General features: G+C 37.4%; 2 protein-coding genes across 2 annotated transcripts in view; both read right to left on the bottom strand.

Annotated features, from left to right (window-relative positions):
* LOC149829682 (actin-interacting protein 1-2-like) overlaps positions 1-17,516 on the bottom strand; it is a 23,139-nt gene extending 5,623 nt beyond the window's left edge. Inside the window, exons 1-5 of the mRNA XM_090015246.1 lie at positions 17,338-17,516; positions 14,323-14,466; positions 9,434-9,595; positions 5,182-5,335; positions 4,794-4,871 (exon numbers count right to left, since the gene is read on the bottom strand). Coding sequence (XP_089871372.1) covers positions 4,794-4,871; positions 5,182-5,335; positions 9,434-9,595; positions 14,323-14,466; positions 17,338-17,516 — 717 coding nt within the window. The remainder of the gene's footprint in view (positions 1-4,793; positions 4,872-5,181; positions 5,336-9,433; positions 9,596-14,322; positions 14,467-17,337) is intronic.
* A 21,839-nt stretch (positions 17,517-39,355) lies between these two features.
* On the bottom strand, positions 39,356-61,627 carry LOC149829681 (actin-interacting protein 1-2-like). The gene is made up of 5 exons (XM_090015245.1): positions 61,584-61,627; positions 49,176-49,337; positions 44,917-45,100; positions 42,841-43,224; positions 39,356-39,613 (listed from the first exon to the last, which is right to left on the bottom strand). Exons 1-5 carry the CDS (start codon positions 61,625-61,627, stop codon positions 39,356-39,358), a joined length of 1,032 nt encoding a protein of 343 aa, XP_089871371.1.
* Between the last annotated feature and the right edge of the window lie 10,462 nt (positions 61,628-72,089).

Raw genomic sequence — 72,089 nt, 5'->3', positions numbered from 1 at the left:
CCTGTTGAACCTTTTCTTTGTTAAGAATTACGCAACCCACCATGGCTAGTTGATATGTAATACTCTTGATTTTGTTCATGTATTATGTCACTGATAAACTCTATTTCTTCAAAAGCTGAAATTCTCTCTTTAAATGCAAAATCCTAGCTTATGAAATCTGTGAATAAGTCTGCGCCAATATTTGCCACAACTCTCTGGCTGAACATTCATCTAGGATGGCCACTAATATCTCATGGGAAAGCATAGAGGTAATGTAAGCCACAACTGCCTGATCTTTTCTTCTTCATGTTACAAATTTTGAATTATGAATCAATTTGTTGGAAACCTCCCCTTTATCATCTCGCTCTTCTTGCAGGACGAATTCTAGTGGTGCATGGATCGTTCCATCAAGATATCCAGAGAGATCCAGACTCTTAATAAAAGGAAAACTTTGTCGCTTCCAGGTCAAGTAGTTATATGAGTTGTCCAAGGAAACTGGAAGGGAGAATCCATGTGAAAGGACAACAAAAGAACACTCTGACCAGCAGTTTGATTTACCAGCAATGTAAATCTGTTTTTTTTTTCTTTTTGCTACGAAAATAATATTGCAGGGAAACAAATAATCAGTAGAACACGACAAATTAATGATCTGAATTTTTTTTTTGTATGGACCGAAACTTTGATTTGGTTTTGGAGAATAAGATTTGACTTGAAAGACAAAAGAGAGATCTAAGTTTAAATGGAAACACAAATCTGATCTGATACGATCAGATTTGATTTAACGCTGCTGAAGGGAAGAATCAATATGCCATGGCCAGATCTAATTTAGTCTGGCTTGGAACGAAAACACTAGATCTGGAACGATCCGATCCAGCATCAAAGAGGAAAAAAAATAATCAAGATTTAAGAAAACAGATCTGGTTTGACGTGACCAGACTGTTTGACGTAAACAGATTCAGTTTTAAGAGATCGAAAACTTAGAGAGGAAGAAAGATGTTTAAAAATTTTAAGAAAGAGATTTTTAACCCAATATGATAAGATCAATTTTCAGGACAGAAGGAGAATAGAATCTGATCTGATAAGATCAGATCTTGGATCAAAGAAAGGAAGAAGAGAACTCGACCTAGTATTTACTTCTCAGCCTGCTCTGATACCATGTTAGAAGTCACGCACCTTCGACCAGATCTTCATCCACAGCAGAAGAGAAAGGGATTTGCAAGAAGGAGAGGCAGCAATGACTGGCACGATTCTCAATGAGAGGTTGTGCCCTATATTCAATGTAATATATATAATACAAGTTGGATCGGGTCTGTCAACCCAGACCCGATAACACCAACCATGTAAATACAATACAAAAGAATCATTTTGGGTTTAGAACCAGACCCGTACCCTACATTCTCAATAGAAATTATTGTCTTTTAATATATTTTTTAGATTATGGATATGTATATTGAAAAAATTATATTTTGCAAAAATATGTGGTTTCTTAAAATCTTATGTGTTTCATGTTTTGCAAAATATTAATTTTTTACATTTTTTTTTTGTGTCTCTTAATGTATGTATTTACATAGATTATCTTTGGGATTTTTAATATATAGTGATGTTTCTTTGGTGATTCTAACTATGTGACCATGCATGATTTTAATTATGTAGCCTTTGTGATTATTATTGGATGGCATAAGCATGATTTGTCATCATGAACTCGAATGCATATTTTAATTTCTCTATTATGCATTATATTTTTTAGTGGGTTCTTGTGTATGCTTCTTGAGCATTTTATGAATAAAACTTATATTTTTTAAAAGACTCTTGTATGATTGTTGCTTAGCCCATAGTAGTTTTATGTGCTTTTTGGTAGCTTAATGACTTGAGTGTTTGTGCACTTTTGTAACCCTTAGTGGTTTCTTTCTTGTGCATTGATACTTCATTTCATGTTTCTTAAAGATTTTATATTTGTTACATTGTGATAAAATTCTTTGTATGATATATATGAGTTCATGGTTGTTGATAGTTATATAGCTCTTTGTGAATCTCTATATGTTTGTCATCAATTGTCTAATAGTAGACTAATGATTTAGATCTAGCTTCTTAGAAGCTTTTCTTTAATAAAATCATATACTTTTGTCTTTTTATTGAGATTTATTGGATCTTTTGTATATGATGTGCCTTAGTGCACTTGTTTCTTGATTGGTGGATTCATGATTCCATTATCTTTTGAAAGATACTCTAACATCATAATTTCATCACATCTATGTAGATTATTTATATTGGGCATGATTCTTGTCCATTATTTGCTTGTCAAAGTTTGTAAAATTTGTCATGAGACATCTTGTGTTGGAAGTGATTGCATCAATTGACATATTGTTGTGCATATGATTGAACTATATTCATTCTAAGTCTTCATCTACCTTTATTGGATTTGATTTAAAACTTTGTTTTTTCAAATCGGTACTTTTATATATGAACTCACTTATTTGAAAATCAATTTCCGTGAGTATTTTTTGCCTTCTTTTGGCATTGTTTTTTGTCCATCATAGATTTTTCTAGGATGCGCCATTTATTTTTGGCCTTGTTGTTGGGTCAGAGTTAGCCTTTGAGGTGAGTTATGTGTGCACCTCATGTCATCTTACTAGTCTAGATTCCCAAAGGTTATGAGTGATGTGTTGTCACTTGTCTTGGGTTTGATTGGTATCTACATCCATGTTGCTTTTGTTGAACAAGAGATGCTTGTTGGGGTGAGTTGTGTGCACCTTGGTTTTCTTATCAGTATAGATTGTCGCCTTATAGTTTGGCTCTAATTGACGGTTGTTTGATCTCTAGTTCTATGAGTGTGTTATATCACTCATTTGTTTATTTGGACAATGTTATTATGAATACTTATAATTATGTTTATCTGTGATGGTTATCTATTTTGAAAATATGGTGTTTGAAAGATTGTTAAAATTGATACATTTATCCTTCTTGATGACATTAGTTTGTTTTTATTACAAGCTCTCTTACTTCGTGTCTTCTCCTATTATGTCTCTTATTTAAAAGATATTTTTGTGGTGAGTTATATGCACCCATTGGTTATTCACATTTTGTGTGTTTGTATTATACTCTTATTCTAGTAGCTGATGCACTTGAATATTGTGGTTTGTCTCTTATTTAAGTGTCATTTTACGTAGACAAGAAAGATTTGTTTGCAATGAGTTAGGTGCACCCATTGGTTATTCATACTTTTTGTGTGTTTGTATTATGCTCTTTTTCTAGTAGCTGAAACATTGAGGTTTGTCTCTTATTTAAGTGTTATTTTATATAGATGAGATGTTCACACTTTTTGTGTGTTTGTTAAGCTCATAAGTGGCATTGTCATTGATCTCTTGTTCTAGCAGCTATTACACTTGAATTTTGAGGTTTGAAGGTCAAGCGAGGTAAATTGCTTATGGTGGTCGAACTATTGTGAAGGTTTGCAAAATATCATTTCTTGATATTTGTGGGATTTTCAAATCTCTCCACAAAATTTCTAAAAAAAAATCACTCATTTACCCTTGTCTGGGAAATGGTTATTGAAAATTCTTCATGCATTTTGCATTGAATATGTTTTAATTGCATGCTTAAAGATATTTTAAATGTGTTCCATGATTAGTTATCTTGGGTGATTTACAACATGATATGCCTTGGTTGCATAGGATGCAATATTTTGAGTGTATTTATAGATATTGTTTCTATTGTTGAGATTTAAATTGTTATTAATATTTGTCATTATTACAAAATATCTCTTGTTATGATTTGTACGTGGGATTTTGAACTTCCCCATTATTTCTGTTGTACATTTAATATGGCTACTTGTTTTGAAAAACCCTGCTTTATGAATATTTTTTGTGTGGGTTAAACTCTTTTGTGAGTTATTTATTCATGGTATTGATGTTGTTTGAAAATTCATATTTCATGCATTAATGTGCTTTTCGAGATAGATGTGTGTATTGACTTTCAATAATGCATGTTTTCATGAATGTTTAAAGTGATGAATGATTTATACGTTTATCTTTGAGATATTTTATGCATGCATCTCTTCTTTTGATAATATGCAGTTGTGTTCTCTTATAAATCAAGAACTATGATTTCGTAAAATTATCTATTGAGGAGCGCCAATTTTTTTGAAAAGCGCATTTCCCATTTATGGGAAGCGCGTTTCTCTTTTATGGGAAACACACTTCCCATTTATGGGAAGCGCGTTTCTCTTTTATGGGAAACATGCTTCCCATTTATAGGAAACACACTTCCCATTTATGGGAAGCACGCTTCTCCTTCGCTTTCCCTGCATTTCCTCCCTTTTTTGTATTTTTATTTTTATTTTATTTTTTGCTTCCCCCTCGCTTCCTAGGTCGCTTCCAGATTTGCTTCTGGTTCGCTTTCGAGACGATTCTTGATTCGCTTTTAAGTCGTCCCATGCTTCCCGCTTCCTAAAATTTTGAAAGTGCCACGCTTCCCGCTTCCACTTCACATATCGCTTCCCGCTTCCTCGACTAGCAACCATGGTTTTAGGCTTCTTGTGTGTTTTTTAGTGTATTGTAATGAGGATTAAAATGTATTTTTTTTGTATTTTTACTGTTCTTTATTAATGAAGTTATTTACTCACATTCTATTGTGTTTCATTTTAGTTCTTATGTTTTTGTTCAAATGCATTATGTTTTGACCCTCGGAGTCCATTATGGAGGGTATTGGGATCCATGCCATTTTGTGACAAATATAACCTCAACCAGGTTTATCCAACTGCACAGAAAATCTGAAAGAATTTTCTATCAATACCAAAGAAAAGCAGACTAAAGCACACAATGAAACTTTGGATTAACACTTCCACTCACACCTGCAATACAGACAAGTACAGCCCCATCAGAACCAGTATGGTGCTGGAGACCATTAGAATATAGGTAAACCAGATTGTATAAAACTTTCATTCAACAGATAAATGAATGTGCTTGTTCGATCAACCAAAAAACAAAAAAGTAGAAGAAAAACTCTCCATTAGTCAGGCATTTGATTATATAAGTAACATTTAAATTTAATTGTGTTCCAATTAAAATGTTCATATTATCAATCTAAGAATCTGAAAAAGGAAAAAGTAGATATCATTCAATGTAGATATTTGCATCCTAAGTCCACCACTGGAAGTATAATTATTAATCAATAATGAAAATAGCATAGGAATATCATAAATACCGCTTTACTGTCAGGACTCCAACTAACAGCATAGATGATACCATTGTGACCTTCAGCAGATAGCTCCCCAATCTTTTCTCCTGTCCTCCCATCATATAGTATACCTTTCTTATCTGAACTTACACTAATAAACTTGCTTCCATCAGGAGAAAACCTTATGCAATTGACAAAGTTGGAATGTTCACTGCACTTCAAACAATAATTTTTCCTTTAGATACTACCTCTGTTCAGTAAGACACAATCAAGAACATCTTCCTCAGCACATTATATTTTATTATGGCCACAAGCCTACATTGCTACAATGCCATGAATGAGTTTTTTATCATTGACATAAAATTAAAATAATGACTACATTTCTCCTACAAGAAATTTTGAAAAAAAAAAAGAAAAAATACCAAGCACTCGATGTTAATTAATATGAACCCTAGAACATTTTTCCAGAAGTTTTGCATTGGACTCTGCAAATCAAGGAAACGACTGTTGCTCCAAAATAAAGAGTATGCTTCAACAATTAATGGGGAAAGGCATCTTGTAAACAATGTAGCCAAATCACACCAATGCACAATATTTGATGGGCCAAACAAGCAATGCAAGGAAACTTGAATAAATGTTATGTTTCTGCGTTCTATCTTGAACCAAGAGGCTACCATGAATTAAAATCTTAGAAGGATGAAGACATCTAACACTCAATCCAATTGCATCGATCAGAAGATGGCAGGTTTAGTGGATACTTAAGGGAAGTTTTCCACTTTTTCACTTTTTCTGTTTTGGTTAGCTTAACTGGAGTGCAGACCAGTGAATTAATGAGGTAACAAAAATAAAGGGTTCATATACATCATGATGACCAGTTTAGAGGTTTATCCCAGGGTTACCGGAAGTACCATAGGACATGGGGAAGCATGCTTCTCCGAAGCGTATTTCGGAGGCGCGAAACGTGGCGCTTCCAAAATGTATCTTTTTTTCCTTTTTTTGTTTTTTCCTTTTTTTGTTTTTTCCTTTTTTCGCTTCCCCCTCACTTCCGCTACTCGAATCGCTTCCCCAACTGGCAACTCTGGTTTATCCTTTGAAGTACAATATGTTATAAGGAAGCATTACATGAGAGTCAAAATTGATTGGCTAGTGAAGTCCTTTTTTGTATTCAAGACCCAATAGGTCAAAAGATATAGTTATGAAGGGCATTTTTGTAAACTGACTTAAATTACCTTTATAAGGGTCAATATGAGAGGGATAGGGCACGATTCCAGCCCCTATTCTCTTTCTCCCTTGTCTTTTCTCACTTCCTCTCTTTTCCTATATCTTCTTCTTCCTCCTCACTCACTCATTTCTCTCACCTTGTTTCACAGTTCGCACACACCACATATTCTTTCACACATCAAAGGAACATAATCATGTTACCATCAATCTGAAGATGGTATCAGACCAGATGAAGATATGAAGGGAAATTTTGAAGCATACATCAACCACAAAATGACAAGGGGATTCATGACCTGCCACATGGGAGCTCCAATCAGTTTTGGTTGCATTCATGCAGATAATATTTCAGAAGATTTTGGTTAGGGAGCTCCAAAATCCAAAATTCAGTTTTTAAACATTATAACAAAAAGTATTCTTAGGTATTTCCAAAAAATCTATGTAGTATAAACCTCCTTCTTTACAGCCTTCTCCAATCAGCTTCCCTGAGAGACGATCCCGCACTCATAAACCAATAGAAGAGAAAGAAACATTATACCAAAGGTCACATAATTAAGAGACAAATAAAAGATTTAGGCTTAACTTGGGAATATATCTAATTTTTTGAATAAAAAATCTCTTTAAAATATTTTCAAAATTTCTTATTCCCTTTATCTCAAGAGATATTCTATCAACAATAAAAAACATTTGACTCGCTTGAGTTATGACATCCAGATAAAATATCACAATTTAGTGTCATATGAAATGAGGCACATGAGCCAAGAAGCCAAAGAGACTTACTGGGATCAAAGATGCCAACAGAAGAGACCGTAGCTTCGGTTGGTGAAGCTCCTTTGAATAGAGGTTGAAGAGCTTCTACAATTTGAGTCAAGGACATGCTCTCAATAGTTGATTCTTGTGTAGCTTTGAATTCACTTGACTCTTGAGCAACGGAGGCTACCTTCTTTTCATAGGGTATCTTTAGTTTAGGACAATATATCTTGACATACCCCGGTTCACGACAATAATAGCAAATAATTTATTTTTTTTTCAAACTCATTGTCATGCTTTCCATAGCTATCATTGTTTGGTCTCTTATAATGTGATAGTTATAATGTAGTAGTTGGTAAGCATGGACATGGTTTCTCAGCCTAGACACGGCTATGACCGAATTATCATCATCTTTAAATGTCTTTTTTTTAGTCTATTTTCTTTCATACTTAGCTCTTCAATAGAGAGAACTTCTCCTTTATGAAGAAAAGCCGATTTAGTAGACTCAAACTCCGGTCTTAGACCATTGATGAATTGATAGAAATGTTTCACATCAATTTGTCTTTGACGGAGTTCTATGTCTTTGGGATAATGTCATTGTGACTCAAGAAGAGCAAACTCATTCCAAAGGTCGAACAACTTACTAAAATATTCTCTAATACATTTTTCTCCTTGAATCATAGTGTGTACCTTGTCTTACAAGTTGCAAATGTGGGTAATATCTTTAAGACTATGTCACAGGGACTCTTCAACTAGGTGCCGCACTCACATCGCACCCGCACCCGATGCGATCAACCTGACCCTGGGTGCAGTCAATGCACCCAGGGTCATTTATGTCCAACTTTTTGCCGCATCCCCGCACCCAAGTTTTTTTAAAGTGTCGCACCCCTGCCCCTGCACCTGCACCCATGTGACATAGATTTAAGAGAATACATTTTCTTAAGATAGTCTCATGCAAATATTTATTTGCATGTTCAAATTTAGCTAGACTCAAGCACTTCTTGATATCAAGACTACTAATGACCCAAGACATAATCTTGGCATGCCCCATTCTCCATTCTTTCCATTTTTTCTCATATGTGGCCATAGCCATAAAGATTCAAATAGAGATACATGTTTAAATTACTTTGAATAGAAAGCTAATCTAGTTTGATCTAATTTCAAATCTAACAAATATGTTAATCAAATCCTCAAACTGTATGAATCCATATGTATATATGAAACTTAAACCTTTATGAATGTGCAATTAGATTTTCTAGAGAAGCGTCATTTGTTAGTAGCCTTTTCCCTTATCGGTTAACTTACTCTTTTATCATTTATATATCCATAACCTATGTTAACTGTTAAGAAAAAGAAAGTTTGCCAAGCCCCTCATGTTCTTGTCATATTTTCTGCTTTTTGCCATTTTTATAACCTTCCAGCCTTAAACACAGAGGGAGAGAGACCTAAATTAGTAAGTGTTCCTGATGTGCTCAGACTAGATTCATAACTATATCGCTCTCATGAAGGGGGCTTGGCAGTTATAATGTATTTTGAAGCAATATTATCGAGATATGAACTGTGATCTGGAAACCAGCAGGGCCCATCCTCTAGGACAGAAAAGCTCTCTAGTTATGGCTTGAAAAATCTGTTTAGATTTTTGGTAGAAAAAGTGGTAGTCCTGTCCCTACAAGAACAAAGATCAATTATATTAAAACATTTACCTAGACGGTGCAGTTAATTTAAACCTGTGTTGGCCATTTTAGGAATAATAGTTTAAATGTTATCTTCAATACCCTGATATATTCCCCTTGGATGTTATTAGTTAATTCTCTTACTAGTTTTAAACAGACTACACATCAGATAAAGGGCAGGTATACATCTCCCTCACTAGAGCACATAATTCCTTACAATTTGGAGAAAATATTATTTACATCATGTGCATTGCTTTTGGAAAATGTCATTCAAGCATGAAGATACTAGGAACACTTATTTATACCATGATTTTATATTCCATTGCAAGTTAAACGTTATAGTAATGTTTCAAGCCAGAGTGCACTCCTAAAGTTTGAGAATGGTCATTATTTACTTAAAAGCTAACACATCATATACTGAATAGCTATTAGAATTTCATTTGCTTCGACAGGCTAACATGTCACGCTTCAGTTCCTGCATTGGATCCTCATACCTTTACCAAAAAAGAAAGACAATGTACCAAAGGATTCTTCATACAAAACAATTATGTTAAAACAGCTGAACCTTTAGCAAATTTGCACTATCCTTGACCTAATATAGTATAAATCAATCTCTTAAAACCATAAACAAGACTAACCTTTGTGACAGTTTGAACCTAAATGGTGGTCCCTCATAGAAATTCACCAAGTAATCTTCTCCACATGTAACAATACGAAAAGGTCTTGTAGGCTTGAATGCACAACTTAAGACACGTCTTGAATGACCGTCAAACTCACCAACAGTTGATCCTGAATCCCACCTACAAACAAAAACAAAAAATACAACAAAGAGAAGGAGATCACCATGACAAAGATGGATTAAACTATAAATTGTGCAAAGCACAAAATACAACCGAAACAAATTTAAATGTAAAATATCAAGGCAATCTCAATCAAACTTCACATATGGTAAATAATGCTAGAAAAAAAAAGATATTATCTCTATCATAAACAGAATGTCAATGATAGAAAGACAAAAAAATCACCCTTTCCTTACTCTTTGAGGTATCAAAAGAAAATGGAATTAGCAACATTATGCATGCTTGCTTTGTCATTTTTTAATTGTGTGCAAATGATTCAATTATAAATAATAAAAAAACTACATGTGACGTGCACTAAATGGAATTAGCAACATTAAACTGTTTAAGAGAAAAAAGTTTGTTCGGTTCTGAGTGCCAAACGTGTAAGCCTGTTAGGTTATTAGCGGACAGGGTCACACGCATTTACTTTTTTTTTCCCTTTTTTTCAACAGTACCATTGGGATTCGAACTTACAACCAACACAAGTGATGTGCACTAACTGCTCTTGCCAGATAAGCGGATCTCCCGTTGGTATCTATTTTTTTTCTATTATATTTTTTTATAATCCAAAGAAGAATAAAAAATCATCACCGACGGCAGATTGTCGGTCCCTCATATTTTGCTTGCACTCTGAGACTAGGCCATGGGTTAGATTTAGATGGTGCATTCATTTATGTGAATCCATTGGCATTCATAAACGATAGGACGAACTCGGTCTGGATTCAAGTGGGTCCGGCGTCCTACTCTGTCCTTGAGGGACCTTTTACCAGACTGGCTTTTGAGAAAGCTACGATTCCGAGTCGACCAGACGTTTGCTGCATGGATTGTCAAAGTTGGGCCGCATTTAAAAAATGTGACGCCTCTTTTTCTAGTCTTTTGGCTACGATGAAACAAACATTTAACGGCGTTTTCTTGTCAAGGAATAGGGTTCTGCGGCACTTCTTTAGTGGATTCCTCTGCGGCGGAAACTAAATGGGACCCACATGAGAACAGTTTTTCGAGAAAAATGAGAGTTAAGTGTGTAAAATGACACACCCGTCGAGGCATTTTTCCATACGCCATGTTTGTTTTGGCATTGTAAGTTCTGCAGAAACGCACGCCCATCGATGCATTTTTTGCGAAAAAACTTGAATTTTCCATGACACACAAACACCCCCTTAAACATCACAGTTAAAATTGTCATGTTGGCATCGGTGAGTCTCAGTTTTTTTTTTGTTACCTTTTCTTTCTTATTTTTAATAAGCAAGATGGGGTTAGGCCGACTCCACCCGTTACACTACATACCATTGGGTTTTGAACTTGCAACGTTCCATCACATGGTGACTTGCACTAACAGCTCCTACCAAACAAGCAGAGCCCCCGTTGGTTACCTTTTATTAATCCTTTCATACTTCTCTCAATTAAATTGAACTGGCAAGAGCTTTTAAAAATCGATGCCTATTTTTGTATGATAGATCATTCCCATCCATGAAAATGGAACAAACAGGTCTTTGAAATATAAAAAACATTATTTTTTGACAAAATATTATTATGTAATATATACAAATTGGGGTCTCAGGTTCATGGCGTTATCCCTCAACTTGCTCATCAAACAGCAAAAAAAAATAAAAAGAAAAAGACAATTCTCCCTCAATCAACACAGCTTATTTGTCTCTTCTGGTTCATTTTTTATGTTTGTAAATGTAGCTATGAGAAACTCAAAGTTAACCAAGCAATGGGTCAAGTCAAGCTAGATGATGGGTTCAGGGCTAGTCAAACTCTTCCTATTTATTTCTTGTCCTAAGTAAGATTATGTTAAGACGTTGCCAAAATACATATTTGCTCCTAATTAAGTGAGTCATTAGTAGCCAAAGCTGTGTTGTTGGTAGGAGCTGTCAGTGCATGTCTCCTTGTAGTGGGAAGTTGCAGGTTCAAAACCCAATGGTAGGTTGAATAACTGATGGGGTCTGCCAAACCCCACCTTGCCTTTCAAAAAAAAGAAGTGAGAGCCATTAGTCTCTTAGCCTAGTTGATCATGTCTCATTAATTTATAACCTTAGGGAGACTGGTCATGCCCTTCAACGGACAAGATGGCGTGGATGCCAATTCCTTGGGTGGTAAGTCATGGATACAAATATAGTAAGTAGCAAGTCATGGAGACGTGGATTGGTAGCCCCAAAGGGTTTTGTGTAATGGAAGGGCCCTTGGCTGCTAGGCGGGTGGTTAGAGTTTCTCACAAATGTCAGCCCCTTGCATTATGAAGGGTAAGGGTATCATGCCTTTAGCTCGTGCCGAAGCAAGACGACTCCCTAAAGACAAGGTGTGTCTCAGGGGGTTTACACCGTGGTATCAACGGCTGAATGTGCGATATGCATAGCCAGCGCAGGGTCTGATTTCGCAGGTGGTTTCAACATTCCTCATAAAAAAAAGACTTCTTGATGTTTAATAGAGTCTTCCTTTTATATATATATAGTTAGTTAGTTAGTTAGTTAGTTAGTGGAGATGTGCATACAATATATACATAGTTAGTTAGTGGGGATGTGCATACAATATTAATGAGTTGAAATGAGCAATATCTCATAGCTCGTGTTATTTTATGTGAATCTTTATAGATATGATCTACATGGTCTATTTGGTTGGGATCAAATTTTTTGTTTCATGGGAATCCAGTTTATGCAAGTGTTTTTTTTTGGTGATTCAAAAATCAATGGTCACAAATGCTCAATTTTTTCATAGCTTAAAAAAAGTTTCTTTTGTTGAAAAAATGTGATCGATATAAAACTCGGTTGTTAGAAAAAGAACACCGTGGATTATCATGGGTTGTAGATTTTGGACCTTCTTTTAGTTGAACGGTCCCTCTTCCTATATATAGAGCACCTACTCCCATCTAGTAAAAGGTTTGGGTTTTCCAAATCTTGTAGTTTTTTTTTTTGTTGATAAGACCTTATAAATGTGATCTATATGCATTTTTAAACAGAAAACAAGTTTTAGATCATGCGATTGTAATCATTGTATAGGTTTTTTAAGACCTTAAAAAAATCAACGGCCTAAAATGTAGCAAAGTTTCATGATTTAAAAAATCTTATTTTATGTCCAAAAACATGATCCGGACATGATTCTTATCAAATAACTATGTTGAACACGGAGTCCGATTGAGAAGATACTACATCTATGATTTTACTATGTGTGTAGGTAATCCCGAAGCAGCTTAGCATTACTTTATATATATATATATATATATATAGGAAGATGGGTCCGTGCTAAACCCATTTGGTGCTAAACCGCATGCTAAATGGGTTTTTGGGCTTCTTCGGTGCTTTTTATGCAGTTTTAGCTCTATAAATGTGTTGGGCATGGTGGATTTACTAAGGATCCACACCTGGCTCTTGTGTTTTCAATAATGTTTGGAGCCTAAAAATTTTACAAAGATTTTGGACCGTTGTTTTTTTGAACCTTATAAAAACCCACCCATATATTGGAATCAAATGCTTCAAGAGCTGATCCCTATAAATCAAGTACATAGATCACATTACGGTCAGAATTTAAAAGTAAAATGAGTAAGGCCCTGTTTGGAAGCTGTCAGTATGTGGCAGGAATGGAAATTTTTGTGTGTATATTGTTGGGGTTAAAACGGATGTACTGGGTCTCCCCACGAGTGTGAATTGATGGAAACAATACGACGATGACACTGGTAGAAAAATAAACCAAAAAAAACCAGTAGCGAAAATAAAAACAGCACACAACGATTTACGTGGTTCTCTCTCAACTGAGGTACGTCCACAGCGACCAATAGGTCAACAACTTTTACTATCTTCAAACAAAGATTACAGAGTGGCCAAAAGGCATAAGCCTTACAAATACACAAGGTGTAACGAAATGAACAAGAGGATATACCTCACTGAGGAACAAAGAACGAATGATCTGAAGAATCAGCTTGACAAAGTTGTCCTGAAAGAAGTATCGTATCACTTCTTGCTTTTTGTTCCCTCCGCACCTTTTCGGTGCCCTAAAAGTGTTTCTCACACTCTCTCCCTAATGTTCTGCCTTTTTTGCTCTCTTCCGCTGCTTTTGTTCTCTCATCCATCCCCTAAATAGAGGACGAGACTCGCATTAAATGTGGAAGACTAAACGTCCTGCATAACTTACGATGTGCCTGAAGCGCCTTATCACAAATCGCTATCCAGTGATAACCACAATTCGTCATCCAGCTGAAGCACATAACATTAACCACAAATCGCTATGCAGCTGAAGGCACTCACCACAAATTGCCATCGACAACTCGCTGAACCTCAAACTCTGAACAACTAAAGCATCATTCAGCTGAGAGGACTTCTACAAATCACTATCCAATGAATACTCCAAATCGTCCTCGAAAAGATCAAGCATCGTGCTTAGAATTCTGCAGCGATACTGAATGTGCATCGAACCAATGGATCCCACAAAGGAGGAAACCCCAACAATTCTCCCCCTTCCCGACTTATGTGGAAGCTTCTTCCATTCCTGCTAGGAATCGACACTTCTCATGCTTGTCCTTGGTCAGCATATCTGATGTATTGTCATCAGTATGCACTTTCTCTAGTTGCAGCAATTTTTTATTCAAGACATATCGAATCCAGTGGTATCAAACATTAATATGTTTCGATCTTGAATGAAACGAGAAATTCTTACTCAAATGAATAGCACTTTGACTATCACAATGAAGAACATACTCTTCTTGCTTCAAGCCCAACTCTTGCAAGAATTTCTTCACCCACAACAATTCTTTACTGGCTTCTATAATGGCAATGAACTCAACTTCTATAGTGGAGAGAGCTAGACATTTCTGTAATTTCGACTGCCATACAACTGCTCCCCTGCAAAAGTAATCAAATACCCAGAAGTAGACTTTCTACTATCTACATCACCAGCCATATCAGAATTTATGAATCTATCAAGAATGGGTTCACCCTTTCCAAAACACAGACTCATCTTTAATGTGCCCTGAAGATACCTTAGAATCCATTTCACTGCTGCCCAATGTTCTTTCCCTGAATTTGACAGAAATCGACTAACAACTCCAACAGCATGAGCTATGTCTGGTCGAGTACAGACCATAGCATACATCAACGAACCTACTGCCGAAGCATAGGGAATTTTCTGCATCTTTGTTCCTTCTTCATCATTTGTAGGACATTGTCTTGAGCTAAGTTTGAAATGGCCTGCAAGTGGACAATTAACAGGCTTTGCTTTGTCCATGTTGAACCTCTCAAGAACCTTTCTGATATACTTTTCTTAAGATAACCATATCATCTCATGTGATCTGTCATGAACGATTCTCATCCCAAGAATCTGCTTTGCTGGACCTAAATCCTTCATGGCAAATGTCTCACTTAGCTCCAACTTTAACTTGCTAATCTTGCTGATGTCTTGGCTCACAATCAGTATATCATCCATATAAAGCAAGAGAATGATAAAATTACCATCTGGAAATTTCTTCACAAACACACAATGGTCTGTGGAGGTTCTTGAGTATCCATGCTCATTCATAAAGAAATCAAATTTCTTATACCACTGCCTTGGTCTTGCTTCAATCCATACAAGCTCTTCTTCAACTTGCAAACTAGGTGCTTTTTACCCTTGTCAATGAAACTCTCAGGTTGCTCCATATAAATTTCTTCTTCCAAGTCACCATATAGAAATGCAGTCTTCACATCAAGCTGCTCAACTTCCAAATTCATGCTTGCAGCTATATCGAGCACAGTTCAGATGGAGGGCATCTTCACAAGTGGTGAGAAGATCTCATCAAAGTCAACTCTTTTCTTCTGAGCAAAACCTTTCACAACAAGACGTGCCTTGTATCTAGGTTGAGAGTTGTTTTCATCAGTCTTCTACTTGAAGACCCATTTGTTCTTTAACACCTTCTTCCCTTTAGTTGTCTTTACCAGATCAAAGGTGTGATTCGCATGCAATGAATCCATTTCTTCCTTCATTGCCTTAAACCACTCAGACTTGTTTTCATCCTCCAAAACTTCTTCAAAAGTTTCTGGCTCACCTTGATCTGTAATCATCACATACTCATTTGATGAGTATTTTCCGGATGACTGTTTTTCTCTAGTGGATCTCCTTATCGGAGTCTGAGGAAGTGACTCTTGGGGTGTTGGCTCCCCCTCAATTTCTGACTCAACACTTCCTTCCTTTGCATCATTGCGAGGAGGTGGAATCTCCTCCACGAAATCATGAACAGTCGGCGCATCTAGGGGATCTAAATCAATAAGATCACCTGTACTGGACTCTGATGGCTCAGACTCACCAATGTCTTCAATGGTCTAATCTTCCAAAAAGACAACATCTTGACTTCTGACCACCTTTTTATCAACAGGGTCATACAGTCTGTAGCCAAATTCTTCATGTCCATAGCCAATGAATATGCATTGCTTGACTTTTGGATCAAGCTTGGACCTCTCTTCCTTCGGAATGTGAATAAATGTTCTACAGCCGAACACTCTTAAGTGTCCATAGAAAGGTTCTTTTCCTATCCAAACTTTCTCTGGAACATCTCCCTTCAAGGGAATAAAAGGAGACAAGTTGATAAGATCAATTGTTGTCCTCATTGTCTCACCCCAGAAAGATCTTGGCAATTTAGAGTGTGACAGCAAACATCTGACTCTCTTAAGAATGATGTGCTTCATCCTCTCAGCAACCCCATTCTGTTGAGGTGTCATCCTTATAGTTCTTTCATGCTTGATGCCATGATTGGTGCAATACTGATTAAATGGCCCAATGTATTTGCCACCATTATCCGAGCGAACACACTTCAACTGCCTGCCAGTTTCTTATTTAGCCATGGCCTGAAAGTGCTTGAATACATCTAGAACTTGGTCTTTAGTCCTCAGTGTATAAGCCCAGACTTTCCTAGAATGATCATCAATGAAAGTCATAAAGTACAATGCACCACCAAGTGTCTTGACCTTTAAAGGTCCACACACATCAGAATGTACAAGATTTAGAACATGAGATTTTCTAGATGCAATGCATCTATGGAAAGAAACTCTATTTTGTTTACCATGGAAGCAATGAACACAAGGTTCCAAAGATGTACCTACTGCACCTGTCAGGAACTCTTTCTTAACTACGACTTGCAGCCCCTTCTTGCTCATATGCCCAAGCCTTCTATGCCATAATTTTGTGGACGAGCCAGTCTCCACAACATTCACAACACTCTTCCAGATCTTCGCTTACAAAGTGTAAAGGGAACGAGCCTTTGTTCCTCTGGCTATCACCAATGAGCCTTTGGTTAGCTTCCACCTTCCATCACTTAGGTGTTGTTATAGCCCTCATCATCTAACTTTCCAGCAGAGATCAGATTCAGTCGGATGTCTGGTACATGCCTCACATTTTTCAGCAACAACTTACAGCCAACACTTGTTTCCAAGCAAATGTCGTCCATGCCAACAATCTTTGACACATCTTCATTTCCCATTCAGACATTACCGAAATCACCTTGCGAGTAGGAAGTGAAGAAATCAACCCGTGAGGTAACATGAAATGAAGCTCCAGAGTCAATCACCCAATCGGTCTCCTGATCGATCAAATTTATGCTAGTGCCATCACAGACAACCATGAGCTCTCCATCTGTGACTGTGGCACCTTATTTTTCTTCTGAGCTCTTCTCTCTGTTCTACTCCTTAAGCTTGAGCTTCCTGCACTGTCGCTTCATATGCCCCTTCTTGTGGCAATAATAATACTCGACATCTTTCTTTGAGCTCGAGTGTGAGTGGCCTCTAGATTTGCCATGGTAGTGCAAAGCCCTGCTCTTACTTCTGCTTCTCCCCCTGTTTTCAATCACAAGCGCCTTTGAGGTAGAAGGACCTAATGACTTTCTCCTGGACTCTTCATTCAACAGACTGCTGGTAACTTGGCTCATCGTTACCATTCCATCAGGTGCAGAGTTACTGACTGTGACCACCAAGGTTTCCCAACTCTCAGGAAGGGAAATAAGAGCAACAAAGTTTGTAACTCATCATCAAAAGTGATTTTCATTGTGGCCAACTGATTTACAATGCTTTTGATCTCATTCAAATGCTCTGCAATAGAGCCGCCCTCTTTATACTTGAGGTTCACAAGCTTTCGAAATAGAAAGGCCTTATTCATTGCTGCCTTTCTATCATAAAGGCTCTCTAGTTTGGTTCAAAGACCATGCATCAAAGTTTCTATGAATACATGATGAAAGACACTATCATCTATCCATTGTCGAATGAAACTGATCGCCTTTCGGTCTAGTTTTTTTTATTCGACATCTTTCATCTCTTCTTGTTTGCCTCTCACACCGTCTATGGGTCCATCCAAATCTTTATAACCCAAGAGGTCTTCTATTTTAGTTTTCTATGCCATCCAGTTTGTGCCATTCAAACTGATCATACGCCCAATGTTATTCTCCATGACTTCACACACAAATATACTAACCAAATCTCTGATACCATATGTTGGGGTTAAAATGGACGTACCGGGTCTCCCCACAAGTGTGAATTGATGAAAACAATACGATGATGATAGTGGTAGAAAAATAAACCAAAACAAACTAGCTGCGAAAATAAAAATAGCACACAATGATTTACGTGGTTCCCTCTCAACTGAGGTATGTCCACGACGACCAATAGGTCAACAACTTCCACTATCTTCAAACAAAGATTACAAAGTGGCCAAAAGGCATAAGCCTTACAAACACACAAGGTGTAACGAAATGAACAAGAGGATATGCCTCACTGAGGAACAAAGAACGAATGATTTGAAGAACTAGCTTGACGAAGCTGTCTTGAAAGAAGTGTCGCAACACTTCTTGTTTTTTTTTTCCTCCGCACCCTTTCGGTGCCCTAAAAGTGTTTCTCACACTCTCTCCCTAATATTCTGCCTTTTTTGCTCTCTCCCATTGCTTTTGCTCTCTCATCCATCCCTTAAATAGAAGACAAGACTCACATTAAATGCGGAAGACTAAATATCTTGCATAACTTACGATGCACCTTATCACAAATCGCTATCCAGCGATACCACAAATCGCTATCCAACGATAACCACAAATCGTCATCCGACTGAAACACATAACGCTAACCATAAATCGCTATGCAACTGAAGGCACTCACCACAAATCGTCATCGACAACTCGCTGAACCTCAAACTCTGAACAGTTGAATAGTCATTTAGCTGAGAGGACTTCTACAAATCGCTATCCAGCAAATACTCCAAATCATCTTCGAAAAGATCAAGCATCGTGCTTGAAATTCTGCAGTGATACTGAATGTGCATTGAACCAATGGATCCCACAAAGGAGGGAAACCCAACATATATCTCATCAAAGGGTGTTATTCTATAATATCTGCCCAACAGGTCTCCCGCTAACTCGAGTGAGCATTCAAATATTTGTCCCACATTCGTTCGTGAAGGTACTCTTAATGGATTGAATGCCATATCAACTGGTGTCCCATTTTGCAAATAAGACATATCCGGTCTAGGCAATTTTTTTGAAATGAAACCTTTTTTCCTATGACTTCCGACTACTTTATCGCCCACTTTGATTTTATGGGAGATTTTCCACTTCCACATGTGCATCTGTTTGGAATGCAACTAAAAAGTTGGAAATAATACTGAAAGAACGTTAGGAAGGTTGTTGAAGCAGTCACCTGTGTGAGATCTGGTGTAGTATTTGGTAACTACCACCTCATGTAAGTGGGATGTAAAATGTGGAATTGGACGTGTCAAATACCATCTCACTTGCATCATTTCTTACAACTCCATCCATCACCAACAATTCTGGTGTTGGTATTCCCACTTTGGCTACTTCTGACAACTAGTTTCCAAACATCGCCTAAATCTATGAAACCCATCCATTTGGATGGGCAAAATTTCATGTTTATGCATCCGCACAAATATACGTGTGGTGTTGTAGTTTCAGTTTGGGTTACAAACTCTGTAGTGCATGTACAAGAGAGAGAGAGAGAGAGAGAACATTCACCATTCAACATTACCAAAATACATCCAACAGAATATTGGATGGGAGAGACAAAAGAGAAACATAACAGCAAAACAGCCACAATCTAGATGGCGATTGTACATAGTTCAGAGTACAAGCCGATCAGCCCCTCCCCCCTACTATGTAATTTAAGAGCCAGATACACATCAGACATGACCCATTGTCGAAGCCTTCCGAAATCGAATTTGATGCCCCTGAAGAAGATGTCGTTTCTTTCAGTCCATATGACCCACCATGCTGAAAGCAACCAAACCCGCCACAATAATCTCCATTTTTTTTGTGTCGTACAATCCTGGGACCAAGCAAGAGGTCCCGAATAATGGAGCACGAACGAGTTTGAACAAGTGGCGCACCCCAAGTTTGAAAAAATAAGTCTAGAATGACCGGGCAGAGCCAAAATAGGTGAGTCGTGTCCTCTACAACCTTCTTGTAAAGAACACACATGCTTGGAAATTGAATCCCCCGTTTCCTGACATTAATTTGGGTTTGAACACGATCCAGAGCCACAAGTCACGCCAAAGCTTTTGCCCTTGGAGCTGGCCCCTTACCCCACATACAATCACTGGGAAACCAGTTCATCCCGGATGGCAACAAGGAATGGTAAACTTGCTTAATGGAGAACCTATCTCCGCTCGCCATGGCCCAGTGAAGCCATGTCATGCCATGGACAGGCCTAAAATCTCTGCCACTGAAGGATCGAAGTGTCTTCCGCCACTCTAGCCAGAGGGACGAATGACACACTGAACTGGGCGTGGAAAGAAGGGATTCATGTAGACTACCATATTTTTGCCTAACAATCATAGCCCAAGAAGATTGAGATGTGGAAGCTTCCCAAGCCCACTTCAAGACTAAAACGATGCTCCTCTTTCTCATAGTTGGAATCTCTAAGCCACCTTGGTGCCTCGGAAGCACGATCTGTTGACAAGAAACAAGCAGGTACTTTTTGTGCGACACATTCCCAGACCAAAGGAAGTGCGAAAGCAATCGGGTCTTCAGTTTATGGTTGGATTCTTTTGTCATTATATTCACCGATGGCATTCTTATCTACTCTGAGAGCGTGGAGGAGCACTGAGAGCATCTGTGGATTGTGTTGCAGACACTGAGAGAACATCAACTTTATGTTAAGTTCTTGAAGTGTGAGTTTTGGCTCCACAGGGTGATGTTTCTCAGCCACGTGATCTCTAAGAAGGGCATTGAGGTCGATCCAGCCAAGGTGGAGGCAATGTTGTCTTGGAAGCAACCGAAGACAATTTTAGAGATCAAGAGTTTCTTGGGATTGGTGAGCTACTACTGTCAATTCATTGAGAACTTCTCTCGTATAGCGGCTCCAATGACTCGACTTTTATAGAAGAAGATAAAGTTGGTTTGGTCACCTCGATGTGAGGAGAGCTTTCAGAAGCTGAAGAGGAGGTTGACCACGGCCCCAATATTAACTTTACCTTTTGGGACAGGTAGATTCATTGTGTACAATGATGCTTCAGGGACCGGACTGGACTGTGTCTTGATGCAGCACAGAAAGGTGATCGCGTACGCTTCTCGACAACTAAAGGTGCATGAGAAGAATTACCCCACGTATGACTTGGAGTTAGCGGCAATTGTCTTTGCACTGAAGATCTTGTGTCACTACATGTATGTGAAATAGTTTGAGGTCCTCTCTGATCATAAGAGCCTCAAGTACATATTCACACAATGTGATTTTAATTTGAGGCAACACAAGTGTTTGGAGTTCCTGAAGGACTACAAGTTCTCCATCACCTACCACCCTGGTAAGGCAAATGTAGTGGCAGACACGCTTGGCAGAAGGCTTTAGTCATGATACTTAGCTTAATAGGGCATATTTGGGATATGATCAAAGAGTTTGTGAGATGACAACCATTTGCAGATGATTCTGGATGCATCCTTTATGCGGGGATGCAGGCGTAACCTAAGATTATAGACCACATTGAGGAGCTTCAGTCAATCGATCTAGAGTTTAAGAGGTTGTGCATGAGTGCCCAGAAGCATGATGCATAGTTTTATCGTGAGGAGGATGAAACCATCATGTTCAAAGACAGATGGTGGGTTCCAAAGGCACTGCAGGAGGAGCTGATGAGTGAGGCATACCGGTCGAGGTATTTTGTTCACCCAAGTTCTACTAAGATGTTCAAGGACCTCCAACGGATGTATTGGTGGAACAAGATAAAGCAGGACATAGCAGAGTTTGTGTCTCGGTGTCTACCTACCAGTAGGTGAAGATCAAGCATTAGAGACCTGGTGGACTTCCTCAGTCATTAAACATTCCAGAGTGAAAGTGGGATGACAACTTAATGGACTTCATCATAGGGTTGCCGTGGACCCATTGTCAACACGATGCCATCTAGGTGATAGTGAACATGTTAACGAAGAGTGCCCACTTTCTACCGATCAGGATCAGTCAAAGCTTGGAGAGTCTAGCAGACCTCTATGTGGATGAGATAGTCTGGCTTCACGGGGTGCCACATTCGATCATGTCAGATCGATACCCTCATTTTATGTCTCGTTTTTGGCACCAGTTGTAGAAGACCCTTGGTGCCACATTGAAGTTCAACACGACTTTTCACCCACAAACTGATGGTCAGACAAAGCGCATGATACAAAAACTAGAGGATATGCTTAGAGCATGCGCGTTAGATTGGGCAGGAGAGTGAGATAGGTTGTAAAGCTTGTAGAGTTTTCATACAACAATAGTTACCCTGCCAGCATTGGTATGGCCTCATACGAAGCTCTGTATGGCAGACCATGTAGATCCCCAGTGTGCTGAAATAAGGTTGGAGTGAGAGCAGTGGAGTCACCAGAGGCCATCAAGCACTACTCAGACCAGGTACGGTTGATCCGACAGAGGTTGGTCGCAGCACAAAGCAGGCAGAAGAGCTATGCCAATCAGCGGCGTAGGAAGCTCAACTTTGCCATGGGTGACCACGTGTTTGTACAGATCTCGCCCACGAAGAGTGTCTTCCGGTTCGGGAAGAAGGGGAAGTTGAGTCCTCAATATGTTGGACCCTTAGAGATCCTTGAGAGTGTTGGGTAGACCGCATACCGTGTGACACTTCTCCCTTAGTTTTCTTAGATTCATAATGTCTTTCACGTCTCGATCTTGAAGAAGTATGTGACTGACCCCTCACATGTGATCCACTATGAGGCGGTTGATGTACAACCTGACTTGATGACATAGGAGAAGCTGATGAAATCTGTGGATCGCCAGGAGAGGACACTGCACAGTAGGACGATTCTATTCGTGAAGGTGTGTTGGCAACATCACAGATTGGACGAGTGCACTTGGGAGCCCAAGGTCGATATGCGTGAGCACTACCCACACCTATTCAGTACGTTCTAATTTTGTGAATGAAATTCTTTTAAGAAGGTAGGGATGTAATATTGTGTGTTTTTACACAGTCAAATTCAAAGATTTTGGTTGTGTTGCAGAAAAATTGATAAATCCTTAATTTTAGGTGGTGTCAATTGAGTTTGGGTTTGGCTCAAGTCTCATTGACAAGACCTGAACGAGCTAAACAAGATATGATAAAAACTTTTATTTTTTACCTTTAAAATCAAGTAAAATTTAAGCAAAATTTGAGTTAAATTCATGTGAAAATCGGAGGCAAAATTCAAGTTATACATCATTGGATGCACCTTGAAATATTGAATTCAATGATATTTTATTTTCCTGAATTCGAACTATAGTTCGCCCAAAAATTACATTTTTTTAAAAAGTGCCCATCTCGATAGGATCGGGTTCGGGTTGGATCGGACTAGATCCGATCCGCATGATCCAAGTTAATATAGATCTAGACTCAGTCGAAGACCTATATTAATTAGGATCTGATTCAATTCAAGATCCATATGAATATTGAATATGGATTTGGATCTTGGATCCAAATTCAGATCTAAAATCTAGGTCCAACGAAATCAAAGCTTTAAATTTAGTATAAAGGTTTAATTTAAGAAAATTTAAGGTTAAAAAGACTCCTAGAGAGATAAGACACCCTCTAGATTTTTTCAATAATTATTAATTATTAATTATTAATTAATTAATTAATTATGAAAAATTAATTAATTTGAAATTTCAGTTAGATATGGTAGTTACCAAATAGTGGGGTCTCTATAAGAGCCCCTTTGGTTGCTTTAAAAAAAAAGTAAGTAATTAGAAAGAGGAAGGAGTTGGAAAAGTCAACAAAAAAAATCTAGAAAGATTAGGAAAGGAGGTTGGAGATAGAATCCCATATGGAAAATTCTATCTCCTGTCCATGTGAGGAAGCCCTAGAGGGGCGTCACCCTCTAGAGGCCCCCTCTGATATAAAACTTGAAAAAGAAAGAAAGAAGAAACAAAGAGAGAGAGAGAGAGAAACCGTGGGAGAGAAAGAAAGAGAAGAAAAAATAAGAAGAAAAGAAGGAGAAGAAGGCACTTTTTCTCTCCGATCATTCGATCTTTCTCCTGGTCTCTTTTGAGCTTCAAAAAAAGGTACAGGCTTCCTTCTTGATTCAAATGCAGAGAAATAGCACAGATGAGGTTTATGTAATGTTTTTGGTGGAATGAAAAAAGAAGAAAAAAACGAGAATATGATTTTACTAGGTATATATATAGAGAGAGAGATTGATAGATAACATTACATTAGTTTTATATATATATATATATATATATATATATATATATATGGTTATAATATATATATATATATATATATATTATAACCATCCATAAATTTTATTCTTTTAGCCTATGCATGCTGTTTCGATTTTCGGTGCATATAGTTAGATTTGTTCCACTGTTCACAAGGATAAATCTGTCCTACCATGTGTATGGACAAATGTGGATAGATCTGCCTATTGTAATGGTGGACAGATCTTACAAGCCTCATAAACGTACAAATTTCGTCCGGATCTACGGATGTCAATGATTGTTTTTTTTTTTTGGCCTGTTATGCGATAGATTTTCAGCATGTTACATAACTAGATTTTTGGTTTGTTACATGATTAAGATATTGGTCTATTATATGGCTGGTTCTTGGTCTGTACATGATCAGTTCTCGGCCTGTGGCATGATAAGTGTTCAGACTGGTCATATAACATACTAATATAATTGTTTAATGCATTATATAAGACTGTTCATGTTTTACATTATGTCACCAAAACCCAAATTTCATAAATTATGGTTTTAGGATTGATTTTCAAATTTATTTCATTTTTTTTATGAACTGTGAACAACCTAGCTGACAAAAGTCGGCTGAGCAGTTTCTCTAGTACACAGGCCCATCCAAGTGTTGTTAGCTGAGCAGGGTTCAAAAAATAATACGAGACACTAATATGCCCAACCAACTGCAGTCGACTAAGTATAATTCAAACACTTCTGTGCCCAACCAACTATAGTTGGCTGATCATATTTTATAATCTGTCATGCCCAGCCAACTGTAGTCGGCTGAGCAGTTTCTAAGCCTGTCAAGCCCAACTGACTGTAGTCAGCTGAGCAGATCTCATGTGTTACACTCCAGCTGACTGCAGTCAGCTGGGATAGACTCAAACAAAAAAAATGATGAAATGGAGCTGATGTCAGTGGGTTTTAGCCCAGTCGATTATCATCGTCTAGGACCCATATCCAACTTTGTTTGATGCTGCCATTTAGGCCAGCATCAAAACAACCTTTAAAGTTTCATCTTGAACTCTAAGTTAAGATCAGGTATGCTGCCACTGTTAGATTGAATATGGCTTGTTTTGTTGCTGCCACATGAACTGTAGTAAGTCTGATTTTTTTTGGCCTATTATATAGTTGATTTTTTGCATGTACATTACCAAATTCTTAGCCTGATATATGACATATTTTCAGCCTGTCATATAGCCAATTTATGGCCTGTTACATAATAAAAATTTCAACCTATTATATAGTCAGTTTATAGCCTGTTTCATAACAAAAATTTCAGCCTGTCATATAGTTGATTTTCAGCTGGTTACATGACAAATTATCGGACTGGTTAAATACATAATCATGTGACTGTTCATGTATGTCATGATAAGACTGTTCATGCTTTATAAAACGTTACATAATGTGTGCTTCTATATGACTGTTATGCACACTTTTACAGGATTGTCATGCCTTATGAATATTACTAAAAATATGTTATGTGACTGATTATGCATGCTTTTATGTGACTGTTCTTGTATCAAAAAATGTCACAAAATTTTTATATGGTTGTGTCGTAAAGAGACACCACATACGTGGAGAAATTAATATGAGACTGCATATGGTTATCGGTTGAGGCTGTGATGGTTTTGCCTAAGCCTAACCGATTGCCAATGAGGTCTTAGTGTTATGCCGTGTATGATTAACATACCTTCGGGCTCAGTATGTTTTGATTGGTAACCCGAGCATACTCGAATTTGGTAAAGATGTGGTTGTTTACATATGCTCATGAACTTGAGTTTTGTGTTGGCTTAAATATGCATATAGTGAACACGTGAATTCTGAAATTACATTGTTGTTGCATCAGCATGATCATGTGTACGTCTGTATATTATGCATGAGATGAATCATGAAAATAAAAATGTATATTGAAAGCATGTGTTCATATGCATATGTAAATTGTTTATTCATGCACATTCGTATTGTGTGTGAATGAATGTGCATTTGTGAACATGTTTGGATAATTATGTGATCACATGTTCACTTTGCATAAGATGCACCAGTGGTCAGATGTGATCCACTGTAGGCCATGTGGACCATGAGCAGGTGTTGCTCTAAGTTTATTCTATGCATTGCAAAAATCCATTTGAAACTATTGATTTCTGAATTAATTGCACTGTTAAATTTTGTAACGGGCCAAGGTCACATGTTGTATTTTGCATGTTGATTTGTAAAATAAATCTTTTGAAAAGAATGTCTTTTGATAAAAGATAAAAAAGATAAAATAGTGTAATTAATGTTTCTTCTTGAATGTTCCTTTTACATTATGGGAATCCTAGATGGCGGTTTTTGAGAACCGTAAGGATACTAAAACTCTGTGTGCGATTGTGCTCCTAAATATGATATGGTGGTTCACCTCTCAGCCACAATTTAGGGAGTTTCTGTCACTTTGCCTGAGGGTGGTGTGCAGACATAGTTATTATTGGTATACCAAGAAAGTGATATCAGTAGATGTTGATTTTCCTGGTGTTCCGACATTAAATGTTGATTTCTAATGTTCTGATGTATGACATTGATTTTTGATATCGGTCGAGGGCCAAATCTGAAACCCATTAATAAAACACAAATTATGTGTTAAGCTATAACTAGGATATCTTGAACTTCGGGAATTGTTGTGCCCATTTTTTCATATCCGCAGGTTTTAATGAAAAGTGAAACTAAAATTGTGTACATTTAATAGCGACATGCATACAAAAGAAAACTCTGACAAGAATTTAATAAGCTATTCATGCATGTGCATTGATATCATGCATATTTACTATTCTGAAATTAGTTTATGCACCTTTACCTATTTTCATTTCATGTGAGATATTGTTGTTGCATGCTAATTGTTATTAAATGCATGATTGGTTGTTTGGATTATGAGATAGTTGTAGTCATGTTCCTCTAAAAATGTTATATGAATTGATTTATACTTCTCTTGCCTATTTGTATTTTTAGAAAAATTCGTACACAGGATCTTTAATTTTGACCCTGTGCTCTTTATGTTTTTCATAGGTCCTGAAGCCCAATGATGAGGACATCTACTATATGGGGCTTATGAGGCTTCATGACTACTTTCTGATATTTTGTTTGGGACAGTGTGGCTCTATAATTAAGGACATTTATTTGATTATGTTCTTAAACTTTAATTATTGATGAATAAAGTTAATTAGTCGATTGTCGGGTTAATGTAAGATCCCTTGTGGTTTGGATTGTGTTATATCTGTAAGGCTCCGGATCTCTGGGTAGAGTTTCCACAATTATAAAAAAAAAAATCCACTTTTCAATAGGGATGAGTTTGATTTGTTACAGATCTCTGGATTGAAGTCAAATTCGACAGATGCCAAATCCTTTTTTTTAGAAAGGCAAGATGGGGTTAGGCATAACCCCACCAGTTATTGTTCAATGTACCACTAAGGTTTTTAACCTGCAACATCCCACCACAAGGAGACGTACACTGATAGCTCTTACCAACCACACCGAGCCCCATTGGTAACTCATGCCAAATCCTCCAATTACTAAAATGAGAGATCTCAAATCCGTGGATCTAAAATCTTCAAAACTGCCAAAAATGCAAGGCTTTTTGGCAAGGGGGTCAAGCTAAAAATCCTTTGAGGATCCCAATTTCATAAGATGTTAGAGCAGTATTTCAAAGAATGGCTAAGTGCCATGGCTATTTGACACAAGCAAACACATGACAACATTTCACGTGGGGTCTAAACTTTGTAGTTGTGGGCCCCATGCAATGCTGTCGTGTGATTGGCTAGTGTCATATAGTCATGGTTGTTAGCTGCTCCTTTAATCTCAAACTCAAAGAGACTTGTGCACACTTACATATTTTTATTAGTTTTTTTACACCTAATGGTGGGTTTGACCGATTAGATTGTGCCTTGCTGGTGACTGATTAGATCTTGGTACTAGCCCTTGTGTGTGGATGTAGAATTATTATGGACCAGCAACTCGAAAAATGATTTTGTGGATGTGCAATCATGTTAAGGGGGTGTTTGATTCATCGAAGAATCTCTTGGAGGGACACCACACTCCCTGCTGAGGTGTTGTCCCGCATTTGATTCACCTATCATGTGTGTTATGTGCTCAATTTAATTGAGGGGATGCAAAAGTCCAAAACATTTGTCTCTCACTCAAGATTCTTATATCCAGAACATTTGTCGCTTTGCTTGTTCGACCGACAAATGTTCTACATGGCAAACACTTTTTAAGAGTGCATTGATGCCAATATGTTTTAAGAGGGGCAGAAAGGGAGATAATAAAAGTATGAAAAATTATCATAAGTATTGTACGACAAAAATGATGCATTTCACGAAAAACCTTATAATTTTCAAAAATTTGTTTGATGTCCAAAATTGCAAATATCTGTCATTAAAAAGACCATTTTAACCTTTGCATGAGTGGTTTTCTTTCAGATATGCAAATTTTCCCCCAAATATGTTCCCAAGTATTGCATCAAAGATTTATGACAGACCTTATCACTGATTTTTTACCTAAAAAATAAATGATTTCAAAAACACACACAAAAGAACAAAGAAATTAGACATAAATACCATTTCAACGATACCTAATTCGCTGAAAAATTGTGAACAAATGTTGAGATACAACCCTTACAACATTTCTAAACAGGAGATGAAAAGGCACGACTGTGGTTATCCTTATTATTCTATGCTAATGACCACCTGCAGTAGAAATCTGAAAAAACAACAAAAGGGACAAAGACAAATCGAGGCATTAACTTTCCAATACCATAAAGATCACCTTAATCTAATGAGTGGTTGGGGAGAAATATCCTTTGAAAGATAGACTGTTTGGTTATTCTAGTCTGCAGAACATGTTTTTGTTTCAGTTTTAGAACTCAAAAACGAGAATCCTAAAGGGGTTTTTAGTTGTTACACAAAACAAGAAAGTTACATGCATGTATCTCATTTTCAACAACTATAAAAATGTAAATTTTCAACATCATATCAGAGAGATACATATCAAAGAACAAAGACTGTCATGCAAAAAATATGCAAATTTTCTTTAAAATATGTGAATTTTCTCCCAAATATATGAATTTCCTCCTAAATATGTGATTTTCTCCTACATATGTGATTTTTTTTCTAAATATGTGTCAAAGTATTGCATTTAAGATATGTGTTAGAATTTGCCATTAATTTTTTACTTAGAAAATGAAGGATTTTTGAAAAATACATAAAAAAACAAAGAAACTTGACAAAACACATTTTCAACGATTCCTAATTCGCTAAAAAACAATGAACAAGCATTGAGAAACAACCCTGACATGATTCCTAAAATAAGAGAAGAATAGGTGTGATTGTGTTTATCCAGATTATTCTATATTATTTTCTGCCCACCTGCATCAAAAATCCAAAAAAATAATAAAAAGAAAAGAGACAGATTGAGGCCTTAGCTTTCCAACACCACCAAGATCACCTTAATCTGATGAAAGGTTGGAGAAAAATATCCACTAGAAGATAGATTGTTTGGTTGTTTCAGTCTGCAGAATATATTTCTGTTCTGATTTTGAAACTGAGAAAGGGGAACCCTAAAGGGCTTTTCGGTTCTGACTTAAAACAGAAAAGTTACAGTCTTGTGTTTCCGCTTTCCAACTATTATAAAAATATAGGTTTTCAACTTCGGATATGAGAAATAAAGATTTGAGAACAAAAATTATTCTGCAAAAAATATGTGAATATGCGAATTTCATCCTAAATATGTAAATTTCCTTCTAAACATATGAATTTCCTCTTATATATATGATATTTTTCTCTTAAATATACAAATTTCCTTCTAAATATATAAATTTTCTTCCAAATATATGCATTTTTTCTCTAATATACAAATTTTTTTCCAAATATGTGAATTTTCTCTTAAATATGTGATTTCTCCTAAATATTTGAGAAGAAAATCATATATTTAAGCAAAAAATCGCATATTTGAAAGAAACCCACATATTTATGAAGAAATTCACATATTTAGGAGGAAAATCATATATTTGAGAGGACATTCACATATTTGGTAGGAAATTTGCATATTTAGGAAGAAATTCATATATTTGAGAGAAAAAATAAATATTTAGGAGAAAATTTATATATTTGGAAAAAAAATTGCATATATAAGAGAAAATTCACATATTTAAGAGAAATTTCTCATATTTAAGAAGAAATTCACATATTTAGGAGAATATTTTCATATTTGAGAGAAAAAAATACATATATAGGAGAAAATTCACATGTTTAAGAGAAATTTGCATATTCACGTATTTTCTGCAAAACCATTTTTTGTTCATATCTGTATCTCTCTGATCTAATAATGAAAACCTATATTTTTATAGTCGTTAGAAGAAGATATAGGCCTGTAACTTTCCTGTTTTTAGTAAGAACAGAAAACCCTTCTAAGGTTTATGTTTTTGAGTTTAAAAAATAGAACAGAAATATGCCCTACAAACTAGAATAATTGAACAATCTATCTTTCAAAGAATGTTTCTTCCCCACCACTAATCTGATCAAGCTGATCTTAGTGGCATTAAAAAGCGAACAGCATGATCTCTCTGCACTTTTTATTATTTTTTTAGATTTTTGGCACGTGGCTAGAAAATAGCATAGAATAATCAGGATAGGCACAATCACATTTGTTCATCTTTTATTTTAAAAATGTTATCAGGGTTGTATCCCTGCATCCGTTTATCATTTTCTAGCAAATCAAGTATCGTTGGTAATGTATTTATGCCTAGTTTGTTTGTTCTTCTTTATATTTTTTCATAATCTTTCATTTTTTGGGTAAAAAATAAGTGGTAAAGTCTGTAGCAAATCTTGGATGCAATACTTAGACACATATTTAAGAGAAAATTTAAATATTTAAGAGAAAAATCACATATTCAGGAGGAATTTTGCATATTTAAGAGGAAGATCGTGTATTTAGGAGAAAATTCGCATATTCGCATATTTACAAATTTTTGTTGAACATTCATTGTTCTCAGATATGCATCTCTCTGATTCAACGTTGAAAACATATATTTTTAAGTTGTTGGAAAGTTAAGATACATGTCAATAAGTTTTCTATTTTGAGTCAGAACTGAAAACCCCTCTAAGGTTCTCGTTGGAGTTACAAAATTGGAAACGAAACATGCTTTGTAGACTGGAACAACCAAATAGTCTAACTTTTAAAGGATGTTTCTCTCCAACCACTCATTAGATCATGGTAACCTTGGTGGCATTGGAAATATAACACCTCGATATGCCTCTATTCTTTTTATTATGTTTTTGGGTTTCTAGTATAAATGGCTAAAAAATAGTATAGAATAATTGGGATAGGAATAACCATGCTTGTTCAGCTCTTGTTTTAAGAATGTTGTCAGGGTTGTATCTCGTTCGTAGTTTTTCTGCAAATCAGGTATCGTTGAAAAGGTATTTTTGTGTAGTTTCTTTATCCTTTTATTTAGTTTTATGGAATATGGTGCACACCGACAATAAGTCAATTCGTGATCAAGACATCGAAATAAAATTCTATTGCAAAAGCAGTCAAAGTGAAATTTTATGGAATATGACAATGACTGATACTACTAGAATTTGACTTAGTAGGTCACTAAATTTGAAAAAACTGATTAACAGAGAAAACACAGAAAACAAAAATATCTTTCCAACGAATCAATAATTGTAATTTTTTGATATCGGGGTGCCATGATATGGTATGAATAACCGGTCTGAATGATGCACCAGAAATACAGTCACTCGAATGACTGTACTCTTTGTTCAGATCTATTTTTGGTGACTGCAAATACAAAATCTGTCAGCGGACTGAACACTGGAAATATAGGAGAGTTCATTAGATTTTCAACAAATCTAAGTAAGCACAAAATAGACCTATATCTACGAAGATACACTCTGATTATCAGGACTGGGTCAGACAAACCAAAATGCATAAACACACATCAAGCACAAATGCACAAGTTTTGATTTTCGATTTTAATTTTTTGGTGGTTAAAATTTGACCTGCACAAAAAATATACTTCCAATGGTGATTTATCAAATTTTCAACTGCCCTTTCTCTGAAACCCAACTCCGGTTAGACAATGCTCAACTCAAACACGAAAGATAATCAACCACACAAGCTTTCAAGAAAATAACTTAACAAATCTGTATTCATTCAAAAGACATGCATGTTTCAAATATGGTGCAACACAATCCAACTCTAACAATGAGATGACAGATTTAAGAAGCAATAACAACATCCACAACACAAATTTAATAGAGCAATTGGGTTTTAGCCAAACTGATGGAGACAAAAATTGGCCAGTTCAAGCCACAAACATGCTTCTTCAATCCTAGTGGTCACAAGATAAGAAGTGTAATCTAAAATTGCCACCAAGGAACACATGCAACATTATGGGTCACGAACAGTAGCAGAGATGCACTTAAAACAACAATGGTGGATGCCCTTCATGTCCATCACGATACCATGAGGATGGAAGGCATCCTACTCGGTTCCTCCAAGCTCGAATACTCCAAGTTTGGCTCAAAACACAAATTGTCATTCTTTCTCCAAGTTTCTTCTCAAAACTTTTGCAAAATTCTTCAAATTGTTGTACATATATTGTATTTGAATCGTTATACCAGATAATGTCCTTAAGTGATTTACACAATGACATCTATGTCGGAGACAACGATTTACCTTTGCTACAAATAACAGTCCAACTTATTGACGTGTTTAGTAAAATTAATTTTTATTTCAACCTAGAGAGATTTACATAATTTGTCTGTTATATATGTTCAAACCACAAACTCATCATTTATAAAGGAAATGTCACTTCGTCTATTCTTTACTGACGAAGCAAAGCGAAGCGACACCCTCCTAAACTTGTGCGACCTGTCATTCATTTATAAAGGAAACATCGTTTCACATACCGCTCATTTTAAAAAAGCGCACACAAATAAATTGCATTGCACATTAATTAAAAAACATCATTTCATTTGCCTTTTGCAAAAATGAATTATAATTGATTGCAAGTCAATCAATATCAAGCAACAATATGCCTTTGTTTGTCTTTCTCAATGAAATCGATTTGTATTTATGAAGTTACCTCGATTTGTATCGCTGAAGTTACCTCAATTTATACTTTACTAAGTCTAAACATTGTGTCGATTTGTTTGTTGTTTTTCTTTTTTGCCTTTTATGAATCAGTCATTTTGTAAATCGCGATAGGACATATCATTCATATAGACAAAGCTCGTAAAGGCAAATCGTAATAGGATATTCAAATGGATTTGGTGGGATGAGATGTATTTGATTGTCAGATGGGTTTAGGTAGGGGAGTGATTGGATTGGGTTGGATGTGAGACCTATTTAGCTCTCATCAAATTTAAACCCAATCTAAACTATTATATAGAGAGAGAGATACAAATTTACATATATATATTTTAATTAAATTTATTTGGGTCTCAAATGAACCCAAAAGTTATTATATTTAAGTATGATCCATTTGGAATTTAGATAGATCAAAAACTTATTATATTTTAGTAAAATTCACAGTACACTAAAATGATTCATTTAGATCATAAGTGAATCCAATTCTTTTTTTCTTAAGTAGGAGTTATTTGGACCTCGAATTGAATTCAGATTTAAACAAATTCATTTTACCTTCATGAGAACCATTTAGGTCTCAGGTAGATCCAAAAGCCTTATTTACTTACTGGAATCCAATTGGATCTCCAAATGGGTCTAAATGTTAATATACATAATGAGATCAAATTGAGTCTTTAAGTAGATTCGATATCTTATTTTCTTAGTAGGATCCAATTTGGTCTCTAAATGGATCTAAAATACTTTTACATTAGATTAGATTTATTTGGGTCTTAAACGGATCCAAATCTCTTATAGGTCCAGTCCAAACCCTGATCTGAGTCTAAACTATTTCCATATCCATGATGGTCATGTATTGTATCTAAGTCAAACCATTGATTATGATGTATTATAACTAAATACTCATATTTTTTGTAAATGAATGTGGTTGTAAATCACATCGATTTGTAGTTATGAAGTTACCGCGACAATGATATGTCTTTGTGAACGAAATCAATTTGTATTTATAAAGTTACATTGATTTGTATCATTGAAGTTAACTCGATTTGTTCTTTACTAAGTCTAAACATCGTCTCGATTTGTTTATTATTTTTCTTTTTTTACCTTTTATGAATCAGTCATTGTGTAAATCGCGATATGACGTGTCGTTCACTTAGACAAAGCTCGTAAAGGCAAACCCAATCTAAACTATTATATATATATATATATATATATATATACACACATTTACATATATATTTTTTAATTAAATTTATTTGGGTGTCAAATAAACCCAATTTTTTTTTATTTAAGATGATCCATTTGAAATATAGATAGATCCAAAACTTAAACCCTAAACCCCAAACCCCAAACCCCAAACCCTAAAGCCTAAACTACAAACCCTAAAACCTAAAACCCTAAACCCTAAAACACTAAACACCAAACCCTAAACCCTAGACCCTAAACCCTAAACCTTAAATTCTAAAACCCTAAACCCTTAAAACACAAAAACCTAAACCCTAATCGTGATAGGGCATATCATTCTTATAGACAAAGCTCGTAAACACAAATCACGATAGGACAAATCATTTTTGCTTTATGTTCATGGGTGTACAGATCGTGATAGAACACTTCTTCTATAAAAAACAAATCGCGATCTCTTATAGAACTGATTGCAAGCCAATCGGTATCAAGCAAATCGCGATAACATGTAGCCTTTATACGTACAAATCCTTTCAGCCTTTTATCATTTTTTGTGTAAATTACGATAGGAAGAAAGGTCGTAAAAGTAAATCATAATTTCTGTAGTACACAACGCTAAATGCTTCTTCAATTTTTTTTTATGAAGGCCGAACATTACAACAATTTATTCAGTAGCACTTGTGTGTTGAACTTATTAAAAAAAGAATTATATATTTATAGAATGTCACATTACAAAAAAGAATTATAGAATTACAACAAAGAATTATAGAATTACAATAAATAATTATCGGGATACAAAAATCACATAATGTTTATTCAGTAGCACTTGACGACTCAGATGGACTATGATATACAAATCGTCTCTTTCTTTTCCTTGGTGGACTCTCTTTTCTGGGTGGCCTCTTGGTTTCCTCGAACTTATTCAAACCACTGGTAATCATCTCTACCAGTGTACCATATTGTGATCGCATTTATCTCTCTAAATTCTGCACCTACTTCCGTAACTCCTTATTCTCTCTCTCCAACATCTCTAACCTTGTGACAGAGACTACCTTCTTTTTTGTGAGTTGTGTTTGCTCCTCACCGTGTACTACAACTGAGGGAATCGTTGTTGTAGGCAGAGGGACACGATGAACATTTTTTCTATGCTGGGAGATGACATGTTGGGGGACGAGAGGGATGCATGGGTTCCCAATATTTTCACGTTGCTTCTTCTCAATCTCCAGATTTTGATGCATGGGTTCCTAATATTTTTTAAAATAGTTGAGGTCATATTGTCGTTCTTTATAATCATATGCTATGTTACAAACACCTCATTTGTTCCAGCTATCCAATTGTTTCCTAAAGCGTTCGTGCTAATTCTCGTTCCTGACCCCACCACTATTCATCTTCCTTCTCACTTCCACAAGCTGCTTTGGGGTAGACTGTCCCAAGCCAGCTTACAGGAGAACTTGACTACCATGCTGCAACTTGGCTTCAGATTTGCTAAATAGCCAAATATTGCAGCCAGACAGTCTCGCAGCCTCAGCAATAACCTCTTGGTCCTCGTCCTCCCCATCTTCATACAGTCTCCACACAACCTGTACATTGGAGATTATGGTTTAGGTATAGGCATAATTATTCATGCTAATGAATGCTAAATATTAAAATGATTTATAATAACGAGTGCTAAATATATTACAACGATTGTTGCTAATGAATGTTTTGTATTAAAATGATTTACACTAATGAATGCTACATATTACAACAATTTACAATAATGAATGTTAAAACGATACCGCTTTGTACTAACGAAGACAAAATCATTCAACGATCATTACTTAAGAATGCTAAAGATTATAACGATTTACACTAATAAAAGTTAAATGCTAAAGCGATAACGATTTATACTAAGGAATACAAAATCCTGCAACGATCATTACTTAATAATGTTAAACATTAGAACGATTTATACTAATGAATGCTAAATGCTAATACGATAATGATTTGTACTAACGAAGACAAAATCCTACAGCGATGATTACTTAAAAATGCTAAACATTTCAAAGATTTACACTAATAAAAGTTAAATGCTAAAGCAATAACGATTTGTACTAAGGAATACAAAATCTTATAAGCAATCATTACTTTAGAATGTTAAACATTAGAATGATTTATACTAATGAATGCTAAATGCTAATGCGATAATGATTTGTACTAACGAAGACAAATTCTTGCAGCGATGATTACTTAAGAATGCTAAACATTTCAACAATTTATACTAATGAATGATAAATGCTGAAACGATTATAAACGATTTTAAACCATTTACCTCATTTAATTGCAGACCATCTAAAATGAACTTAGCATTATCCTCCTTGACATTTATTGTAGCCTATCGGTCGATCTTAGAAAAACCATAAATCGCAGGGCCACACTGAGGACAAAAGGCGACAATATGCTCTCATGCTCAGGCCTACAAAAATAATATATTAGTAAGACTATAACCTTCAACGACATTAGTCTATAACTACCAAATATGTAATAAATAATTACCTTAACAAATGGCTAAAACCCTTCGACGGTTTTTGTACCCTTACTCACACGGTAAAGTTGACTGCATAAGAATGCAAGAATAGTAGCACCCCATGCATAGTTGTCTACTTCATCGAAGTCTTTCAAGAACTGCAGCCACAGGTAACTTAACCTCGAACCAGACAAATCCGAAAATAGAGTAAGTCCAAAAAAATAAAGAAGGAAGCTGCGCAACTCTTGGTCAGCTCTTTCAGATGCACATGTAGCAGACCGGCCTTCCCATTTATTACGAAAAGAAGAAACTTTCATTAATGTGAAATTGCTTTCACCAAAAATACATTGACCCCAATCCTCCATCGACATTCTTAGAAGGGTCGTGCACTTGTCCCTTGCATTATAGTTTGAATCTCATGCTAGGACAACAATTCTATGGCACTTAAGACCCGTAATTTGTGGCACATCTTCTAGGGTCATGGTGATCTCAAAAGAATCAAACTGGAATGTGTTCATCTTATGATTTCACTTATTGACCGGGTGGGTCATAGTGTTCCAACACGAGAAAGCCACTGAAGTGCATATTTCATAATTGATCATTCTGATATTCACTCAGATGTCCATATTACGACAGAACTGCAGGCCACTGACACCGCCCTTTGAGCTTTTCACCTGGCGCTCTACTTATCTTCTGACCTCTGTGTAGCACAAAATAACATATTATTTGTATCAAATCAAAATTACTCTCATTTGTACTTTTACATGTCGCTATACACAGTAATTCCTATATATAATAATCGTTGCACACTCGCTATCACTGTAATCATATACACAATAATCAATATCAAAGTAATCGCTATACGTACTAATCGCTATACATAGGTCACAATAATCACTATACATAGTAATCACTATCACAGTAATCACTGTACATAATAATACCTATCAAAATAAATCATTACGTAATCGCTATATGTTACATATAAACAGATTCAGATATCCTTCAAATTTGGATATTTATCAGATTTGATTGCAAAATCAGAATCGAATTATACTCGAATAGTTTTAGCTTATCAAATGCAACTGAACAATCAAATTTGGTCGGATATAGGATCAAAAATATGATTCACTGAGTGGCAGTTGTGCCAGAGAATGATGTTAAGGCACTTTATGCATTTGAGAAAGGAGGTGAGACGGCCTTTGTATTTGCATTGAAAACTGGATTTAGCAACTACCACCTCATAAAATGGTAGATGCCAAATCCAGAAATGGACTGCTGCCACTTTGTCAAATGCATAAACTCCCTCCAACTACCAGTTCCCATATGGAGACTTATTTCACATTCTTAAGATCGAAATATCATCAAGAGGGCATTTATTGCATCCCCACCCATGGGAAGCCACTTCTTGAAGGGACGCATGAGAAAAAGTTCTTTCCCATGGGGGGAAGGTGTGAACCAGTGTTGTCGATATTGGCCTGAATGTCGATGCACCAGAAAATACTGACCTGAATTGGCTATTTTTTAATAAAATGTAAAAAATAGATTAAAATTAATTTTTTATATTATTTTAATGGCTTTAACATGTGTCACGTTCTGATTGACACAATATTTTTTAATTATTTTTTGGCCAATTCAGAATAATTCACTTGAGAATGGATATTGGAGGATTCACCTGAATCATTGGGCCAAACGATACAAGTCCGATTCCGATACAGACAACAGTGGTGTGAACCCATTTTGACAGGAAAGATGCTTGTTTGCCTTTATTATGTAAACACCACCACATGTTTTCCATGGAGATGTTTGTTTCACCTCCCTTAGTAAAAGTTCTCTTTCCTACGAAAGAGTGTCTCTTTCATCCCCCCCCCCCCCGAAAAGAAAGCAATATCCATGCTTGAACAAAGAAGAGAGTGCGAATAGGCCAAGGGATTAAGCATTCTATTATTTCATCACAATTCCAGCAATGAACATTGCATACACAAATATGATCATGGAAAATATTTAGGTGTATGCATGGCTGATCAGACCGACAAAAGGAGAAGGAAAAAAAAAAACACCCAATATAACCCAAAAAAGGCGAAAAACTCACATCAGCAAAATCATATCAAAACACGAGCCATTCTGCTATGTTCTTCTAGTCTTCAATCAAAGACAAACTGGAAAGGGTTTTCCTACAAACAAAACAGAGAATTCTTTTGACGAAGACTGCACAGAGCAAGAAATGTAAGGCCACACAACTTGCTTCCAAAGCCAAATCAACCATCAATTGCAGTTACGATCCCGTTACTGCTGCACTAATCTCCACACACGAATGCATGCATCTTCACCAGAGCTTACAACAGTGCAATCATCATTGAAAACTAATCCATAAACACCTCCCAAGTGAGCACCCTTTATGGTTATACGACTTGAAGCTGGCTTATCAACTTCATATATAATTATGCTTGTGTCTAGAAATCCCGTAGCAACCATTGTGCTATCAGGAGACCAAGCCACACAATTTATACGAGCAGTATGGTACAACATGTTCTTAAGCTTAACCTGCAGAAGATAGTCAACTGGTTAGTGAGACAAATGTTCAGGAAGTTAAAAATCAAACCTTGGTAATTAACATTACATTTCTAAAAAGGATTAATGCGGAAGGGAAAGGAAGAAAGAGAGATGGACTATGCAAATGGGAACCAAAAAGTTAGAAGTATGAACAACTTAAATATAGTGACAAAATCTATCAAAAATAAAGAAAAAAAAAACATGGATGAAGCATGACAGCCTTCCACTACTTTAATGTGTGTAAAAAGAATTTAGGAAACAAAAAGAAAATTAAAAAACCATATAGGATTTACATTGTGCCTGATAAATTGAACCATGGCATTTTGCTATGTCACATGGGTGCGGGTGCGACACGGGTGCGGCGCAATTTCAAAAATTTTGGACACGGGGACTCGGCTATATATATATATATATAATTCTAGTAAACAATTAAAATTAAGTAGCCAAAACTATGACCTTAATTTTTTCGAAAGTTTCAATTTGGCATTCCCATTTCTTTATGGTAGTTCTTAAGCTAGCTTTTCTAATACTTGTGAAACTAGTATTTTTTTAAACTGGAAAAGCATTTATTTAGCTATCTCAAATGGTTGGGTTACCTTTTATCGTGTTTTATACATATTTTTACATAAGTTGTGACTTGTGAAACAGTCACACAGACTGTGCACACAGTCTGTGCAATGCAGTCTGTGACTGTGCAGACTGTGCACAGTCACACAGACTGTGTGCAATGACTGTGCAGTTGCAGTTGCACAGTCTGTGACTGTGCAACTGCATGCATTGCACAGTCTGGTTATATATTAAAAAAAAAGATATATAAAAATTGTTTTTTTTTGTTTTTTGTCTTAAAAATGGATATTTTTGGACTCGGTCAAAGTTGACCGAGTCCAAAATGTGGACGGACGCGGCCTGGACTCGTTGACCGAGTCCGACTCGGCATTGACCGAGTCCGGGCCGAGTCCGAAGCCGCACCCGTGTCCGCACCCGTGTCGGGGCGTGTCGACTCGGGTGCGGCACCTCTCTAGCCGAGTCCGTGTGACATAGGCATTTTGTAGTCTAGGAAAACAAGGGTAATTATAATACCGCACACAAGGCCATAAATGCTTAAGAATTTTCAAGGTTTTTGGATCTAGAATGCCATTGACATACAATAGAATGAATGTCTACTACATTTTTCATAACAGGGATATTGCGCCGAATCAATTCATTCTAGGTCTTGATTGCTTTGTCACCTTCTCATGAAAATCCAGAACATGCAATTAATAGCAAAGTACACCATTATTATCAAAACTGGTATTTGTCTTATGCACCACAATTTGCTTTGTAATCCCATTGTTGCTTAAAGCTAAACTTATGGTCCCCAATAGTAATATTCCTGCTTATTGCTGATCTCCAATCTTTACTGGGCTCCTCCTTTTCCCAGTTCCTTCAACTTGCTTCATGTCAAATTTTTTGTGTTCTGTAATTTCAGACAGCTTGTAACATGCCCATTCTATCCCTGACAATGCTCATCTTTCTGTTTAATTAACTCTTAAGGACAAGATGTAAGGATACGCGGCATTTCTTCAATATGTGTTTTTATTTTTGCTTTACGTAACATGCATTAGTATTGTATCATTGTCATCAATGGCTCGGGTAATTGATTTGTAGTACCAGTTGGAGTCACACTATCTCAACCGGGCCATATTCAGGCAAACCTAGCTTGACTAATAAAAAAAAATTAACTCAATCCTAGTGAGGATTAATCTATTATGAGAGATCATCCCATGTGATTAATGAGTTGGGACATCAACCTGTTGTAGTTGGAATATTCATTTTCTCTTTCTTATTTCATTGAGTCAAATTGAAATGACAAAAATTGACACAGAATTAGAGCAGCCATGACGAAGTGATCTATTAATCTCATCTTCATGCTTTTTCCTCTAATCTTCTAACCTCTTTCTTCTCTATGGATTTAATATTTTTCAGAAGATTTCTTTGTTTTGAATGTTAAATTTTAAAACACTTACTGGAATCATAGGCAGATCTGACTGTTAGCTTTGAACAAATCTGGAATCTAACTTGTTTTTTGGTCCCATAGGCTTGGGTGAAGGGGATAAATGGATTGGTACGTGGAAATGGTAGCTCTATCTCAGCTGGTGGTGTGGTTGGCTGGAACCAAATAATCAAATCTTCAAGGGAGTACGACCTTGCAAAGGGGGGTGATTGAATTGGTAATTAAGTTTATGGTTCAAATCAAGCTTGCAAAGGGGTCAAGCTGAGGTTCCAGACTGACTTATGGTCCAGGGATGTAACTCTTGCTGAAAGATATCCACCGTTTTTTCACATAAACAGAGATAACAGCATACTTGTAAGTGAATGTTGGAAAGGAAGAGCTAGTTAGTTCACTGAATTCAGAAGGAATTTCAAGGAGCAAGAGGTAGAAGATTGGTTTTGGTTATGGCTATTGGATTTTTAGGCCCATGGAAAATTTCTGACAGCGAGAATTCCTTATATGGAAATGTGACGGATGTGTTATGTTCTCTATAGCTTCATTTAGCCATGCTTTTGGCTGTAAAGATGTAGACCACTTTCCAAATGACACCGTCCAGGGTTTCCATCCCTCTCCTACAGCCAAGATATTTGTGTGGCTCTTAGCACTTGATAAGGTTAATAACCAGTGCAAATTGAAAGACAAAAGTTTCCAGCTTGCAAGTACTTGCTACTTCTGTTTCGATGAGAACGAAACAATTGAGCATTTGTTTTGGTTTTATCCAGCATTTCAGTGGTTGTTCAAACAAGCTTTGGATTGTGCCAATAAAATGGCCAGATGGGGATTTAGCTTGGATTGGTCGGAATAGGACTGGTGGTTAAGAATCTTAATTTGATCTATTCTGTAAGCTTGTTGAAAGATTTCTTATCCCCTGGCTTAAATTATTTCTCTTAGACAAAAAAAAAGGATTTACATGGTTTGCAAAGTGTTATAATGTGCATCTCCCTCGCATACTGTCTGTAGACTCTGTACATACACCAATTCTTGTTTTCTTTTTGTTATGTGTGTGTGCTTGTGTTCAAGGATTGATACACACACACACACACACACACACACACACACACACACACACACACACACACATATATATATATATATATATATATATATATATATATATATATATATAGAGAGAGAGAGAGAGAGAGAGAGAGAGAGATGGTACCTCTCAAGTGACATGGTCCCATACAACAGCTTCTCGATTGAGATCACCAGAAATAAACATAGAGGCATCTGGGGAGAAACGAATGGCGTTAATAGCACCACGATGCTTCTCAAGGACTGACTCTTCAGTGAGAGTGTCCCCATTGACAGAATAGACGTGGAGTTTCCCATCTTGGCCACCAACAATGGCCTCACTTCCATCAGGTGAAATTGCAGATGCCGTCACAGCAAACCCAAGATTCAGAGTTGACAACACTTTGGATCCACGAAGCATGATTACTCCTGAATCAGTTGAAAGCAATGCCAGCTCGGGCTTATCAAGTGCAATATTTAAGTCCTTTGGTTGTGCACCAATATCAATTTGTTCTTCATCACCACACTGATCAGCATGCAGCGGAATTCTCCTTACCTGTAATGGGATTCCTTTTGTAATTGCAAACTTATAGTGAGTCAATGTAAGTTTGAGCGGGGGCGTTAACATATATCATGGTTGCCAGTCGAGGAAGCAGGAGCAGGAAGCGTGGCACTTTCAAAATTTTAGGAAGCGAGAAACGTGAGACTACTTAAAAGCGAATCAAGAATCATCTTGGAAGCGACCTAGGAAGCGAACCGGAAGCGACCTACGAAGCGAGGGGGAAGCGAAAAAATAAAAATAAAAAAAAATGAAAAAAGGGAGGAAGTGCAGGAGAAGCGCGGGGTAAGCAACGGGAAAGCACGCTTCTCAAAAAAAATGGCGCTTCCCAACGCGTTTCGGAAGCACAACATTTCGTGCTTCCACTAGGCTAGGTGCTTTCGGTAACTCTGATATATATACTTTAAAGTTAAGTCAACTTTGGTTGACTTGGACTAGTTGTTTGACTTATGGTCCAATGGTTAGTGTGGTCTCCCTTTTTCTCTCCTTTAATCTCTCTCTTCTTCCTTCTTTTCTCTATAAATATGGGTGGGTGGGTGCCTTTGTAAGGTGAGGGAGTGATGAGTAGTTTTAGGCAGAGTTACTGGAAGCACCTAGCCTAGTGGGGAAGCATGTTTCGGAAGTGTAAAACGTCGCGCTTCCAAAACGCACTGAGAAGAGCCAATTTTTTTGAAAAGCGCATTTCCCATTTATGGGAAGCGCGTTTCTCTTTTATGGGAAACATGCTTCCCATTTATAGGAAACACACTTCCCATTTATGGGAAGCACGCTTCTCCTTCGCTTTCCTTGCATTTCCTCCTTTTTTTTGTATTTTTATTTTTATTTTATTTTTCGCTTCCCCCTCGCTTCCTAGGTCGCTTCCAGATTCGCTTCTGGTTCGCTTTCGAGACGATTCTTGATTCGCTTTTAAGTCGTCCCATGCTTCCCGCTTCCTAAAATTTTGAAAGTGCCACGCTTCCCGCTTCCACTTCACATATCGCTTCCCGCTTCCTCGACTAGCAACCATGGTTTTAGGCTTCTTGTGTGTTTTTTAGTGTATTGTAATGAGGATTAAAATGTATTTTTTTTGTATTTTTACTGTTCTTTATTAATGAAGTTATTTACTCACATTCTATTGTGTTTCATTTTAATTCTTATGTTTTTGTTCAAATGCATTATGTTTTGACCCTCGGAGTCCATTATGGAGGGTATTGGGATCCGTGCCATTTTGTGACAAATATAACCTCAACCAGGTTTATCCAACTGCACAGAAAATATGAAAGAATTTTCTATCAATACCAAAGTAAAGCAGACTAAAGCACACAATGAAACTTTGGATTAACACTTCCACTCACACCTGTAATACAGACAAGTACAGCCCCATCAGAACCAGTATGGTGCTGGAGACCATTAGAATATAGGTAAACCAGATTGTATAAAACTTTCATTCAACAGATAAATGAATGTGCTTCTTCGATCAACCAAAAAACAAAAAAGTAGAAGAAAAACTCTCCATTAGTCAGGCATTTGATTATATGAGTAACATTTAAATTTAGTTGTGTTCCAATTAAAATGTTCATATTATCAATCTAAGAATCTGAAAAAGGAAAAAGTAGATATCATTCAATGTAGATATTTGCATCCTAAGTCCACCACTGGAAGTATAATTATTAATCAATAATGAAAATAGCATAGGAATATCATAAATACCTCTTTACTGTCAGGACTCCAACTAACAGCATAGATGCTACCATTGTGACCTTCAGCAGATAGCTCCCCAATCTTTTCTCCTGTCCTCCCATCATATAGTATACCTTTCTTATCTGAACTTACATTGATAAACTTGCTTCCATCAGGAGAAAATCTTACACAATTGACAAAGTTGGAATGTTCCCTGCACTTCAAACAATAATGTTTCCTTTACATACTACCTTTGTTCGGTAAGACACAATCAAGAACATCTTCCTCAGCACATTATATTTTATTATGGCCACAAGCCTACATTGCTACAATGCCATGAATGAGTTTTTTATCATTGACATAAAATTAAAATAATGACTACATTTCTCCTACAAGAAATTTTGAAAAAAAAAAAGAAAAAATACCAAGCACTCGATGTTAATTAATATGAACCCTAGAACATTTTTCCAGAAGTTTTGCATTGGACTCTGCAAATCAAGGACACGACTGTTGCTCCAAAATAAAGAGTATGCTTCAACAATTAATGGGGAAAGGCATCTTGTAAACAATGTAGCCAAATCACACCAATGCACAATATTTGATGGGCCAAACAAGCAATGCAAGGAAACTTGAATAAATGTTATGTTTCTGCGTTCTATCTTGAACCAAGAGGCTACCATGAATTAAAATCTTAGAAGGATGAAGACATCTAACACTCAATCCAATTGCATCGATCAGAAGATGGCAGGTTTAGTGGATACTTAAGGGAAGTTTTTCACTTTTTCACTTTTTCTGTTTTGGTTAGCTTAACTGGAGTGCAGACCAGTGAATTAATGAGGTAACAAAAATAAAGGGTTCATATACATCATGATGACCACTTTAGAGGTTTATCCCAGGGTTACCGGAAGTACCATAGGACATGGGGAAGCATGCTTCTCCGAAGCATATTTCGGAGGCGCGAAACGTGGCGCTTCCAAAATGTATCTTTTTTTCCTTTTTTTGTTTTTTCCTTTTTTTGTTTTTTCCTTTTTTCGCTTCCCCCTCACTTCCCGCTTCCACTACCCGAATCGCTTCCCCAACTGGCAACTCTGGTTTATCCTTTGAAGTACAATATGTTATAAGGAAGCATTACATGAGAGTCAAAATTGATTGGCTAGTGAAGTCCTTTTTTGTATTCAAGACCCAATAGGTCAAAAGATATAGTTATGAAGGGCATTTTTGTAAACTGACTTAAATTACCTTTATAAGGGTCAATATGAGAGGGATAGGGCACGATTCCAGCCCCTATTCTCTTTCTCCCTTGTCTTTTCTCACTTCCTCTCTTTTCCTATATCTTCTTCTTCCTCCTCACTCACTCATTTCTCTCACCTTGTTTCACAGTTCGTACACACCACATATTCTTTCACACATCAAAGGAACATAATCATGTTACCATCAATCTGAAGATGGTATCAGACCAGATGAAGATATGAAGGGAAATTTTGAAGCATACATCAACCACAAAATGACAAGGGGATTCATGACCTGCCACATGGGAGCTCCAATCAGTTTTGGTTGCATTCATGCAGATAATATTTCAGAAGATTTTGGTTAGGGAGCTCCAAAATCCAAAATTCAGTTTTTAAACATTATAACAAAAAGTATTCTTAGGTATTTCCAAAAAATCTATGTAGTATAAACCTCCTTCTTTACAGCCTTCTCCAATCAGCTTCCCTGAGAGACGATCCCGCACTCATAAACCAATAGAAGAGAAAGAAACATTATACCAAAGGTCACATAATTAAGAGACAAATAAAAGATTTAGGCTTAACTTGGGAATATATCTAATTTTTTGAATAAAAAATCTCTTTAAAATATTTTCAAAATTTCTTATTCCCTTTATCTCAAGAGATATTCTATCAACAATAAAAAACATTTGACTCGCTTGAGTTATGACATCCAGATAAAATATCACAATTTAGTGTCATATGAAATGAGGCACATGAGCCAAGAAGCCAAAGAGACTTACTGGGATCAAAGATGCCAACAGAAGAGACCGTAGCTTCGGTTGGTGAAGCTCCTTTGAATAGAGGTTGAAGAGCTTCTACAATTTGAGTCAAGGACATGCTCTCAATAGTTGATTCTTGTGTAGCTTTGAATTCACTTGACTCTTGAGCAACGGAGGCTACCTTCTTCTCATAGGGTATCTTTAGTTTAGGACAATATATCTTGACATACCCCGGTTCACGACAATAATAGCAAATAATTTATTTTTTTTTCAAACTCATTGTCTTGCTTTCCATAGCTATCATTGTTTGGTCTCTTATAATGTGATAGTTATAATGTAGTAGTTGGTAAGCATGGACATGGTTTCTCAGCCTAGACACGGCTATGACCGAATTATCATCATCTTTAAATGTCTTTTTTTTAGTCTATTTTCTTTTATACTTAGCTCTTCAATAGAGAGAACTTCTCCTTTATGAAGAAAAGCCGATTTAGTAGACTCAAACTCCGGTCTTAGACCATTGATGAATTGATAGAAATGTTTCACATCAATTTGTCTTTGACGGAGTTCTATGTCTTTGGGATAATGTCCTTGTGACTCAAGAAGAGCAAACTCATTCCAAAGGTCGAACAACTTACTAAAATATTCTCTAATACATTTTTCTCCTTGAATCATAGTGTGTACCTTGTCTTACAAGTTGCAAATGTGGGTAATATCTTTAAGACTATGTCACAGGGACTCTTCAACTAGGTGCCGCACTCACATCGCACCCGCACCCGATGCGATCAACCTGACCCTGGGTGCAGTCAATGCACCCAGGGTCATTTATGTCCAACTTTTTGCCGCATCCCCGCACCCAAGTTTTTTTAAATTGTCGCACCCCTGCCCCTGCACCTGCACCCATGTGACGTAGATTTAAGAGAATACATTTTCTTAAGATAGTCTCATGCAAATATTTATTTGCATGTTCAAATTTAGCTAGACTCAAGCACTTCTTGATATCAAGACTACTAATGACCCAAGACATAATCTTGGCATGCCCCATTCTCCATTCTTTCCATTTTTTCTCATATGTGGCCATAGCCATAAAGATTCAAATAGAGATACATGTTTAAATTACTTTGAATAGAAAGCTAATCTAGTTTGATCTAATTTCAAATCTAACAAATATGTTAATCAAATCCTCAAACTGTATGAATCCATATGTATATATGAAACTTAAACCTTTATGAATGTGCAATTAGATTTTCTAGAGAAGCGTCATTTGTTAGTAGCCTTTTCCCTTATCGGTTAACTTACTCTTTTATCATTTATATATCCATAACCTATGTTAACTGTTAAGAAAAAGAAAGTTTGCCAAGCTCCTCATGTTCTTGTCATATTTTCTGCTTTTTGCCATTTTTATAACCTTCCAGCCTTAAACACAGAGGGAGAGAGACCTAAATTAGTAAGTGTTCCTGATGTGCTCAGACTAGATTCATAACTATATCGCTCTCATGAAGGGGGCTTGGCAGTTATAATGTATTTTGAAGCAATATTATCAAGATATGAACTGTGATATGGAAACCAGCAGGGCCCATCCTCTAGGACAGAAAAGCTCTCTAGTTATGGCTTGAAAAATCTGTTTAGATTTTTGGTAGAAAAAGTGGTAGTCCTGTCCCTACAAGAACAAAGATCAATTATATTAAAACATTTACCTAGACGGTGCAGTTAATTTAAACCTGTGTTGGCCATTTTAGGAATAATAGTTTAAATGTTATCTTCAATACCCTGATATATTCCCCTTGGATGTTATTAGTTAATTCTCTTACTAGTTTTAAACAGACTACACATCAGATAAAGGGCAGGTATACATCTCCCTCACTAGAGCACATAATTCCTTACAATTTGGAGAAAATATTATTTACATCATGTGCATTGCTTTTGGAAAATGTCATTCAAGCATGAAGATACTAGGAACACTTATTTATACCATGATTTTATATTCCATTGCAAGTTAAACGTTATAGTAATGTTTCAAGCCAGAGTGCACTCCTAAAGTTTGAGAATGGTTATTATTTACTTAAAAGCTAACACATCATATACTGAATAGCTATTAGAATTTCATTTGCTTCGACAGGCTAACATGTCACGCTTCAGTTCCTGCATTGGATCCTCATACCTTTACCAAAAAAGAAAGACAATGTACCAAAGGATTCTTCATACAAAACAATTATGTTAAAACAGCTGAACCTTTAGCAAATTTGCACTATCATTGACCTAATATAGTATAAATCAATCTCTTAATACCATAAACAAGACTAACCTTTGTGACAGTTTGAACCTAAATGGTGGTCCCTCATAGAAATTCACCAAGTAATCTTCTCCACATGTAACAATACGAAAAGGTCTTGTAGGCTTGAATGCACAACTTAAGACACGTCTTGAATGACCGTCAAACTCACCAACAGTTGATCCTGAATCCCACCTACAAACAAAAACAAAAAATACAACAAAGAGAAGGAGATCACCATGACAAAGATGGATTAAACTATAAATTGTGCAAAGCACAAAATACAACCGAAACAAATTTAAATGTAAAATATCAAGGCAATCTCAATCAAACTTCACATATGGTAAATAATGCTAGAAAAAAAAAAGATATTATCTCTATCATAAACAGAATGTCAATGATAGAAAGACAAAAAAATCACCCTTTCCTTACTCTTTGAGGTATCAAAAGAAAATGGAATTAGCAACATTATGCATGCTTGCTTTGTCATTTTTTAATTGTGTGCAAATGATTCAATTATAAATAATAAAAAAACTACATGTGACGTGCACTAAATGGAATTAGCAACATTAAACTGTTTAAGAGAAAAAAGTTTGTTCGGTTCTGAGTGCCAAACGTGTAAGCCTGTTAGGTTATTAGTGGACAGGGTCACACGCATTTACTTTTTTTTTCCCTTTTTTTCGACAGTACCATTGGGATTCGAACTTACAACCAACACAAGTGACGTGCACTAACTGCTCTTGCCAGATAAGCGGATCTCCCGTTGGTATCTATTTTTTTTCTATTATATTTTTTTATAATCCAAAGAAGAATAAAAAATCATCACCGACGGCAGATTGTCGGTCCCTCATATTTTGCTTGCACTCTGAGACTAGGCCATGGGTTAGATTTAGATGGTGCATTCATTTATGTGAATCCATTGGCATTCATAAACGATAGGACGAACTCGGTCTGGATTCAAGTGGGTCCGGCGTCCTACTCTGTCCTTGAGGGACCTTTTACCAGACTGGCTTTTGAGAAAGCTACGATTCCGAGTCGACCAGACGTTTGCTGCATGGATTGTCAAAGTTGGGCCGCATTTAAAAAATGTGACGTCTCTTTTTCTAGTCTTTTGGCTACGATGAAACAAACATTTAGCGGCGTTTTCTTGTCAAGGAATAGGGTTCTGCGGCACTTCTTTAGTGGATTCCTCTGCGGCGGAAACTAAATGGGACCCACATGAGAACAGTTTTTCGAGAAAAATGAGAGTTAAGTGTGTAAAATGACACACCCGTCGAGGCATTTTTCCATACGCCATGTTTGTTTTGGCATTGTAAGTTCTGCAGAAACGCACGCCCATCGATGCATTTTTTGCGAAAAAACTTGAATTTTCCATGACACACAAACACCCCCTTAAACATCACAGTTAAAATTGTCATGTTGGCATCGGTGAGTCTCAGTTTTTTTTTTGTTACCTTTTCTTTCTTATTTTTAATAAGCAAGATGGGGTTAGGCCGACTCCACCCGTTACACTACATACCATTGGGTTTTGAACTTGCAACGTTCCATCACATGGTGACTTGCACTAACAGCTCCTACCAAACAAGCAGAGCCCCCGTTGGTTACCTTTTATTAATCCTTTCATACTTCTCTCAATTAAATTGAACTGGCAAGAGCTTTTAAAAATCGATGCCTATTTTTGTATGATAGATCATTCCCATCCATGAAAATGGAACAAACAGGTCTTTGAAATATAAAAAACATTATTTTTTGACAAAATATTATTATGTAATATATACAAATTGGGGTCTCAGGTTCATGGCGTTATCCCTCAACTTGCTCATCAAACAGCAAAAAAAAATAAAAAGAAAAAGACAATTCTCCCTCAATCAACACAGCTTATTTGTCTCTTCTGGTTCATTTTTTATGTTTGTAAATGTAGCTATGAGAAACTCAAAGTTAACCAAGCAATGGGTCAAGTCAAGCTAGATGATGGGTTCAGGGCTAGTCAAACTCTTCCTATTTATTTCTTGTCCTAAGTAAGATTATATTAAGACGTTGCCAAAATACATATTTGCTCCTAATTAAGTGAGTCATTAGTAGCCAAAGCTGTGTTGTTGGTAGGAGCTGTCAGTGCATGTCTCCTTGTAGTGGGAAGTTGCAGGTTCAAAACCCAATGGTAGGTTGAATAACTGATGGGGTCTGCCAAACCCCACCTTGCCTTTCAAAAAAAAGAAGTGAGAGCCATTAGTCTCTTAGCCTAGTTGATCATGTCTCATTAATTTATAACCTTAGGGAGACTGGTCATGCCCTTCAACGGACAAGATGGCGTGGATGCCAATTCCTTGGGTGGTAAGTCATGGATACAAATATAGTAAGTAGCAAGTCATGGAGACGTGGATTGGTAGCCCCAAAGGGTTTTGTGTAATGGAAGGGCCCTTGGCTGCTAGGCGGGTGGTTAGAGTTTCTCACAAATGTCAACCCCTTGCATTATGAAGGGTAAGGGTATCATGCCTTTAGCTCGTGCCGAAGCAAGACGACTCCCTAAAGACAAGGTGTGTCTCAGGGGGTTTACACCGTGGTATCAACGGCTGAATGTGCGATATGCATAGCCAGCGCAGGGTCTGATTTCGCAGGTGGTTTCAACATTCCTCATAAAAAAAAGACTTCTTGATGTTTAATAGAGTCTTCCTTTTATATATATATAGTTAGTTAGTTAGTTAGTTAGTTAGTGGAGATGTGCATACAATATATACATAGTTAGTTAGTGGGGATGTGCATACAATATTAATGAGTTGAAATGAGCAATATCTCATAGCTCGTGTTATTTTATGTGAATCTTTATAGATATGATCTACATGGTCTATTTGGTTGGAATAAATTTTTTGTTTCATGGGAATCCAGTTTATGCAAGTGTTTTTTTTTGGTGATTCAAAAATCAATGGTCACAAATGCTCAATTTTTTCATAGCTTAAAAAAAGTTTCTTTTGTTGAAAAAATGTGATCGATATAAAACTCGGTTGTTAGAAAAAGAACACCGTGGATTATCATGGGTTGTAGATTTTGGACCTTCTTTTAGTTGGACGGTCCCTCTTCCTATATATAGAGCACCTACTCCCATCTAGTAAAAGGTTTGGGTTTTCCAAATCTTGTAGTTTTTTTTTTTGTTGATAAGACCTTATAAATGTGATCTATATGCATTTTTAAACAGAAAACAAGTTTTAGATCATGCGATTGTAATCATTGTATAGGTTTTTTAAGACCTTAAAAAAATCAACGGCCTAAAATGTAGCAAAGTTTCATGATTTAAAAAATCTTATTTTATGTCCAAAAACATGATCCGGACATGATTCTTATCAAATAACTATGTTGAACACGGAGTCCGATTGAGAAGATACTACATCTATGATTTTACTATGTGTGTAGGTAATCCCGAAGCAGCTTAGCATTACTTTATATATATATAGCATACATCAACGAACCTACTGCCGAAGCATAGGGAATTTTCTGCATCTTTGTTCCTTCTTCATCATTTGTAGGACATTGTCTTGAGCTAAGTTTGAAATGGCCTGCAAGTGGACAATTAACAGGCTTTGCTTTGTCCATGTTGAACCTCTCAAGAACCTTTCTGATATACTTTTCTTAAGATAACCATATCATCTCATGTGATCTGTCATGAACGATTCTCATCCCAAGAATTTGCTTTGCTGGACCTAAATCCTTCATGGCAAATGTCTCACTTAGCTCCAACTTTAACTTGCTAATCTTGCTGATGTTTTGGCTCACAATCAGTATATCATCCATATAAAGCAAGAGAATGATAAAATTACCATCTGGAAATTTCTTCACAAGCACACAATGGTCTGTGGAGGTTCTTGAGTATCCATGCTCATTCATAAAGAAATCAAATTTCTTATACCACTGCCTTGGTCTTGCTTCAATCCATACAAGCTCTTCTTCAACTTGCAAACTAGGTGCTTTTTACCCTTGTCAATGAAACTCTCAGGTTGCTCCATATAAATTTCTTCTTCCAAGTCACCATATAGAAATGCGGTCTTCACATCAAGCTGCTCAACTTCCAAATTCATGCTTGCAGCTATATCGAGCACAGTTCAGATGGAGGGCATCTTCACAAGTGGTGAGAAGATCTCATCAAAGTCAACTTTTTTCTTCTAAGCAAAACCTTTCACAACAAGACGTGCCTTGTATCTAGGTTGAGAGTTGTTTTCATCAGTCTTCTACTTGAAGACCCATTTGTTCTTTAACACCTTCTTCCCTTTAGTTGTCTTTACCAGATCAAAGGTGTGATTCGCATGCAATGAATCCATTTATTCTTTCATTGCCTTAAACCACTCAGACTTGTTTTCATCCTCCAAAACTTCTTCAAAAGTTTCTGGCTCACCTTGATCTGTAATCATCACATACTCATTTGATGAGTATTTTCTGGATGACTGTTTTTCTCTAGTGGATCTCCTTATCGGAGTCTGAGGAAGTGACTCTTGCGGTGTTGGCTCCCCCTCAATTTCTGACTCAACACTTCCTTCCTTTGCATCATTGCGAGGAGGTGGAATCTCCTCCACGAAATCATGAACAGTCGACGCATCTAGGGGATCTAAATCAATAAGATCACCTGTACTGGACTCTGATGGCTCAGACTCACCAATGTCTTCAATGGTCTAATCTTCCAATAAGACAACATCTTGACTTCTGACCACCTTTTTATCAATAGGGTCATACAGTCTGTAGCCAAATTCTTCATGTCCATAGCCAATGAATATGCATTGCTTGACTTTTGGATCAAGCTTGGACCTCTCTTCCTTCGGAATGTGAATAAATGCTCTACAGCCGAACACTCTTAAGTGTCCATAGAAAGGTTCTTTTCCTATCCAAACTTTCTCTGGAACATCTCCCTTCAAGGGAATAAAAGGAGACAAGTTGATAAGATCAATTGTTGTCCTCATTGTCTCACCCCAGAAAGATCTTGGCAATTTAGAGTGTGACAGCAAACATCTGACTCTCTTAAGAATGATGTGCTTCATCCTCTCAGCAACCCCATTCTGTTGAGGTGTCATCCTTATAGTTCTTTCATGCTTGATGCCATGATTGGTGCAATACTGATTAAATGGCCCAATGTATTTGCCACCATTATCTGAGCGAACACACTTCAACTGCCTGCCAGTTTCTTATTTAGCCATGGTCTGAAAGTGCTTGAATACATCTAGAACTTGGTCTTTAGTCCTCAGTGTATAAGCCCAGACTTTCCTAGAGTGATCATCAATGAAAGTCATAAAGTACAATGCACCACCAAGTGTCTTGACCTTTAAAGGTCCACACACATCAGAATGTACAAGATTTAGAACATGAGATTTTCTAGATGCAATGCATCTATGGAAAGAAACTCTATTTTGTTTACCATGGAAGCAATGAACACAAGGTTCCAAAGATGTACCTGCTGCACCTGTCAGGAACTCTTTCTTAACTACGACTTGCAGCCCCCTGCTCATATGCCCAAGCCTTCTATGCCATAATTTTGTGGACGAGCCAGTCTCCACAACATTCACAACACTCTTCCAGATCTTCGCTTACAAAGTGTAAAGGGAACGAGCCTTTGTTCCTCTGGCTATCACCAATGAGCCTTTGGTTAGCTTCCACCTTCCATCACTTTAGGTGTTGTTATAGCCCTCATCATCTAACTTTCCAGCAGAGATCAGATTCAGTCGGATGTCTGGTACATGCCTCACATTTTTCAGCAACAACTTACAGCCAACACTTGTTTCCAAGCAAATGTCGTCCATGCCAACAATCTTTGACACATCTTCATTTCCCATTCAGACATTACCGAAATCACCTTGCGAGTAGGAAGTGAAGAAATCAACCCGTGAGGTAACATGAAATGAAGCTCCAGAGTCAATCACCCAATCGGTCTCCTGATCGATCAAATTTATGCTAGTGCCATCACAGACAACCATGAGCTCTCCATCTGTGACTGTGGCACCTTATTTTTCTTCTGAGCTCTTCTCTCTGTTCTACTCCTTAAGCTTGAGCTTCCTGCACTGTCGCTTCATATGCCCCTTCTTGTGGCAATAATAATACTCGACGTCTTTCTTTGAGCTCGAGTGTGAGTGGCCTCTGGATTTGCCATGGTAGTGCAGAGCCCTGCTCTTACTTATGCTTCTCCCCCTGTTTTCAATCACAAACGCCTTTGAGGTAGAAGGACCTAATGACTTTCTCCTGGACTCTTCATTCAACAGACTGCTGGTAACTTGGCTCATCGTTACCATTCCATCAGGTGCAGAGTTACTGACTGTGACCACCAAGGTTTTCCAACTCTCAGGAAGGGAAATAAGAGCAAAAAAGTTTGTAACTCATCATCAAAAGTGATTTTCATTGTGGCCAACTGATTTACAATGCTTTTGATCTCATTCAAATGCTCTGCAATACAGCTGCCCTCTTTATACTTGAGGTTCACAAGCTTTCGAAATAGAAAGGCCTTATTCACTGCTGCCTTTCTATCATAAAGGCTCTCTAGTTTGGTTCAAAGACCATGCGTCAAAGTTTCTATGGATACATGATGAAAGACACTATCATCTATCCATTGTCGAATGAAACTGATCGCCTTTCGGTCTAGTTTTTTTCATTCGACATCTTTCATCTCTTCTTGTTTGCCTCTCACACCGTCTATGGGTCCATCCAAATCTTTATAACCCAAGAGGTCTTCTATTTTAGTTTTCTATGCCATCCAGTTTGTGCCATTCAAACTGATCATACGCCCAATGTTATTCTCCATGACTTCACACACAAATATACTAACCAAATCTCTGATACCATATGTTGGGGTTAAAATGGACGTACCGGGTCTCCCCACAAGTGTGAATTGATGAAAACAATACGATGATGATAGTGGTAGAATAATAAACCAAAACAAACTAGCTGCGAAAATAAAAATAGCACACAACGATTTACGTGGTTCCCTCTCAACTGAGGTATGTCCACGACGACCAATAGGTCAACAACTTCCACTATCTTCAAACAAAGATTATAAAGTGGCCAAAAGGCATAAGCCTTACAAACACACAAGGTGTAACGAAATGAACAAGAGGATATGCCTCACTGAGGAACAAAGAACGAATGATTTGATGAACTAGCTTGACGAAGCTGTCTTGAAAGAAGTGTCGCAACACTTCTTGTTTTTTTTTTTCCTCCGCACCCTTTCGGTGCCCTAAAAGTGTTTCTCACACTCTCTCCCTAATATTCTGCCTTTTTTGTTCTCTCCCATTGCTTTTGCTCTCTCATCCATCCCTTAAATAGAAGACAAGACTCACATTAAATGCGGAAGACTAAATATCTTGCATAACTTACGATGCGCCTTATCACAAATCGCTATCCAGCGATACCACAAATCGCTATCCAACGATAACCACAAATCGTCATCCGACTGAAACACATAACGCTAACCACAAATCGCTATGCAACTGAAGGCACTCACCACAAATCGTCATCGACAACTCGCTGAACCTCAAACTCTGAACAGTTGAATAGTCATTTAGCTGAGAGGACTTCTACAAATCGCTATCCAGCAAATACTCCAAATCATCTTCGAAAAGATCAAGCATCGTGCTTGAAATTCTGCAGTGATACTGAATGTGCATCGAACCAATGGATCCCACAAAGGAGGGAAACCCAACATATATCTCATCAAAGGGTGTTATTCTATAATATCTGCCCAACAGGTCTCCCGCTAACTCGAGTGAGCATTCAAATATTTGTCCCACATTCGTTCGTGAAGGTACTCTTAATGGATTGAATGCCATATCAACTGGTGTCCCATTTTGCAAATAAGACATATCCGGTCTAGGCAATTTTTTTGAAATGAAACCTTTTTTCCTATGACTTCCGACTACTTTATCGCCCACTTTGATTTTACGGGAGATTTACCACTTCCACATGTGCATCTGTTTGGAATGCAACTAAAAAGTTGGAAATAATACTGAAAGAACGTTAGGAAGGTTGTTGAAGCAGTCACCTGTGTGAGATCTGGTGTAGTATTTGGTAACTACCACCTCATGTAAGTGGGATGTAAAATGTGGAATTGGACGTGTCAAATACCATCTCACTTGCATCATTTCTTACAACTCCATCCATCACCAACAATTCTGGTGTTGGTATTCCCACTCTGGCTACTTCTGACAACTAGTTTCCAAACATCGCCTAAATCTATGAAACCCATCCATTTGGATGGGCAAAATTTCATGTTTATGCATCCGCACAAATATACGTGTGGTGTTGTAGTTTCAGTTTGGGTTATAAACTCTATAGCGCATGTACAAGAGAGAGAGAGAGAGAGAACATTCACCATTCAACATTACCAAAATACATCCAACAGAATATTGGATGGGAGAGACAAAAGAGAAACATAAGAGCAAAACAGCCACAATCTAGATGGCGATTGTACATAGTTCAGAGTACAAGCCGATCAGCCCCTCCCCCCTACTATGTAATTTAAGAGCCAGATACACATCAGACATGACCCATTGTCGAAGCCTTCCGAAATCGAATTTGATGCCCCTGAAGAAGATGTCGTTTCTTTCAGTCCATATGACCCACCATGCTGAAAGCAACCAAACCCGCCACAGTAATCTCCATTTTTTTTGTGTCGTACAATCCTGGGACCAAGCAAGAGGTCCCGAATAACGGTGCACGGACGAGTTTGAACAAGTGGCGCACCCCAAGTTTGAAAAAATAAGTCTAGAATGACCGGGCAGAGCCAAAATAGGTGAGTCGTGTCCTCTACAACCTTCTCGTAAAGAACACACATGATTGGAAATTGAATCCCCCGTTTCCTGACATTAATTTGGGTTTGAACATGATCTAGAGCCACAAGTCACGCCAAAGCTTTTGCCCTTGGAGCTGGCCCCTTACCCCACATACAATCACTGGGAAACCAGTTCATCCCGGATGGCAACAAGGAATGGTAAACTTGCTTAATGAAGAACCTATCTCCGCTTGCCATGGCCCAGTGAAGCCATGTCATGCCATGGACAGGCCTAAAATCTCTGCCACTGAAGGATCGAAGTGTCTTCCGCCACTCTAGCCAGAGGGACGAATGACACACTGAACTGGGCGTGGAAAGAAGGGATTCATGTAGACTACCATATTTTTGCCTAACAATCATAGCCCAAGAAGATTGAGATGTGGAAGCTTCCCAAGCCCACTTCAAGACTAAAACGATGCTCCTCTTTCTCATAGTTGGAATCTCTAAGCCACCTTGGTGCCTCGGAAGCACGATCTGTTGACAAGAAACAAGCAGGTACTTTTTGTGCGACACATTCCCAGACCAAAGGAAGTGCGAAAGCAAACGATTGATCGTCTGCTCTACTGTCGTCGGTATAATAGACATGCTCATTCGAAACTCTGGTAATCGGGCTAAAACATGGCGAATGAGCATCACTCGTCCCGCAAAAGATAAATATTGAGCCTTCCAAGCCTGCAATCTTCCTTGCACCCGCTCTATGGTAGACATCCAAGTAGAAGTTCCCGCTGATTATAGAGAGTGCAACGATGGACCCAAGAAATTGACAGGAAGTCGGATATTGGGCAATTGAAGATCCTTGCAGCAGCCGATTGGAGAAGAGGGTCAGCATTGAGTAAGACCAAAGCGCACTTACTCTCGTTCAGGCGAAGGTCTGAAATTGCAGCAAAGACTTTAATAATGAAGTACAACCTAGATATTTGATTAACATTCGCATGTCCAAATATTAAAGTATCGTCTGCATATTGAATTGTGTGACCAACAAAACCAGGAATGCCCAAGGATTCCAAGAAGCCTGTTTCTTCTGCCCTTTTCATGAGAATAGGTAAACCATCTACCGCGATATTAAAAATGATAGGTGCTAGAGGATAACCCTGTCGTACACCTCTAGCCAACTTGAATTCTTCCCCTCTCATTCCATTGATGCAAACTGATGATACGGATTTTGTGACCAACTCCTTAACCCATGCTATAAATCGGCTGCCAAGCCCCATATTTGTTAGAGATTCAATCAGAAAATCCCATGCCATTCTGTCATAAGTCTTGTGAAAATCCAATTTTAGCATGAAGTGCGGTGATCCAGTCGACTGTAAAGAGTGAAGAAGCTCAGTTGCACAAATAAAGGATCCTTGCAAACATCGACCTGGAATAAAAGCACCCTGGTTCGGACAAAACAAGTTGATCAATGACAACGCGCAACCGATTAGCCAACACCTTAGATATAATGCGATACAGAGCACCCATCACCGAAATCGGCCTAAAGTTGGATATGTCTGATGCCCCTTGCCTCTTAGAAATCAAAGAGATGACTGCCACATGATATGGTTTAGGCAGCCTCGCATTACGATAGAATTCATCGAACAAGTGGAGCAGTTCAGTTTTTACAGTTGACCAAAATGCTTTAAAGAAGTCAATGTGAAAACCATTAAGGCCTGGTGCCTTCCATCCCGATAGTTCGCTAATAGCATTCAAAATCTCCACTTCAGTGAATCTAACCTGCAAAGAAACAAATTGGTTTGCCGCCAACTGCTTATAGCCCATATCGCCGATGACCCCCCTGACGCCTAAGTCGGCCGAATACAACCTGGAGAAATAAGAAGTAATAGCTGGCAGACAATTGTGCGGACCAAACTGGCATCCATCGATCTCGATCGAGAGTATACAGTTCTTACTGTATTTATTTGATGCGTTCATATGAAAAATTTGTGTATTATCATCGCTATTAGCCAACCATGCAACTCTAGCCCTCAACTTCCATCTAAGCTCATCTCGTGCTCTCCATTCTGCAACGAGAGTAGAGAGTACGACGATACGCTCCTGCAATTGAAGCACTTGACCCTTCGGTACACCAACAAGATCGACCTGACGTTGGGCCAAATCGGAGAGCTCAGCTTCCCACTGGCCGATGAACCTAAACTTGTTCAGGTTATTAAAACTTAGCCATTCCTTAATACGTTTTCGAAGACGAAGAAGCTTAACATGGATGCGGATGGCCACCCAAGATCCCGTAGCAGGTTGAGCCCACGATTGACCTACCAACTGCTGAAAGTCTGGCACCCGAAGCCACCATTCCTCAAAGAAGAACCTACGACATGCCTTGAAGCCTGCGCCCCACGAAACAGTCATTTGTCCATGATCGGACATGGTCCATGGCAGCAGACAAGCAGTGACATCCGGAACTGCGTGAAATAGTTCTGGGGAGAGAAAAACGCGATCAAGTATCCGCAAGCAAGGGCGAGACCTCATATTTGACCACGAGAATTGCTCCCCTACAAGAGAGAGAGAGAGAGATCTAAAATGGTTTACAATTTAAGTACTTGATTGCCAAATTATTCGAGATGTAAAATGGTTTACAATTTAAGTATTTGATTACCAAATTATTCTAATGGCTGGTTGACATGGTGAGTTGATTCACTTTCTGGGAAGCATATTGATTTTGTCAGTTATCAAGTTTGAACTGAAAAGTTTACTTCAACGATAGGGTCGCGAGATCGAAACTCAGAGGAATTGACAGGGGCCTGCACAAGATTTGAATTGCTTATCCGGTTCGGGCGTCAGGTGTACGGGGGACATAAAAACAATGAAAATATCAGATACAATATAATTGCACCAACATTAAGCACCTGATCACCCTCCATCTTGAGGACAGCCTGTCAGTTGTGGGGCCCAGGGACTGATGGAGGGCAGTCAAGTGCATAATGCACAAATTTTGTGCCATGTGATTGCACCCGATCAGAATCCACAAAATAGGGTGGTTGTGTCTTAATCTTTGAGGGTCTTATATCGCAGTGGGTCGAGCCCATTAAGCGACCTGGTCTTCGATACGGGTTTTCTTGTCATTAAAAAATAAAGTTTAGATTAAAATATTGTTAAATTGTAAAATAGATGTCGTCATTATCCTAAAGAATTAAACATTAAAATTTTTTAAATATTTTCTAAATAGTCACTTTTTGAGCACACAATGGTGAAATTTGTCCTTAGCGACCTGTTCCAGCACACAGAGACAAGGTCCTACCCCAGAACTACCCAACAATTAAGCGCACACTCTATCCTACTGAGAAAGTGGAAACTCACTGTGACACTTTAGTGATTGGATGTCATCCAAGAAAGTTTGCTCACAAAAAAACCAGGACCGTTTTATGGGACAATATTTGCTACCCCTCGTGGGTAAGGAACCCCTCAGTGAAAAACTGTAATATTTTTATTATTTTTTGCACATTTGACACGATCTACATGTTTAGTTTAGTAGAAAAGGACCTTTGAAACATGTTATTATAACATGCATGTGAGATTTTTTCAGGGTTAAAAAATCAATGGCCTACAATGTACCAAACTTTCAACCTTCAAAAAATAATATTTTTACATAAAAAAATATGATCTAAGTGTTCATTCTTACGAATTCGACCATGTTGAATACATTTGCTCAAACCAACCTTCTCCTGTGAGTTCCAATTAGAGGGTCAAATGCTTTCCCCATCTTATATTGCCCTTCGTAATGATGCATCTACTCATTCAGGAATCATGTCAGCCTTTTACATGAATGTTAGATCGTGGTTGTTTTTACTTTAAGCTTACGACATTGTATGTAAGGGTGTCAATAGGTCGGCTTTGGTTAGACCTAGGTGGAACCAAACTTGGATCAGATTTTTGGGTAGGATACCGGGTCTAGACCCAGGTCTAATCGAGCCTACTATAAGATAAATCATACTTAGATCCAATAAGAACTACATGAACCAGACCCAGATCATACCTGATAAAATAATAATTTTTTATCATTTTTACATTGAAAATTTATGGTCTTAATCAAAGCTTGAGTCAAGCTTGGGTCTGGTATAAAATTTCACAAACTATACTTGGGTCCATATATTAATCGGTTCTTCAAGTCGGGACATGAGTCTTAATCGGGTATTCTTTTTTGTCACCAAACCCGAACCCTATAGGGTTTGGTCGAAGTAAACCCAACCCGTTGACACCCCTAATTATATAGAGTCAAACATATTACTTTTCCCTAACAATTATGAGGGTGTGCTTGAGTGCCGAGATCTTGTAATATCGTGTATTAAATTTAGAGATATTTGAGGTTTTGGCTAAGTGCCATAAAAAAATCGATAAATCCTCGATTTTAGGTAGCGTCAATTGAGTTTGGGTTTGACCCATGGGTCATTGATAAGACCTAAATGAGCCAAACAAGATATGATAAAAACTTTTATTTTTGACCTTTAAAATCAAGCAAAATTTGAGCAAAATTCAGGTTAAATTCAAGTTATACATCATTAGATGTACCTCAAAATGTTGAATTCAACTATATTTTATTTTTCTGAACTCAGGCTATGGTCTGCTCGAAAATCATATTTTTTAAAAAAGGGTCTGTCTCGATGGGACCGGGTCCAGATTGGATCAAACTGAATCCAATCTGTATGATCCAAGTTAATATGGATCTGAACTCAATCCAAAACCCATATTAATTAGGATGTGATCCAGTTCAAGATCCATATAAATATTGGATATGAATTTGCATCTTGGATCTGGACCCAGATCTAAAATCTAGGTCCAACGAAATTAAAGCTTTCAATTCGGTATAAAGGTTTAATTTAAGGAAATTTAAGGTTAAAAAGACTCCAAGATGGATAAGGCACTCTATGAAATTTTCTAGATATTTATTAATTATTAATTAATTAATTAATTCCAAATTTTAGTTATATATGGTAGTTACCAAATAGTGAGGTCTCTAAAAGAGTCCCTTTGATTGCTTTAAAAAAAAATTACTTTTCAATAGGGATGAGTTGGGGTCGCTACAGGTTTGGTATCAGAGTCGACCATAAAATATTATATTTTAACCATTTTTGTGTACCAGAATTTTCTTTTGATAATCAAGCCATGTCCAAATTTTATCAGAAAGTCATGACTTGTATTCTACAGCAGTCTCCATCACTAGTAAGGGCTACCTGGTATTTTTTTTTACTAATATCAATTTATTTAAATTTCATATGATAGACTGTGAGAATGGCTTAATGTAATTCCTTTTTATGTGAATTAGGAATTTGATGTGAATATGCAATTATGATTGTTGAGGGGATCAATCCTAAGGGGGTAGGTTTGATAAGGGTGCAAATTTTTTAACTATTTTTCATGTTTTAGATGTATACCCGCTCCCGAGCTTTGACTTCTGGTGCTCCCGCTGATTGACAGGAGCAAAGGGACTTCATGTTGAATACCCTGAACACCTTGACAACGATAGTGACCACATACGTCTAGGCACAGGTGGCGCAACAGATCATGTGTGTCTATCTTGCCGAGGTCACTCCAAACCCCACCGTGGCGATGTTCAAGAAGTTTCTTAGGTTGAATCTCCAACCTTCTCAGTGAAGGCCGACCCAGAGGCAGCTGAGAGTTGGGTTGAGGAGACTAAAAGGGCGTTTTGTATCCTGCCTGTGCCTGAGGATAGGCAGACTAATTTTGGCATGTTCCAATTGAAGGGTGATGCCAAGAAATTGTGGGACACCCTGTGATGAGTGAAATATGACAGAGTGGAGGTAATTCCTTGAGTGACTTTCAATGAGAATTTCTTAGATGCTTAGTTCCCTGCTTATGCACGAGAACGTATGTAGCAATATTTTTTTGGGTTTGTTCAGGGGAACATGAGTTTGGTGAACTATACCACCAAATTTAGGAGTTTGGAGCGCTACTACTTGAACCTTTTTACTAATGATAAGGCAAGGGCAACAAAGTATGTTCGTGGGCTGAAAGACGGACTCCAGGTTCGTGTGATGACGAGTTGTCCTACTATATTCAGTGATGTGATCAAGTCTGCATCCATCTTGAATGAGGAGTGGAAGAGGTTCAAGGATGAATCACAGAAGAGTGGGGGGTAACCAGGGCATCACCAGTGGCGAAGCGAGGAAGAACCCACCTGTGGGTGGCAGAGGGTAAGGTAAAGAGGCAGAGGACACAACAAGGGCATCAGAAGGGTCGACCCCAACAGAGGAAGCAATAGGGGAAGACTTTGTTCATGTGTCAAAGGTGCAACAAGAGTCATCATTAGGGCTCTTGTCCACTCTTTAAGGGAGTCTGCTACTAGTGCCAACAGCCCGAACATATCGTTATCTATTGTCCGAACAAGCCAACGTCTCATGGAGGACAACAATAGTAGCAACATAGGCCTCAACAATAGGCGCAACAGAGGACCAACAGGAGAGTGTACGCTGCAACAACTGCCACACAGGGTAATCAAAATGACCTGCTCGAAGGTATTTTCGTAGTCTTTGAACACTATGCTCGTGTGATGTTTGATTTGGGTGCTACCCATTCTTTATATCCTCCTCCTTTGCGAGTTTGCTTGATCTTGTTACATCTAGCCTCGAGAAGGCTTTTTACGTGATGTCACCGATGGGTACATCTTCTTCTTGCGAGAAATATTTTCCTACAGTCTGAGTGATCATCGAGGGGCATGAGTTGTTTGCTGACCTGATCATACTGAACATGACTTTCTATGATGTCATTTTGGGTATAGACTGGTTGTCTAAATACAATGCTACTCTTTAGTGTTGGAGAAATGAGGTTCCGTTAGAGCGCCCTGATTTGTCTGTATTGGTGTTTTAGGCGATTTGATCAACGAGCGAGGTGAAGATTGTCTCGACATTGAAGATCTCCAAGTACCATAAGCAAGGTTGTATGATGTTCTTGGTCAGTGTGTCTGCGACAGACAGTTAGGTGACACATTTGGAGCAGTTGGACGCGGTTCATGAGTTTTTGAACGTCTTTCCCGAGGACTTGCCAGGTTTGCTACCTCACAGGAAGATCAAGTTCTCAATCGAGCTAATGCCTGGCATGACACCAGTTTCCTGAATACCGTATCACATGGCACTTGCAGAGCTGGTTGAGTTGAAGAAGGAGCTGGTTCTGTAAGATAGATCTTTGTTTCGGGTACCATCAATTGTGAATCAGGGCAGAGGATGTTCTAAAGACCACATTCAGGTCCAGATACGGGGACTATAAGTTTTTGGTGATGTCTTTTAGACTTACCAATGCCCCTGCAACATTCATGGACCTGATGAATCGGGTCTTCAGTTTATGGTTGGATTCTTTTGTCATTATATTCACCGATGGCATTCTTATCTACTCTGAGAGCGTGGAGGAGCACTGAGAGCATCTGTGGATTGTGTTGCAGACACTGAGAGAACATCAACTTTATGTTAAGTTCTTGAAGTGTGAGTTTTGGCTCCACAGGGTGATGTTTCTCAGCCACGTGATCTCTAAGAAGGGCATTGAGGTCGATCCAGCCAAGGTGGAGGCAATGTTGTCTTGGAAGCAACCGAAGACAATTTTAGAGATCAAGAGTTTCTTGGGATTGGTGAGCTACTACTGTCAATTCATTGAGAACTTCTCTCGTATAGCGGCTCCAATGACTCGACTTTTATAGAAGAAGATAAAGTTGGTTTGGTCACCTCGATGTGAGGAGAGCTTTCAGAAGCTGAAGAGGAGGTTGACCACGGCCCCAATATTAACTTTACCTTTTGGGACAGGTAGATTCATTGTGTACAATGATGCTTCAGGGACCGGACTGGACTGTGTCTTGATGCAGCACAGAAAGGTGATCGCGTACGCTTCTCGACAACTAAAGGTGCATGAGAAGAATTACCCCACGTATGACTTGGAGTTAGCGGCAATTGTCTTTGCACTGAAGATCTTGTGTCACTACATGTATGCGAAATAGTTTGAGGTCCTCTCTGATCATAAGAGCCTCAAGTACATATTCACACAATGTGATTTTAATTTGAGGCAACACAAGTGTTTGGAGTTCCTGAAGGACTACAAGTTCTCCATCACCTACCACCCTGGTAAGGCAAATGTAGTGGCAGACACGCTTGGCAGAAGGCTTTAGTCATGATACTTAGCTTAATAGGGCATATTTGGGATATGATCAAAGAGTTTGTGAGATGACAACCATTTGCAGATGATTCTGGATGCATCCTTTATGCGGGGATGCAGGCGTAACCTAAGATTATAGACCACATTGAGGAGCTTCAGTCAATCGATCTAGAGTTTGAGAGGTTGTGCATGAGTGCCCAGAAGCATGATGCATAGTTTTGTCGTGAGGAGGATGAAACCATCATGTTCAAAGACAGATGGTGGGTTCCAAAGGCACTGCAGGAGGAGCTGATGAGTGAGGCATACCGGTCGAGGTATTTTGTTCACCCAAGTTCTACTAAGATGTTCAAGGAACTCCAACGGATGTATTGGTGGAACAAGATAAAGCAGGACGTAGCAGAGTTTGTGTCTCGGTGTCTACCTACCAGTAGGTGAAGATCAAGCATTAGAGACCTGGTGGACTTCCTCAGTCATTAAACATTCCAGAGTGAAAGTGGGATGACAACTTAATGGACTTCATCATAGGGTTGCCGTGGCCCATTGTCAACACGATGCCATCTAGGTGATAGTGAACATGTTAACGAAGAGTGCCCACTTTCTACCGATCAGGATCAGTCAAAGCTTGGAGAGTCTAGCAGACCTCTATGTGGATGAGATAGTCTGGCTTCACGGGGTGCCACATTCGATCATGTCAGATCGATACCCTCATTTTATGTCTCATTTTTGGCACCAGTTGTAGAAGGCCCTTGGTGCCACATTGAAGTTCAACACGACTTTTCACCCACAAACTGATGGTCAGACAAAGCGCATGATACAAACACTAGAGGATATGCTTAGAGCATGCGCGTTAGATTGGGCAGGAGAGTGAGATAGGCTGTAAAGCTTGTAGAGTTTTCATACAACAATAGTTACCCTGCCAGCATTGGTATGGCCTCATACGAAGCTCTGTATGGCAGACCATGTAGATCCCCAGTGTGCTGAAATAAGGTTGGAGTGAGAGCAGTGGAGTCACCAGAGGCCATCAAGCACTACTCAGACCAGGTACGGTTGATCCGACAGAGGTTGGTCGCAGCACAAAGCAGGCAGAAGAGCTATGCCAATCAGCGGCGTAGGAAGCTCAACTTTGCCATGGGTGACCACGTGTTTGTACAGATCTCGCCCACGAAGAGTGTCTTCCGGTTCGGGAAGAAGGGGAAGTTGAGTCCTCAATATGTTGGACCCTTAGAGATCCTTGAGAGTGTTGGGTAGACCGCATACCGTGTGACACTTCTCCCTTAGTTTTCTTAGATTCATAATGTCTTTCACGTCTCGATCTTGAAGAAGTATGTGACTGACCCCTCACATGTGATCCACTATGAGGCGGTTGATGTACAACCTGACTTGATGACATAGGAGAAGCTGATGAAAATTGTGGATCGCCAGGAGAGGACACTGCACAGTAGGACGATTCTATTCGTGAAGGTATGTTGGCAACATCACAGATTGGACGAGTGCACTTGGGAGCCCAAGGTCGATGTGCGTGAGCACTACCCACACCTATTCAGTACGTTCTAATTTTGTGAATGAAATTCTTTTAAGAAGGTAGGGATGTAATATCGTGTGTTTTTACACAGTCAAATTCAAAGATTTTGGTTGTGTTGCAGAAAAATTGATAAATCCTCAATTTTAGGTGGTGTCAATTGAGTTTGGGTTTGGCTCAAGTCTCATTGACAAGACCTGAACGAGCTAAACAAGATATGATAAAAACTTTTATTTTTTACCTTTAAAATCAAGTAAAATTTAAGCAAAATTTGAGTTAAATTCATGTGAAAATCGGAGGCAAAATTCAAGTTATACATCATTGGATGCACCTTGAAATATTGAATTCAATGATATTTTATTTTCCTGAATTCGAACTATAGTTCGCCCAAAAATTACATTTTTTTAAAAAGTGCCCATCTCGATAGGATCGGGTTCGGGTTGGATCAGACTAGATCCGATCCGCATGATCCAAGTTAATATAGATCTAGACTCAATCGAAGACCTATATTAATTAGGATCTGATTCAATTCAAGATCCATATGAATATTGAATATGGATTTGGATCTTGGATCCAAATTCAGATCCAAAATCTAGGTCCAACGAAATCAAAGCTTTAAATTTAGTATAAAGGTTTAATTTAAGAAAATTTAAGGTTAAAAAGACTCCTAGAGGGATAAGACACCCTCTAGATTTTTTGAATAATTATTAATTATTAATTATTAATTAATTAATTAATTATTAAAAATTAATTAATTTGAAATTTCAGTTAGATATGGTAGTTACCAAATAGTGGGGTCTCTATAAGAGCCCCTTTGGTTGCTTTAAAAAAAAAGTAAGTAATTAGAAAGAGGAAGGAGTTGGAAAAGTCAACAAAAAAAATCTAGAAAGATTAGGAAAGGAGGTTGGAGATAGAATCCCATATGGAAAATTCTATCTCCTGTCCATGTGAGGAAGCCCTAGAGGGGCGTCACCCTCTAAAGGCCCCCTCTGATATAAAACTTGAAAAAGAAAGAAAGAAGAAACAAAGAGAGAGAGAGAGAGAGAAACCGTGGGAGAGAAAGAAAGAGAAGAAAAAATAAGAAGAAAAGAAGAAGGAGAAGAAGGCTCTTTTTCTCTCCGATCATTCGATCTTTCTCCTGGTCTCTTTTGAGCTTCAAAAAAAGGTACAGGCTTCCTTCTTGATTCAAATGCAGAGAAATAACACAGATGAGGTTTATGTAATGTTTTTGGTGGAATAAAAAAGAAGAAAAAAATGAGAATATGATTTTACTAGGTATATATATATATAGAGAGATTGATAGATAACATTACATTAGTTTTATATATATATATATATATATATATATATATATATATATATATATATATATATATATATATATATTATAACCATCCATAAATTTTATTCTTTTAGCCTATGCATGCTGTTTCGATTTTCGGTGCATATAGTTAGATTTGTTCCACTGTTCACAAGGATAAATCTGTCCTACCATGTGTATGGACAAATGTGGATAGATCTGCCTATTGTAATGGTGGACAGATCTGACAAGCCTCATAAACGTGCAAATTTGGTCCGGATCTACGGATGTCAATGATTGTTTTTTTTTTTTTGGCCTGTTATGCGATAGATTTTCAGCATGTTACATTACTAGATTTTTGGTCTGTTACATGATTAAGATATTGGTCTATTATATGGCTGGTTCTTGGTCTGTACATGATCAGTTCTCGGCCTGTGGCATGATAAGTGTTCAGACTGGTCATATAACATACTAATATAATTGTTTAATGCATTATATAAGACTGTTCATGTTTTACATTATGTCACCAAAACCCAAATTTCGTAAATTATGGTTTTAGGATTGATTTTCAAATTTATTTCATTTTTTTTATGAACTGTGAACAACCTAGCTGACAAAAGTCGGCTGAGCAGTTTCTCTAGTACACAGGCCCATCCAAGTGTTGTTAGCTGAGCAGGGTTCAAAAAATAATACGAGACACTAATATGCCCAACCAACTGCAGTCGACTAAGTATAATTCAAACACTTCTGTGCCCAACCAACTACAGTTGGCTGATCATATTTTATAATTTGTCATGCCCAGCCAACTGTAGTTGGCTGAGCAGTTTCTAAGCCTGTCAAGCCCAACTGACTATAGTCAGCTGAGCAGATCTCATGTGTTACACTCCAGCTGACTGCAGTCAACTGGGATAGACTCAAACAAAAAAAATGATAAAATGGAGCTGATGTCAGTGGGTTTTAGCCCAGTCGATTATCATCGTCTAGGACCCATATCCAACTTTGTTTGATGCTGTCATTTAGGCCAGCATCAAAACAACCTTTAAAGTTTCATCTTAAACTCTAAGTTAAGATCAGGTATGCTGCCACTGTTAGATTGAATATGGCTTGTTTTGTTGCTGCCACATGAACTGTAGTAAGTTTGATTTTTTTTGGCCTATTATATAGTTGATTTTTTGCATGTACATTACCGAATTCTTGGCCTGATATATGACATATTTTCAGCCTGTCATATAGCCAATTTATGGCCTGTTACATAATAAAAATTTCAACCTATTATATAGTCAGTTTATGGCCTGTTTCATAACAAAAATTTCAGCCTGTCATATAGTTGATTTTCAGCTGGTTACATGACAAATTATCGGACTGGTTAAATACATAATCATGTGACTGTTCATGTATGTCATGATAAGACTGTTCATGCTTTATAAAACGTTACATAATGTGTGCTTCTATATGACTGTTATGCACACTTTTACAGGATTGTCATGCCTTATGAATATTACTAAAAATATGTTATGTGACTGATTATGCATGCTTTTATGTGACTGTTCTTGTATCAAAAAATGTCACAAAATTTTTATATGGTTGTGTCGTAAAGAGACACCACATACGTGGAGAAATTAATATGAGACTGCATATGGTTATCGGTTGAGGCTGTGATGGTTTTGCCTAAGCCTAACCGATTGCCAATGAGGTCTTAGTGTTATGCCGTGTATGATTAACATACCTTCGGGCTCAGTATGTTTTGATTGGTAACCCGAGCATACTCGAATTTGGTAAAGATGTGGTTGTTTACATATGCTCATGAACTTGAGTTTTGTGTTGGCTTAAATATGCATATAGTGAACACGTGAATTCTGAAATTACATTGTTGTTGCATCAGCATGATCATGTGTACGTCTGTATATTATGCATGAGATGAATCATGAAAATAAAAATGTATATTGAAAGCATGTGTTCATATGCATATGTAAATTGTTTATTCATGCACATTCGTATTGTGTGTGAATGAATGTGCATTTGTGAACATGTTTGGATAATTATGTGATCACATGTTCACTTTGCATAAGATGCACCAGTGGTCAGATGTGATCCACTGTAGGCCATGTGGACCATGAGCAGGTGTTGCTCTAAGTTTATTCTATGCATTGCAAAAATCCATTTGAAACTATTGATTTCTGAATTAATTGCACTGTTAAATTTTGTAACGGGCCAAGGTCACATGTTGTATTTTGCATGTTGATTTGTAAAATAAATCTTTTGAAAAGAATGTCTTTTGATAAAAGATAAAAAAGATAAAATAGTGTAATTAATGTTTCTTCTTGAATGTTCCTTTTACATTATGGGAATCCTAGATGGCGGTTTTGGAGAACCGTAAGGATACTAAAACTCTGTGTGCGATTGTGCTCCTAAATATGATATGGTGGTTCACCTCTCAGCCACGATTTAGGGAGTTTTTGTCACTTTGCCTGAGGGTGGTGTGCAGACATAGTTATTATTGGTATACCAAGAAAGTGATATCAGTAGATGTTGATTTTCCTGGTGTTCCGACATTAAATGTTGATTTCTAATGTTCTGATGTATGACATTGATTTTTGATATCGGTCGAGGGCCAAATCTGAAACCCATTAATAAAACACAAATTATGTGTTAAGCTATAACTAGGATATCTTGAACTTCGGGAATTGTTGTGCCCATTTTTTCATATCCGTAGGTTTTAATGAAAAGTGAAACTAAAATTGTGTACATTTAATAGCGACATGCATACAAAAGAAAACTCTGACAAGAATTTAATAAGCTATTCATGCATGTGCATTGATATCATGCATATTTACTATTCTGAAATTAGTTTATGCACCTTTACCTATTTTCATTTCATGTGAGATATTGTTGTTGCATGCTAATTGTTATTAAATGCATGATTGGTTGTTTGGATTATGAGATAGTTGTAGTCATGTTCCTCTAAAAATGTTATATGAATTGATTTATACTTCTCTTGCCTATTTGTATCTTTAGAAAAATTCGTACACAGGATCTTTAATTTTGACCCTGTGCTCTTTATGTTTTTCATAGGTCCTGAAGCCCAATGATGAGGACATCTACTATATGGGGCTTATGAGCCTTCATGACTACTTTCTGATATTTTGTTTGGGACAGTGTGGCTCTATAATTAAGGACATTTATTTGATTATGTTTTTAAACTTTAATTATTGATGAATAAAGTTAATTAGTCGATTGTTGGGTTAATGTAAG

This window comes from Nuphar pumila, chromosome 8, assembly GCF_984573655.1.
Source record: "Nuphar pumila chromosome 8, dmNupPumi1.hap1.1, whole genome shotgun sequence".
Lineage (NCBI taxonomy): Eukaryota > Viridiplantae > Streptophyta > Magnoliopsida > Nymphaeales > Nymphaeaceae > Nuphar > Nuphar pumila.
This window is presented reverse-complemented; position numbering and strand designations above follow the sequence as displayed.

Coding starts and splice junctions, on each gene's coding strand:
- LOC149829681 (XM_090015245.1), bottom strand. CDS start 61,627: ATGGGGAAAGCATTTGACCCTCTAATTGGAACTCACAGGAGAAG. Junction 49,338..61,583: donor ATTGGAACTCACAGGAGAAG/GTTGGTTTGAGC, acceptor TTTTGTTTGTAG/GTGGGATTCAGGATCAACTG. Junction 43,225..44,916: donor GGAGTCCTGACAGTAAAGAG/GTATTTATGATA, acceptor ATCCCATTACAG/GTAAGGAGAATTCCGCTGCA.